Below are 69,423 nucleotides of genomic sequence, written 5' to 3'. Positions count from 1 at the left end.
ACTAAACTAAAAGCTTTCTCAACAACATAACTAGAAGGAAAAACTATACACAACAATCTAAATTTCTCTCAAATGATTGGATACTTTTGCCTTAGTTTTTGTTGAGTCCAAAAGCTTTCATATCGTTCTTTGGAAAAAATTACTTTAAGTTCAAGGCCAGTTTGTAAGTCTGAGAAGGTTTCCTGTGAGTCGTTTTATTCAAAAAGATCTGTCACGAAAAGGATCTATATTATTATCTACATGATAGCTTTTTTGTGTCAAATTGAAATTTTACTACTTAATATGTTGAAATTGTTAAAAGTTCCAGATTTTAGATTTTTTTTTGCGTAAATTGTCAAATTCCAGGTTTTTAGGTAAATTGGCAACCCTGTATAGTTTTATTTCTTAGTCTAACTTAATAACTTTTCAAAAAACAATTGGAAGTATCATGAGGTTTAGTTAATATAGAAAACATAGATTTTTACATAGCATTTATGATCCTAAATAACATGTATTTCAGGTTAAAAAATAGGGAGAGGAATTCCGATCGTCTATGATCTATGTAGTTGTTAAATAAGAAAATATATGTAATTAACATGAAAGTAGGAGCCATAAGTACTTGATTTTTTTCTCTATATTTCACATAAACACAATAAACTTTTTTGTTTAAGTTTTACCTCAGGGTCAAATATTTAATAGCAAGTTAAAATTAGTAAAATAGCAAGATATAAAGTAAAAATTTTATGACAACCCAAAATTTTAAAATCGCCCCCTTTTCGCCCCCTTACTAGTTATCGCCCACCCTTTCGCCCCCTTACTAATTATCGCCCCCCGAATTACTAAAATCGCCCCCAGGGGGGCGATATCGCCCACTTTGGGAAACCCTGGTTTAAAAGCTATTTTTTTTTAGTTTTAGTTTTATTGTTTTAAGTAAAAAAAGTTTATGCTATAAGTAAAAAACCTTTTGAACTTTGTTTAAACATTTAAAAAAAATTATATAAATTCGTAATCAAAATTGATAAAATAATGTAATATTTATATTACTTATATATAAAAAACATAAAAGTTATCTTTGTAAATTTATTTTCTTTAAGTAACGAACTGCAGTTAAAATTAAGTAATTCTCATTGAAAATTTCAAAATAAGACTGCAGTTTTTTGTTTTAAACTATTGCATTATCATAATTCATTTGAGTTTGTTTTTAAGTTTAGTAAGAATTTATGTTTACTTATAGCACGGTTGCCTGAAATACTGGAAAAACCTGGATTTAAAACTTAAGTATAAAAAAACCTTAAATGTGAGAAACTTTGAAAAATAAATTTTTTATATGTAAAGTAAAAAATATATTCTTACAATAAAAACAAATATTTAAAAAAATTTTGTATTCATACTTTTTTTTCATAATGAAGAACTTTTCATATTAGAGAACTAGTAGTTTAAACCTACTAAATGATCATTTGAAAATTTAAAATTATTTATTATATAACATTTATTAGGGTTGCAAAAACCCTGAAAACATTAAAAAACCTGAAATTTGACAAATTAAGCTAAAAAGCCACGAATTTGAGATAATTGGAAAAAAAATTTGATTTTATGACAAGAATCAATAAAAAAACCTAAAAAACCTGGAACTTTAAAACATTTTAACATGTTCAGTAGTAAGTTTTGACTTGACACAAGAAATCTAACATATAAATAATTTTTCATCATCATCAACTCATTTAAAATAGCTTTACATTATCTTTTCAATGTTTTTCTACTATTTAACATAGTTTTTTATCTTAAACTACATTTCAAACTAATAATAGACCAAATATTTTGTAATTTTATAAACCTGAAGGAACTTGAAAATACCTGATGAAAATTTGACAAAAACATTTAGCAAGCCTGATTCAACAAAAGTTGTATAACTTTTTGTAAAGGTCAATATGAAGCAACTATCTTAATTATTTTAAATTTATTCTTAAGATTTAAACATAACTGATAGGGGGTTTAGACATAAAGTTTCAAATAGTCAAACTTGACTTTTTCACAAAAAAAAAACTCAATTTTATAATATATCTTTTATTAACTGTGTAAAAAACAAGTTGATCAACTAAAGCTTTAATTAGAAATTAAAACTATTTTAGTAATATGTAATATATTACTAAATTGTTAAAAAAAACTTTTTTTTTAATGATTTCCTCTAAAATTTAAAATTTTGTGCTGGAAATAAGAAATAGTACTTAAAAGTATAATATAACAGTAATACTACACTTACATTAAACATTTAGTTATTTTTTTAGTAATCAAAATACTATAAAAAACTTATAATATGGTCTATATTAAGGTTTACTAAACTTTTTCCGAAAGCCCTCCTTCATAGAAATTAAAAAAAGCTATGGCCCCCTCAAACGAGGTTACTCCAAAAACTAGAATTAAAAACAATTAAGACCATTGTTTATTTGCTCTTCATTGGCAACCCAAGAATATCTAATGTAAGTTTTAAATAATGACCAAAGGCCCCTGTGGTTCCTTTACTGCTCATTACCCCTCCCCTTAGCCAATCATGACCCAGAAGGAGGCCACTTGACCAGCCTGTGGAAACCCTGGTCTATAAAGACTTTTGTATCATTTTAAAAAATTTTAAAGTTAATTTTGTTTATGTTTTATTATCTATCTGAAATTTTTAAATACTTACATAACTATTTGTAGAAAATTATAAAATTTGTATATTATAAACAAACACTTTTCAGAAGTTTTAAGTTTTATTAAAAAAGCAGGAAAAAATTATAACTTAAAGTTGGTCTAAACAAAAAAAAAAACATTGATTACTTTTTATTAGAAAGTTTAACAGCATGTGTCACCCTTTCATATGTATTTAAAATGTGATAATGTATTATTAAGAAAAAAATTGTGGTAAAAATAAAAGTACTTTTGTTGTTTACTAAATTTAATTTAAAGTTTTTACATTTTTCTCCATATTTAACATTGAAAAAAGTTATTTTTTGTTTAGTATGACTAATGTAGTAATGTTACTATAAATACTTATTATTTGATTATTAATATTTTAAAACAGTATGCAAATTAAAATGACAAGTCTGCTATATGTACAAGCAGGCTACTAGTTTTTTACGAATTTTAAAAATGTTTTGTAAGTACATGTTTTTGTCCACTTTTATTTTAAACTTAAGTAAAAGATTAAAAACTTTGTTAAGTAGTATAACAACATTGAAAGAAGCTGCTATGAATGTGGTTTTCATTCCTTTTTTTTTAAGATGACTAAAAACTTGTATATATGTAATAGATTTTTTGTGTTACGTCAAAATATAACTATTTAACATTTAAATTAAATATTTTTTTTGTCAAGTTTAAGGTTTTAAGCCTAAATTAGCAAATTCCAGGACTACAGGTTGAGTGGGCACTAGGGAGAATCGGTTGAAATTTTGGAATTTCTTTAAGTATTTTTTTTATTTTTGGAAAATGAACAGTGAGCACAAAAAATACCTTGTTGTATTTTTTTATAGTTGTATTAATAAATAAGAATAAAGGCAATTTAACTAAAAATCTGTCAAAACATAATTTAAAAAGATAAAAAAAAATTATGCAGAAATAACGAAAGTTATTATAATTTTTTTCAAGCAATTGTTTATATTTAAATTATCTACTCTTTTAAGAATTTTGGTAAAAAAACTCTTTAGTATATTGATACTAAATAAAAAAATAAAAAACAAAAAATGAAAATAAAATAATATTTTTTTTGTCATTTTTGCACAAATATATTTAATGATTAAAAACTCTTTTGAATGACCGTAAAATGTCTTCAAAAACTTTCTTTTTATTTAAAAACAATATATAATGAAAAAGTTAAAATAAATAAAAAACTTTTTAAAACAGCGGAAACCAAGTTTTTGAAAAAAAAAATTATAAAATATCAAAACTTTATCAACTAAATCTCATTCAACACTTAATAAAACTTTAAGCTTGATATTTAAAAAAACCTTAAAAAATTATCTCAGTTTTTAGTAACATAACCAAGCTGGCCTACATTAACACAAAATTCTAAACCAGCCTGAGTTGTCTTGAGAACTTATAAATTTTTATACTGTCCATAGTTTTCCTGAGTATACTATGTTTATTGAGTGTGTTGCAACCCTGATGTAACTAGAAATTATTTCTTACTTTATAAACATATTTATATTAATACATTTAAAATTAGTTTGAGTAGTTACTTAGTAAGGATATTTAAAATGTGTTTGAAAGTTTAATAAGAATAATCTGTTACGAAAACTGTTTAGTACTTTAGATTTCCTATAGGTTTTATGGTTCTCCTTTAGTTTGTAGTTGATAGTCAAAAGGTCCTCACTTCTCTCCAATCTTTTGAACATTTTTAGGAGAAGTCATTTTATTATTTTAATTACAGCTGCTTTCTTAACTGTAGAGAAGAAAACTATCCACTAAATTGATTTTAGCCTTCCGAACACTAGAGTGGTCAATTAGCAGAATAGCTAGTAAAGTAAGTTTAAAATTAAGCATTAGGGCTGAACTTAACATTACTGTTAAACTTATCGCTTAAAATAAGCTAGTAGAACTAAAATAAACTCTTTTATACACCCTAAAAATTTCGTGCAACCCTAAATTAGTTTCGGGCACACTAAAGATTTCGTGTAACCCCAAAAAAATCGTGTTCACTAGTTTTCACCTTGAGGACCACTGGTACAAAACATTATATCAATATCAAAAATTTATCCAAATGATATAACTCGTTAAAAAAAGATCAAAAAATAAGGAGTCTTATTGAAATTCTTGGTGTTTTCCCAATACTTGCTGAGTCATCATAGAAAATTTTTATTTTTGTTTTTTATAATTTTATTTATTATTTTTTATTTAGTTTAATAATGTTTGATTGAGGTGGATTAGGGTTCAGGGTACAAATAAAAACAAAAAATAAATATTTTATTTCAATGCTGACCTAGCAGATATTTAGGGAAAGACCTTAAATTAGAAATCGGACCCAAAACAGTACAAAAATGGCTTATTTTTAGTAGAAGCATAAGATAATAGAAGTTTAATAAGTCATTTAGTATTTAGAGCTGAATAAGTTACAAGCATAAGTTGTATAGCTTTAAAATTTGCAACAATATTTTTTTTTTAGTTTTCATACCATAATAATGATAATAAAATGTTTACTTAATTGTTATTGCATGAAAAACTATCTAAACTAATAAAAAAGTATAGTAAATTTTGATCTATTTAGTTATTAAAAAAGAATTATTTATGAATAATTTTTTTATCATATTAGACCTAATTTTAAAACCAGGTTATTTTTTTCTTATGTTTTAAATTTGGTCAAAACAGTAAAAAAATAACTCATATAAGCTAAACAAGTATTGCTTTTGAATGTATATAAAAGTTAAAAACACAAACACATGTTAAAAATAAAGATCGTATATAGGTTTCAATTGAAACAAAATTCTGTCACTTTAAAAAAATTAAGAAGAATTTTATTTTTTTTTTAATTCTGTGAGTAACAAAGAAAAAAAGTATAAAGTTTTATTTTTTATATCAGTTTAAAAGCTGAGTTTTGTTAGTAAGATTTTTGAAAATGTTAAACTTGGAAAACTGAGGATAGTCATAAGCCAAAATTGTAAAATAAAGAATAATTTAAGTCATTTTTTCCTGACCAAAAAACTTTGAAGCTTAAATAATTTTTTAGTTAATGAATTTATTTTTCAAAAATTTGTTTTAAAACATATAGAAATATTTTTTTTGTTATTTAGTTTTAAAACTTTTTTACACCATTGTTAGCTAAATGATATGGCTGAAGTTTTTTTGAGTTTGGGTTAATTGGGTTGGTGTTATAGCCAATAGAAAAAGCAGGACTTATGGGATTTTTTTAGTTCTAAGAACATATGGTGCAGAAACTAAAAATCAATGTAGACACTTTTGTAGTATTTTTATTCCAGCAACATAATAAAACAAAAAAACAAAATAAGTTTTTTTTTAGTTTTTAACTTGGAATTTGTTATTATTCAGTTAATTTAGATTTTCTCGAAAATTTCTATTTGATTAAACAAAAAGATCATAATGAAACACCAAAATTAAAAAAAAATAAGGCTTATATCTCAGAAAGTATCAAATTATAATAATATAATATACTGACCAATGAAGTTAGTTTACTGAAGAATATTCTAAAATTATTCATTAAAAAATAAATTTAGTTTTTAAGATATGCCCAAATGACAAAAAAGTCAAAATTTTCCACTTTGTTATGGGCTCTACTTGCAATCAAATAAACCCAATAACTCAAAAAAAAACATATTTTATTTTAACTCTATCAATCAGCTGTAAATTCTGTAAAGAGTGTACTTTAAAACAAAAAACAAAAATTTTGTTGTATTTTAAAATTTATAAGAAAAAAAATTCTCAAATGTCCTCATGTTTTAAAATGATTTTTGAGATAGTGAAAGTATTATCAATTTGTTTAAGACAGTGCTAAAAATGTATTTAATGCTTTTGGTACATTTTTATTATTTTATTTTGTTTTAAATACCTAAAAAAGTATCTTTTTTTAATATTTGTCTTTAGAATTTGTTAAGACTATTTTGGTTATTCAAGCTGCTAATAATTGAATTTGAATTTTTTCGTTTAAATTTAAAGTGTTTATAGTTTTTTAATAAATTTCTTTTCTTAAGGGCTACTAAGTAGATATTTAACCTAATGATAGAAAACTATACGTATAATAGTTAACAGTATATATACAAAAATACTATTGAACAATAATCCAGTAATAATGCCGTCTGTAGAAAGATAATAAAAGTTTTAATTAGATAGGGGTTTTCAAAAGTGATTCATGTTGCCACCTGGGGGGCAATAAGCAACAAATAAGTCAAAAGGGGCCATGAGGTAATTTTTTGAAACTTACACTAGGTACTCTGGAATTAATAAACAAGTTCAAAAAATAAATAAATAAAATTCTTATATCTTTGTAAGGTTAATTTACCACTTATTGTAGATCCATTAATAAAATTACAGTAACCTCTCGCTTATTTACGCACATTGTGTCCACAGAAAAAGTGCGTAAAGATTTGAGAGATCGTAAAGATACGAGAGGTACTAAATATACTTACTATAATGGCTGTTTTTAGATATTGCTTCTAGTTAAAGGCAGACTGGGGACTTTACCACTTTTAACAATTTGTTTACTTTATTTATAAAAATGAAAACAAAAGATAAAACTATACATCTATTAAAAAAAAAAATTTAAACTTATATAAAATAACAATACTTGTAGATAAAATTTAATAATTTTAATAACAAGTAGATTTTTTCTTAATTTTTATTTATATGTGACTTATTTGATATCTAACATTTTTATTCTATTGTACTTAACAAATTTAATGTATAAGTAAGCATTTGTTTACAATTAAGAAATGGTGTGATGTCTGTAAAAAATCTGTTTCTATGGTCTTCTACAAAAATATGCATTTGGTGCTGTGATGGATTTCTTCTTTTGAACAAAAATATATAATATATAAAAAAAAATTTTAATAAAAATTGTTTATGTTACTACAACTTTTTTTAGCTTGACATTTGCCCACATAAGAATTAACTTTAATTTAATCTCTTCTTGTTAACAAAATTTCTGATATACTGAGGTAAAACTAAATTTTTATCAACTAGTCAAGGAGGATAAGTTAACAAAGTCTAAAGATCAAGAGAGGTGAGTTAGCATTTAAAAACATATTCTAAATTAAAAATATACAATAAACCTAATTTGATCAATACTAAAAAAAAATTTTTTTTTTTGAGTTTTTAGAATTCTAAAATGCGTAACTAAACGAGAGTGCGTAACGTCACGAGTGCGTAAAGATGTGAGAGGTTACTGTACATCAGAACTTTAGAAGGCCATACGCTGTAAAATGCTAAGACATGATGTCAAAATATAAAGTTTAATTATATATTCCAAAGTTGATAATAAAGAGCATAAAAATTTTGAAATATGCTTTAATATTAATTAACTCCCAAACTTATATCAATTAACTTCATCTCTGAAAATAAAATCAGCATAACTACAAAGTGAGAAAAAAGTTATTAACAAGAGTTGAATTATCAAGTGACAATCAGCAATTAAACTGAACTTTATATGTTTGTTTTATTAAAGAAAATATTAAACAAAATTATTAATGAATAATTATAAAAATATACCTTACTTTTATGTTTTTCTTATATGTTGTTTTCTATAATTTTTTGCTAGTATTACTTAATTCTGTTGCTTCTTTAGTAGTAAACTATTGATTTAAGGAGTATTTAAATACAATATAAGAAAATTAAGTGTTGAAAGTAAATAAGGATTCAAGATTGGAAAAATAAAATCATATTGTCTCAAAATCTTTTCATCTGGCTGCTGTAGTTTACTTTTACTTATTACATAATTTGTTGTGAAAGTTTTATTTAAATTACAGCTTGAAATTTATTTCGAAACACTTATTTAAAACTATGAATAAACCATTTAATAATTAATTTTTATGCACACGGAAACTTACAGACATAACTAAAATATGGATAAAATTATTTCAAATAACGTCCAAGATTCATTGGATACAAACTGCTCTAATAGAGCTGATGATAGAAAAAAAAATTATGGAGCCATTCATCTTGAACAAAGAAACAGTAAATTACCTGGTAAAGATTCTACAGTCTATGATTTAATTAATCAGTGTAAAGAAAATTCCTTTAATTTACTCAATATGAAACGTAAGCAAAAACGAAACGAGAACAATAAACAAGGTAAGGTTTAATAAAATATTGTGCGTTTTCCTTGTGTTATTTTAAATAATAATTTTACTTTTGTTACCTTGATGTCTTTAACTTTAAGAGTATGAATTAAAATAAAAATTTTTAATGAAAAAAAAGCTGGTTAGTTCTAGCTGTGTTTTCCATCAAGTAAACTCAAGGCGCTTACCAATGTTTACTAACAAAACATTTAAAGTCATTTTTTTTTTTATTGTGGACTTATTTTAGTTTATTGACTGCAAAAGTTGCTTAACAGTGTTTAGTTGCAGTTTGTCATTTTTAAGTAATGTATTTTTTAAATACGGTGCTCTCACAATCTTCTGCATACAAAATTTAGGTTTAAGACAAAATAGATAAGTTGCTTATCCCGATGGTCTTAAGACTTTTAAAGCCTAAATTCTCAATTAGCTACTAAATTGATTATAAATACACGACAACATTTAAGTCTTAAGCTTAATAGATGTTAATATTAATTATGCATCTTAACCAACAATAATTTTAACAAAATTTTTATTTAAATATTTTTTTATTTTCAAAAGAAATCATCAAAGAAAATATCTTGATAAGATTAGGCTTTACTTAAATTTATGCTTAAAAGTTATTATTCGAAAATTACACAAACTAAATAAAGGTCTTATTTTCATCATGATTTAAACCAGTGGTCGTCAAGCTAATTAAATTCTGTGTACACCAAGCTGAAAAAATTTAAATTGATGCACCATAAGATCTGATTTTAATAAGCGCCGCTAGTGGTGGGACTATGTAAACACTTTTATTATAGCACTTCTCCTTAAAAGTCATAACTCGGTTTATATTTACATGCAAACCGTTTAACAACTGAAGCTAATTTTTATTTATTTAATCCTCTTTTTAATTGACCTCTTTATTTGTATTACCTTATTTTCAGAATAATATTTTAGTTATATAGCTTTGTCTTACACACTTATTAATTGAACACTTATCAACAACTACTACAAAACCCCCAGTTCAGTATTTTTTAAATATTTTATGAACAATTAACTACAAACTTAATCTAACTGTATGCTTTGTGTTATCTCAAAATTTTGTGCAACCCTAAATGAGCTTCGTGAACAATAAATATTCTGTGCTCCTCAAAAAAAGTTTTGTGTGCACCAGTGTACACTTTGACGACCATTGATTTAAACTATAGCATAATTATTTGTAACAGTTTTGTCTTTTTACTTATGTAAGTAACTATAAACGAGTTTTTTCCAGCTTTTAATTTACAAAATTTACAAATATTTTGAGTTTGCTTGTATTTTTTTATTTTTTAAAGTATTTTAGATTCTCCTTATAAATTCAGTGTAATTGCAAATTTTTTAGCTGTGGTTTGTTAGGAACAAGTATAAATGAAAAAATAACTTTATTACTAGGTAATTTTGTTACAAAATATACATTACACACAACAACTTTAATTCAAACTAAAAAAATACGTCTTTCAATTTTTTTTTCGTCGGTATTTTGGTATAAATCTACTTGTCTGACATTTTAAAATAGAATTTAAAATTATCATGTTGTTTATAATTGAACATTAAACATTTTATTGTTGCTTTTAAAATAAGAGTTTAGATTTAACATGAATAAATATAGTAAGCTCTTTCTTTTACAGGAAAAACTATACCACAAGTCAGTACTATCATTTTATCTTTAAAAGATAACAAAGTTATGCGTAATGAAGATGTAGATAAAGAAGTCTACAGAAGCATCGAGGATAAAATTAATTTAAACAATGTTCTAGTTCTTTATCAGTTATTTCAGGTTTTCAAGTTCTCAAACATTCGAAAAGCTCCGATTCTATTTATCGAACGTCTCTTTCCTGTTATTAGCGAGTCTCAACAATTTTTATATTTAGATTATAAATATGTTGCAAAAATATTGTCAAGTAGTCACTTAAACATTGATTCTGAACTAGAAGTTTTTAACGCAATAGTTTTCTGGTTAGGTAACAGTAGAGAACGCAACATATATGCAAAGCATCTTATTTTAAAGGTTCGTCTATCGCTGTTATCAGTTCCTGCACTTAAATTTATTTCAGGAAAAATTTCCAGCTTCTTAGATAGTTTTGCTTTCATAAATGAAATAGTTGATGAAAAAATTAAAGGTTTTCACAGAGGAAATTTAAAAACTGAAAGTAGGTTTTGTAACCAAGATAAATTTAATATAGTTGTATGTGGTGGTAAGAAAAAAGAAAAAGCTGTTCGTAATGTGTATAGTACTAAAGCAAACAATCTTAATAAAATTACGAGTTTAACACAACTCGAAGTAGGCAGACAATGGGCAGAAGTAGTTTGCATAAAGGGTGACATTTTTGTATTTGGTGGCTTTGATAGTCATGCAAAAGTTATAATGTCTGTTGAAAAATACTCAAAGGATACAAAAACTTGGAAAATTATAGTAAATATGCCCGACGAACATTATGGCTTTAGTGTGTGTTCATTTATGGGGAACGCTTACGTTTTAGGAGGATTTACTCAAGGAAGAGAGGTCGACTCTTGTTTTAAATTTAAAGCAGCAGATTGTAGCATGAATGAAATAGCTGAAATGGAGAATGCAAGAAACTGTCCAGCTTGTGCAGTATTTGAGGGAAAAATTGTTGTTTCCGGTGGAAATAACAATGGTCGACTAAAAACTGTAGAAGCTTATGATCATGTAGCTAATGAATGGACAAACATGCCTAACATGGTTGAAGTAAGATATTGTCACAAATCAGTTGCTGTAAAAAACAAGTTGTATATGTTTGGAGGTTTTACAAACACAAGTGAAGTTTATGACTCGACTTGTAAAAAGTTTGTTTTACTTAAACCGCTTGATGATTGCTTTTCATGCCACTTAGATTTCCCTATTGCCGTTATTTCGATAGATAAAAAAATTGCTGTTTTTCAAAAAAAAAAGAGTATTTGTTTAATTTACAATGTAGAAAATGACACTTGGTCAGAAGAAAATTGTGAAGTTAGTAGAAATCTAGCAAGCTATGGTTGTGCCAAAGTACCTCAATATTAACCAATAGCAGCAATAAACCAACAATAAAACATGTTATAGTTTAATTTAAAAAAAATTAAGACACGTTTTTAAGCTAATATAATTACATAGTTGCATAAAACTTATTTTTTTGCAAAATATTTTTTTATAGTTTGAGCAATAACAGTTATTAATAATTTGAAATCTTTTATACATTTCTTTACAGTTTACTTGTGCTTTAAGATAATTACAAGTCATTTAGTACCAAAAACATTTAAAAAATTTCTTTATTGTCCATGTTTTAAATATATTTTAAAAAGAAACTGAACTGACATTTTATTTTAATTAATGTTATAATTTAACAAAACATCGAGCTAGGTATGTTAAAAACAAAGTTTACGTAAAAGTCTTCTACAAATAGTAAAAATTTAATTTGTTATACAAACTTGGTTTGCAATGGTTACACAAGTTTTAACTATACTATTTAAAATTTATATGATGATTTATTGTTGATTTAAAAGATGCTCTACATTATAAAACAATTAACTAAATAAGTAATATCTATTTTGTTTATTGTTTTTTATATTTTTTGAAATTGATAAAAGAAGTAAAAACCACTACCAACAAGTGAATAAACATAAATTTAACTTTTTATTCTGAGTTATTTGTTCATAGTGTATATTAAAATATTAAATACACATATTTTAGATGTTTACTTATTTATGAAACCTTTTTTATAAACCACTTCTTTGTAAAACGAATGATAAATTTTCAATCTAGATCTTATGCTCAATTTCCTGCATTTTAAAAATAAGAGAATGATTTAGTCGTCATTGATAAAGTTAAGTTTATTTTTTTTATTTAAAAAATTTGTATCTAAATTACGTTTAATTACTATTAACAATCATACTTAAGTTTATCAAAATATCCTTTCTACGTTTCATGAGCGAGAAAATAGTTGATGGTTATTATGTAGTACTATTCTTAAAAGTAAGCAATGTTGTCTCTTTTAAGCGATTTTCGGTAACAGGGAGCAAAAGTAATAAAGTGGAAACTTACTAGATAACCAACTAATAATGCTACAATTTCTGATAGAAAACGAAATAACTTCTTTTTAAATATTACAAAATGGTACGATATTGAAAATTGTTCTCAAAAGCCTTTATATTAAAACTGTTTGGTTAAATAATCAAATCGTAAACTCTTCAATCAACGCATAAAATTTTTATAACTACAATGCTATTAAAAAAACGATAAACTACCTAAACTACCTGATTTTTACATTTTCAAGCATTTTTTATTACAATTTAATAAAAAATTATAAATTTTTATAAGAATATTTAACTCAGAATAAAATATTTTGGCAAAGTAGTATCAAATGTTTTTGAGTTCAAAATGTTTACACAAAATATAAAATAAAAACTTGTTTAGTCATACAAAAACTTAGCTCACCTTTCGCGTTTCTTCAAGGCCTATGATACTAATAAACTAAACTGACTTTTCTAAAACTTTATTTGTTATTTCCTTAATCTCAAGTTAAATACTCTCAACATGATGTTCAATTTTTGGAAATTCATCTATCAACTCAATTTAAATGTAGTTTTCAAAATTTTTTTAAAGTTCTACCAGTACTATCTTATTGCTAAAAAATTGTCTAAATATGAAGGTTTAGTTGGTGTTTTTTTTTATTCTCTAAAAGTTACTTACATCCTCTTATAAGTATGAGTATTCCTTAACTTATAATAATCATTTACATCATATTTGTTTTATTAAGGCCTCTGCTGCCTCTAATCTGTGGATTACAGCTTGATCACCTGAGTTAGGCATGTTTTTAAGCCTGAACTAGTCTGAAGTTAGGTCATTTTACATCAGCAGCCCGTGGCATATTTTTCACACTCATTACTGCATCAAACTTGACTAACTAACCTTGTGTAAGTGACCTTAAGAATTTATTAGGTTTAATATTAGTTTTCAGTGTGATGAACAGATATATTACTGTAGTTATCATCACTTAGAATAAAACGAAGCCCTTGTGTACAAAACACAACCCACTTGGCCAGTTACTCCAAATGCTAAAGTGTTCCTGTTAACAGAAGCTTTTTTTTGGCCTTTTGTGACTCTTTGATTGTCCTAACTGAAGGATTTTTAGTGATGGCAAATGAACAGTGCTTTACTGTTTTATTATTATCTACATGTACAGAAGTATTTTGCTGTTTACCCTGGCAATTATCTAATTGATGTTAGTTTATTTTAATATTGTTGTTGTACACATTAGTTTAACCAATATGTCCTTTGTTGTTAAAATAAGTAACTAAATCAAGGCATTTTTATCAAATCTGTAAACACTAGAACTCCTATTTATTGCTTTTTGTTTTAGAAGCTAGTGATAAAAATCTTTCACTACCACTTTAAAACTTACTTTTAGTTTCCATTACCTTAAACAATACATAAAAAAGTAGCAATAGTATAGCAATAAAGGGTTGTTTATAAGAAATAGAGAATAGAAAAGATACACTATAGATTAGTGCGAATCAGCCGAAGAATGCAAGACACTGTTCAGCTTGTACAGTACTTGAGGGAAATATTGTTGTCTCCGGTGGAGATAACAATAGTCGACTAAAAACTGTAGAAGTTTATGATCATGTAGCTAATGAATGGACAAACATGCCTAACATGGTTGAAGAAAGATCTGGTCACAAATCAGTGGCTAAAAAAAACAAGTTGTTCATGTTTGGAGGTTTTATAAAAACAAGTGAAGTTTATGACTCGACTTGTAAAAAATTTTGTTAATTAAATCTACTTAGGTTGCCCACTTGTCGTTATTTTGATTGGTATCAAACTTGCTGTATTTCAAAGTAGAAAGAGTACTTCTTTAATTTATGATGTAGAAAATGAGACTTGGTCAGAAGAACCTTGTGTATTTAGTAAAAATCTATCAAGCTTTAGTGGTGTCAAAGTACCCCAGTATTAACCAATTGCAGCACTTAAAAAAACGATAAAAATACCATAGTTTATTTTCAAAACACACAAGATACGTTTTTATAGCTAATTTGATTACATACTTGCATAAGGCATTTTCAATTTTTTTCTAAATTGATAAAAGAAGTAATAACCACTACTAACAAGTTAATGATACTAACGAGTAGACAGCATGTTAGCTTCATCTAGATTACTGATTGTTGTACTTATATTTAACTTTAAATCATTTTATGTCAATTTTAGTTTCTTAAATTGTCTTTCTAGTAAAAATTACTCTTAATCATTAAATTAATATCTGATTTTGAAGTTAAATTCAAAGTACAACATCTTCAACTAAGTTTTTACTAAACTAAAAGTTGTCATCGCTAAACTAAGCGCTAAAAATTTATTTATAATGTATTGTGTTGCCTCAAGTTAATTAATTGTTTATTATTGTTTCGTGAAAATTTAAAAACAAATTTTAGTCAAAAGGTAAACCAAAAGATGACCTGAATATTTAAGGAACGAATAAAAATAACTGAGAGGCAACTTTAACTGTTAATCAGCATTTAGAGTCACAGTTTCCGATATTTGTGTCTAATATAAATAGAGATAAGTAAGATAAACAGTAAAATTGAGTTTATTGCAGCTTTGTTTGGAAACTATGGATTATTATTTTTATAGTGATTAATCAGTTCTATTTTGGCATCGTACTAATTTTTTGTTTTATAAATTCAAAATTTATCAAAACCAGCAACCCTATCGCTAATCACTAATTCAATACATAAAATTTTTAAAGTTATTAAGATTAAACAAATAACGTGGAACCTTAACCGAAAATCAATTCGTGCGGAAAATCCTAGGACTAAATATTTTGAATGCCTTTTTTGTTCAAATAAACTATAATAATTTATATATGTTTATTATAATATAGACAAAATGTATTATAAACCAAATAACAGTAAAATGTGGCTTAAACTATTATTTTAGAATTTGAACTAAAGTTTTGCTTTATTTTTACAAAAGTTTTGTTGAAAATAAGTTTCTACTAAAAACAAATTAAAAAAAAAGCTGAATTAGATTTAAAAAAATATATGTTTAAAATAAAACTTTTAGTAACTTGCACTATATAGAAATACAAGGTATAAAACAATTTTATTTAAACGTATTTGGAACTAAAATTAAGTATCTTATAGATTAAGTTTTACCGATAATAGTCAAGCAAGATAAGGTATAATGCGTTATAGAATATTATGCATTAAAATCTAAGTTACATAACAAAACTGTTTGCAATATTTAAATAAAATACGCTTCAAAATAATATGCAATTTAAATATTTTACTTACGTCACAATTTTCACCAAAAACGCTCAGTTATTTGCAATGAATTCATTATAATAACTTATATTGCTGCATGTTATTGTTACCGTAAATAATTCAATTTTCTGTTAAAATTTTAAAAGTTAATGTTACAGCTAATAAAGACTTAAATTAAATAAATTCTAAATGATAACCGTCTTGTTTATCGCTTTAATAAAGTATTTGATAAAAAGTTTAAGTAAAGTTGATCAGTAAAATACCTTGGTATTTATAAAAATTGTTACTGTTATTTGTTGTTGCTCTAATAACTTACACAAAATAATAGTACAAAATTCAATTATTTTCTTATATATATTTAATATTTTCCTAAGTTTTTTTTTTATTTATGCCACAAAATGCAGTTTCTTTTAGGTCAACTAAGCAGCTCATTTGTACATTATAGTTAAAAACGAGTGACGTTAAAGAAAGCAAATAATTGAATTTATCTAAAACGTTCCTGTATTTGTTAATTAGTATAAAAGTAGCTAAAAATCAATTAAATAGTGTTAGTATTGTTAAAAAAACTATCTTAGTAATTTTGCGACACTAAACTTAAAACAAGAACCTAAACAACCAAACATATATACAAACATTTCACTAAATTTATGAATTTAAAATGCAGTTTGTAACAAAAAATAAAGTGCGATAAAAAACAATTCGTATTGTAATTCAAATTGTAATTAAAACTAATTTACAATATAAACTAAATTTTGCTATTAATATTTAGCATTATAAATAGTCTGATGATATCATAACTATCCTTTGATTATTTGCAATTAAACCAGGGGTCGGCAGGTAGTTGGTGGTCGCGGGCCAAATTTCAAGTTTCCAAAGTCTTCGCGGGCCGCAGTTTTAGTTTTAGTGACACTTGAATAATATTTTGGTTTTACTTTTATTAACTATATTTTTTTTAATGACTTTTAGCTACACATAGAATGCCTATCTTTATTAATATTTATTTGAATAGAATTTACATTGACTAATATGCTTAAGTGTTAATAAACTATGTACTTTCATAAGCACTTAATAAGTTAAACTTAATACTTTTGTAATTTTACTTACAACCTAACTCTCTATAAAAAACTAACTTCAAAGACAATCTATGGGTTATTTTTATACACTTGTTATATTATCAACCCTTTTTTCTTATTTCTAAGAATACTTACTTCAACAAAAAGTTTTTTTGTGTTAAATAATTTACACTCATTAGAAAATTTATCAATTAGTTAACTTAATAAAATTAATACATGTTTGTTATCCAAAAAGCTAAAACAATTTTTTAACATAATTAATTCTCGAAAATTCTAATAAAAAACCTTATTGATAATTAGCATTTTACATGGTTGCCACTTAAAAAGCAAAAATGTCTAAGTTGTATCAAACCAGCCTAAGTTTATTAAAAGTTGAAAAAGCTAATAAATAGTTGTTAATCAAGCTTAAATACCTAGTAAAAATATCATCATTATCAAAAAGGACACAAAATGTAAGAAAACAAGAACAAATTACAATTAGTAAACTACACTACAATCATAAAAACTATTCTGAAAATTGAAAGATTTCTTTAAAGTGATTGAAATAAAAGTTTCACACACACCTGAGTTTTCAAGCTTTTAAAATAGCCTGTTTGTGTAGCAACCCAGTTAAGATAAAGTTAACAACATAAAGAAATAACGAAGGTTATTAACAGTAAATAAATTACATGCAAAAAAAATATAAGTCAGCTGGAATGGACAATTAAGATTCTTAAACAAATTTAACAAAAGTATAAAATTCTATTGAGTCATTAAAGTAATAGAAAAACTTATTTTTTATTAAGCATTTTAGCAATTCTTTATCTGAAATAAGAATATTGTATTTAAAAATAGTAATTGTAAAATTTAAGACGAGCTACAAGAATAAAAAATACGTTAGTCAGGAGTTATTAGAGAAACAATAAAAAAACAAATCACCAAAGTCAGTTTTCCAATAAAGCACATGATTATCTTCAGTAATTACAGAAAGATCAGCAAAAATTGATAAGGCACGTTATAAAGTAGCAAAATTTATTAATTAAAATGAGATACCGTTTATAATTGAAAACTTTTCTAAAGAATTTATTTTGGCGGTAATGAAAATATTTTGTTAATTTCTTTAATGACAACTAGACGTCGTGTTTATGAAATGCATTAAAGTTATAGTCGCATAGATCAAATTAGGACTTTAATCAATTACTTAACATGAGAGCACTGATAAAAAAACTATTGCTCAGCTGAGAATTTTTATTTGAGATATTTTAATTAACTTTGACATTTAAGTAGAATTTCTTGGTTTAGTTTCAAAGCGAAGCACAACAATCGGTGAAATTTTACAAGCAAAGGTGCAATGCACCAATACAAAGTTTTTGAAAGTTCAATTCCTTCTTTTATTTTTAGTAGAAAGTTTATTTAAAGTTGAAAAAAATGTCTTAACAAATATATTAAAATTAAAAAATACTGTTAAGCTACTTTAATATATTTTCTAATAGAAAAATATTTATTTGATAAGTTTTTTGTGACAAATCGAAATTTTTTTACTTTACATGTAAAAATTGTTTGAAATTCTAGGTTTTTTCAAAAATTTTCAAATTCAAGTTATTTCCCAGAATTTTTAAGCATAAGTTTTCAAATTCAAAGCTTTTCCGGGATTAAAGTTTTTTGGCAACACTGATTGTTCACACTTAAATGTACACAATAAAATAAATAGCATTTTAGATTATATTAGCTGCAAGACTTAAAATTTAATATATATTATAGCTCAAACTAACACTGTGGATTGAGCAAAACATACACAATAAGTTTAATTTTCCACTCTTTAAAGCAAAAAAGCCAGCCTGAGTCAACAAAAACATTCCTGATATTTTTGTATACAAAACTCAATTCTAGCCAAAAACTTACTTAGTTGGCCTGAGATTTAAAGTCTTCAAATAGTGATAGTCTGAGTGTGTGGCTATGTTTAGTTGTTTATTTGAATGAATTTGAACTATTTGGATTAACAATGTACAAACTTAATAAACTCACCATCCCTAAATCTAGTTTATATTGAAAAGGTAGCTAAAAAAACAGCAATTGTGTGTATTGATATGCAAGCATAAAAATTAACTAAGTTTGACAAAAAAAATGTTTCAAAAATGAAAATGTATACCTAACAAAAACTGTATTAATTTATGTCATATATATTGTTTTAAATGTGTGTGTACAATTTAGATATTACATGTAGTAACAACAATGTTAGAAAACTACGCATAAACTAAACTTTAACTAACTAAAGTATTAAATAAAAAGTGGTTTAAAGTATGAGCATCGTTTTAAGTTGGTGTGCATAGAAATTAATTCAAAGTGCAAAGAAAACTTTAAAAAAATTAAAATGTGTCAAAACAAAAATCAAATAAACCTTATTTCTTATTACTATGTTATGTTTAATGTTTTTACACTAAAATATAACATTTACAAATAAAAAATCTATAAAGGAAACTTAGGTATGAAAAATATCGAAAAAGAATAACTAAGCTATAATATAAAGAAATGACACTTTAGTTAATTACTGTGCATTACTTTTGTACAAAACGGAAAACATTTGCATTTAGTTTATTTAATAAATATGTACTATATATCTAAGTTATTAAATCCGAGCACTCTTTACACTCTTTTTTCAGTTAATTACTTGCTGTTGTGAAATTAAGTTATTATGAAGCTGAGAAAAATATCCTGTTAGAATGCTAATCTGTATTTTTCACATTTATAAACTAAAGCAGTAATTTCTTCTAATTATTTTTAAATATTATACAGAGACTTAAAACCAAACTAATCAAATTAAATCGAATTACCGAAAAAATTCAACTTGAAATATATTTTTGCTCAGCGGGCCACATTTACATCCTCGCGGGCCACGAAATTTTATTTCGCGGGCCGCATTCAATTCAAAAAAATAACGTGCTCGCGGGCCGCAGATTTACCCTTCGCGGGCCGCAATTGGCCCGCGGGCCGCAGTTTGCCGACCCCTGAATTAAACAATACTCATCAGTATTTTAGCTACAACTATTCATACTTGTAAATTAGCAAAATATCTTAATTTCAAGTCGTAAATAACACAGTTAACATGATTTATTTCTAATATCTTTAATATATAAGTATTAATTCTAGCTGTGCTACAACAACAGTTTGTAAACAATTACCTAACTTAAAATCGTTTTTGTTGATTAAAAAAAGTAAACTAGTTGAATACAAGAGATTAAAATGAAGCCTAATTTTTTTATTAATCATATAGCCATCTATAGGGATATGCCAATCTAATTTAATCGAATGATTAACAAATAATCTGTAGCTTAAAAAGATGTAGCTAACAGAATAAACTTTTGCACTTGAATCTGTTATAAATCATATGGCATTAAAAAGAAGTTTTAGCAATAACTTCAGAGTTTAAATTAAATTTTGATTTTTTTTACAGTAATTTTGTTCAAAACTTTAGCCAAGTTCTTTTTTAAATATTTATGTTAATAGACAATGTAAATTCACTTGTAGTACATGATTTATAAGAGTTATAAATTTGTCTTTTTTAAACTGATTTCAAACTAAAAGATAGAATGTGTTGTAAACTAAGTTTTAACGAGATAAGTTGATCAGTATAAGTTAAAATGCGTTAAAAAATATTTAGCATTACAAACTAAACTACGCTATTTGCAATATAAACTAAAATGCGATATAAAAATAGTTCGCATTATAAATGTATTACTGACGTCATTATTTTCACCACAAACGCTTAATTATTTCAAATATATATTTTTAAAGTGAATTTTAATCTGAAATGTTATTGTTGCTTCATTCTCATATTTCTTTTAAATTTTAAAAGCCGATAATAATCCGGCTAATCAAGATTAAAAGTTTTTGAAAATCCAAAATGATAATCAAAACGTTTTATTGCTCTACTTGAAATATTACTTGAACAGTCGAACTGAATTGGTTATTAGTATATTATAAGCATATTTGAATTTTTTATTATTTAAAACTGTTTTAATAAAACTTAAAAATAAATATAAAGTTAAAAAAAAATGTTACAAATGCAAATAAAAATTTTATAAGTAAAACTTAATAACTTGATGTTTATTTCTTCTAGATAGTGTATAAAAAACTTTAAAAGCAATGTAACTTTTGTCAGAAAGCTTTTTTAATGCAATTCAATAACAAAGCTATGCAACTACTTAGATTTTTAAGAAACACTTTGTATTAAAGTTGAATGCTTTTAATTCTTTCAACAGTTCACTATTTTTAATTCATAAATAGTATAGTATTGAAACCTAAAAATATAAATTTTTAGACCATATTTATTTTTTTAATCGTTTCAAAAAAGCTTTTATTTATTATGCTAAGTTTAAGAAATTAATAGTTCTTGTAGAACAGTTTCACGCTTAAACATTTATCCATACACGTAAAAGATTTTTGTATATATGAAACTATACAGACGCTAAGTTTACAATACAATAACTCAATTTTATCGATTAACCTCTGAATGAAAACTGACTTTCACCGATAATTTTTCGTATCCAGTCCGAATACTCAGAAACCCTGGTGTAAATTCCTGGGTACATGGGCCTGGCGCACCCGTACCCGAAACTTGTGATCCCGTGCAAGTACGGTTTGCCGTTCTCGTAATAGGCAAGTGGTCCTCCGCTGTCACCCTGGCATGAGTCTATTGTACCGTATGCTTTTCTGAAAGGATAAGTTTAAAATATTTTTATTTACTACCGGTGTAAATTTCAGATGTCAAGTTATTTTAAAAAATATTTATAGTTTGAGCTCACTAAACGTTGCTTTGATATTGTCTAAACTAATTTTTAACAGTCTAGTAACTTATAAGAGTACTTTAAATGTAACCTATGTCAGTAAGAATTATTTAAAATCCAAAACAGGTTTTTTATTCAATTAACGAAAAGATTAAAAAGCTTTGAAACCTCTCCATTGGTTTAGTTTCAATAAAGTAAGTATTTATATCAAAAATTATAAAAAATCAATTAGTTTGCAAAAAGCTTTACTATCTCACAAACTCTTTTTTAAACTCCTACATAAACTAACCCAGCACATAACAGTGTGTCTATCATATTAAATCTCCTGTCCAGTTTAGAGTACCAATCTTCACATTGCTGATTACTGAACACTTCTACATTTGCTTTCTGCAACGTTTCTGATGATTGTCCTCCTGTTTGAGTTGTTTGCAAATAAATTATAGAAGTTGTTAAGTATAAAATTATGTCTATTTAAAACTTTTAGACTTAAACTTTAATTTTTAAATAGCTAAACTTTAGTTTGTACTGTGTAAAGAGCTGTATTTAAAACTTGAACGTTTTAAATACTTTTTTATTCTTTCAAAGTCCTTAAACAAAGCAGTTCATAAATCATAATATAACACTATTTGTAAATCATATAGGGGTTGTTATTAACAACAAGTAGTAATCAAAAAAGATTTGAAGTCTAAATAAAGATTAAAAAAATAAGTTAAGTAAGTAAAAATATCATTCATGAAACAACCTTCAGAAAGGGCTCCAAACCCAGTAATGACACAAGTACTGCCCACAGGAATGTCAACACCCTGGGGTGGCAAGTTAATTTTGTCAATATATTTGTTAAACTTTAGTTTTGTCCTCAGTTTCAGTAATGTGATGTCTTTTCCTTTGTTGGGATCAGTATATCCTGTGTAGTTTTTATTATTTGTTTAACTTGAAGTTTTTCCAAAGCATTAACAAGTCTTTTTTGTATGCAATGCAAGTTTAAACAGTTTTTTAATCTTTTTGTATAGACTTAAAATATTGTTCAAAGATTATTTAGTTTTAAAGCTCGAGGAAAAACGCTATAATAATATAAAAGTTTCAGATATTGTTCGACTTCAAGTAAGGCTTGGAATTTTAGTTTTAGCAGTGCACCTATTAAGCTTAACACTTTAATCACGAAACTTATTTTAATCTATATACTTAACAGACAAATAAATAACTAAAACTGTTGTACTTAGATAAATATAAACTAACTTTAAACCTGGATATTCGATTTTTCGTGCAACATTCACAGTTTTTCCGTTTTTACCTCGATTTAGGTCTTCAAAATTCACAAAACCGACCGCCACCAACATAACGTTTGCCGATTTGCTGAAATGTTACAAGAACATGTTTTATTAGGTTTCAGTCGTAAAACTTTAAATTTTTTTTTGTGGTAATAGTAGTAGGTGAAGCAAAAACAGTATATACAAAAATTTTCTGTTAAAGTGGTATAGTATAACTTGAATTTGTTGCAAATTACTAAAAATCATACACTGATGAGCTTTAATCAGTAACTGCATGTTTGAACGCAATAAACAAATAAATTAATTTAAGTTTTAAAACTGTTTATTTATTATGAATAGCAAAACAAACCCAATAGTACAGTGTGTACTGTATAGCAGTAACAACCATTTAATTATTGACAATTGACTTGAATAAAAAAAGCTACAAAATAAACAAAACTATGTTTTAGCAGTAGCTACCCACTTATCAAATAATATTTATTGAAATAAACAAACAATTAAAACTTTTCAAACCAACTCAAATTGTTATTTTTTAAACTGAAATTTTTATGATTCAAACAGCCTACTCATCAATGACAATTAATTTAATTAAAATGTATATATAAAATAATTAATTTATAGAACAAATAACAAACCCGACAGTACAGTGAGTAGCAGTGACCACCCACTCATCACTAACAATTGAGCACCCACAGCTGCTAGCCATTGTCATGGAAACCCTTATTTGCAGGTAGCATTGGTACGGGTATTCCCCCAAGTATGCGTCCGTCCCTCCCACTATCTTGCTCGTCATGTCGTCATCTGGGTTTCTCAACCACGGGTCTTTCCCTGAAAAAATAAAATTTGGGGACTTTCCCTGGAAAATTACCAAGTTATCATTGAAACATCACAAGTCCAAACTTTAATTTTTATAAAGTATGTTTGTGAAAATTTATTGAAGCTCAAATAAGTATAATATTGAATCAAGTTTATATCAAATAATATTGATCATAGTAAGTTGAAAGCTTGTAAATTGTAAGTTGGCAAAACTCCAAGTGTTGAATAGTTTTTAGACTTATATAGCGGTCATGAAAAGCATATATTAAAAAAACTAAATGATGTAAACCTTTAATAACGTTTTACAAATGTATATTTTGTTGTTATTTGACATAACAGCCTTTATTAACAGATTAAAAGTTAGATGCGCTTTTGATAAGCGGTTAAAGTAAGTATTTCTTATTAGTAAAATTCTATTTATTTATCTTATTCTCTTTGAAAAATTAAGTATTGTTCAGTGCAAATTTTTTTTTACAATATTTATGTATAAACGTCTACTATTCGAAATTTTATAATAAAAGCACATTTTTATTGTTTAATTAAAAATTATGTATTTTCTATCCACTTTATTTGCTGGTATCTGCTATTTAAAAAAAATACAAACCGTAGCATAATTAAAACTACGAGGAAGTATTTTAATACAAACATTGTCATATTTCATTTAAAACATTGTTTACAAAAGTAGCTGATATTTTCATAGTAACTTTGATTCTAACAACTTATAACTTTTTAAGCAAAATAACTTAAGTTCAAATCAAAATACCTTTACTAAGCTAGAAATTTACATCTACTTTAGATTAAATATTAAACTGCCAACTAACCTGGTTTAACTACATTGGATGAGTTGTTTTCACTGACAGTAAGCTGGACAATTGCTAAAAATGTCAAAACAAAAAGTTTCATTTCCATTATTTGTAAAAATGTGTTTAGCTTAAAAAGCTGATTTAAAACTGAATAATATTTCGTTGAAATTTAGTTTCGTTTTACAAAAAAGCTCTAAACAAACAAATATAAAAGTTTATAGCTCATCTTACATGTTTCTTTCGATTACATATTTACAAGTTTTTTATGACAGAATAAACTATAAGTATAATAAACATGTACTTTTTGTTTACTTAATGACTATATGGTCAAACTTTTGAGAAACTTAAAATGGATCAATAATCAATTTTTAAAAAGTTTCAAAGAAGATTAAAAACAGTAGTTATATAAAAATCATTTTCATCAAAAACAATAAGTGATTTCAAAGTTAATCAGATTTTAGACTAGTTTTAATTCAAGTAGTAGTATAGACTTAGGTTAAAACTACAGTAAACTGATGAAGTATAAGTAAAAGTAAAAATTAAGATGAAAAAGTTTATATCAGCTAGTTTTTAAAGTTATGTTTTATTTGGTATAGATATAGCTGTTGCTTTTGTGAAGATTTGAAAAAAGTCTTATTTTGTTTCTGTATGTTTAATATTGTTTATATGTCGTAATGTTAATGCTATTTTTTTCTACATTTTCTATTTATTTTTTCTTTTTAAAATAGTAAGTTAGAATGTTCCTAATTATTTTGAATTAAAAACAGTACTGATACATAAATGTTATTTTAAGGAATCAATATTTTAACCAGCTTTATTAGTTGTACAATTGTTATTAAAAAGTAAAATTACTAAGCTATAAATAGAAAAGCAGATATTGAACAAAAAAATTTATGTGAAAAGTAGTTAGTTTTTAAATAGCTGCTTAAGATTAACATGTGCTTTATTACTTCCTTTGCGCAAGTGAATTATATTGACCAATAGCTTTGAACTTGTTTCTAACAACTTTATAAACGCAATTACTCGAAATCGAACGTGTGGGGGTGTAGCTCAGATGGTAGAGCGCGCGCTTAGCATGCGCGAGGTACCGGGATCGATGCCCGGCACCTCCACATTTTATTTTATTAATAAATGAAACTGCACTATATCATTATAACCTTCTTCTCTATAAAATACAGATTATTAAATTTTTCCAATAAAGTACAAACATATGAAAGCACTGACTAATTAAAACTTATGCTTATAAAGCATCTAAAAGCATTTTCTGAGACAAAATAATATTAAAGTTTAAAAAAAGCTTGTAAGTACAAGGTATGGTCTGAAACAACTATATTATAAAGCTGTTAGATGTAAACTTAGGTGTTGTGTTGTAGTGCTCTTAATGTAAAAAACATTTATTTAGTTAAAGTGTTAAGCTAAATTTTTAGTAAACGATATAATGAAAAGATAAATGACTTTATTCTGAAACTGAAAAGTTCAGTACATGTGTTTAGACAACATTGAATAACTTCAGAAAAATAATATTAGTATTAGTTAACTAAACCAAATTCAAGAATGATAAAGCTTCCAAGTAGTTTGTAATTTATCAAACAGTGATGTAACTTTTCCTTAAAAAGTTTTCTAATTATTTAAAGATATTTAAATACTTTACGCATTTTTAATAAAGAATAAATAAAAGCAATAATATAATATCATTTATTCAGTACTTAAAATTTAAAGCAAAATGTTGCTGTAACCAGGATTCGAACCTGGGTTGTCACGACCACAACGTGAAGTACTAACCACTATACGATTACAGCGAAAAATGTAGCAGAGGATGGTTTCGATCCATCGACCTCTGGGTTATGGGCCCAGCACGCTTCCGCTGCGCCACTCTGCTGTTTGTATTTCATTCTAATTGCATTTATATACCTCTGAATTTGCTGCGCGTCTCCTAATTGCTAAACACACACTTAAGCTGCTAATTAAACTTTGGCGCGCTTTACAAGTTAAAAAGCTTTTTATAGTTTTTAAGTCAACTAAAGTTTGAAGCGTTTGTAAGTGGTAAATGAACAAAAAGTTTCAGTAATTGAATAATAAATAACACTTTTCAACTACTATAGTTCAATGGTGAAATTATAAACTGTTAGCTCATTTAATAAGTTTTCTTTAATAACATGCAAGCTTTTAAAATTTTTAAAGCGTTTTATTTTATGTATAAATGACTGAAATTGTACTATATTAAAACTTTTTTTTTACAAATTATGAATTTATCACAATTAGTTTTGTAAATTAAATTTTCGGCTTTAGTTAATATCTGTTATTAAAAGTGTTTAGATTGTAGAAATGAAAATTGCAATAAGTTACAACAAACTATGTACATAAAAACATCTTTATAGAATAATTAAATTTCATAAGTACTAAAGACAAAAAAGTTTCCATTAATGACATAAAAACAATTTAATTTTTAGTAACTATGAACTGAAATTTCAACAAGTTCAACAAGATTACTCGAAAACTACCATTGAAAGCAACTAAGGTTTTTTTTTTACTCTTCATCTGCAACTCTAAAAAATCTAGTGTAAGTTTCAAATTATGACCTCATGCCCCCTTTGCTGCTCGTGGCCCCCAAGGTGGCCACTTGGCTCGCTCTGGAAAACCCTGGTTTAAAACTTCGTAACATTTCAAAATAGTTCAACTTATTCTATAATAAGTAAACTTCTTAATTAATATTCTTATAAAAGATACAGTAATGATTTTAAGCAAAAAGTTTGAAACAAATCACAACTTTTTTATACAAAAAATAAAAAATGTAAAGTACATTTGAACTTTATAGTGACGTATCGATTATTTTGATGAAAAACTTATTTATACTGCATAAAATAAGTTACAATTAATTTAGTGTTTATTGTGTAGATAGTCTAATCTTTCAAAAAACTTTAAACTGGTGTAAACCGGTATACATTTGATCAATGAACAATATAACTAGTGCTTGATATTTGTGTACTTTGTAATAGTTTTTGCAGAAACTATAAAAATCTTAATATCCTTTTATTTTAAATCGTTTTGTATATAGGAAGTAATTATTTAATACTTTTAAGCCAATAATTACTGTTTACTATAACTATCTTCTACATGCCTTCAATGTTAATTTTGTTTACATTGATGAGCACATTGAGCGAAATATTGCTTACGAAACACTTGCTTTGTTAGAATATAGTTTTAACTTAATTAAACTCATTTTTTATTCGCCAGTGTTTCTAGTACAAGTTATTACTAAAATAAAACTCTTAACTTGGTTTCTGTTTTCAAAAATACAGCAATAAACTCATGCAAAATTTTTTTTATCAAAATCACAACTGTTTCAAACAGAAAAATTCGCTTAAAAATGCATTTAAATTTAGTAATGACGTGGCCCTTTTTAAAGAATAAATATGTTATAAAACATATAACAAATTACTAGCAATCTTTTTCGGTTAATGGTTCCTTAATGGCTAGTTTAGCTTTAAATTTTAACTGATATAAACCAGCTTATCAAACATAGGACTTTATTTGTTGCTGAATTTTCTGTGGCTAACATTGGTTTAATTTTAGTAAGTCTTTATTTTAAATCTATGCATTTTACTGATTGAAGATAAAGTTATGATATTGATCTTGTTCAAAAACTTCATTAAAATCACATTCGAACAAAAAAATTTCGCGAATTAAGTACATCTAAACTGTTTAGTGACGTAGTAAATACTTCGTAGAAAAAATAATTTGTAAGTTAAAAAATAGAAACTAGTTTTTGCTTACATAGAATAGATAAACTTTAGTTCTTGTTTCGTTAAATGCAAATTTCCACTGGTGAAAACCGGCATAAAATTTATTAAGCAGCTATAAATCTGTAAAAGCTGTTTGGTATTGCATTTTCAACATAAAACTAGCAGCTGTGTGCACATTTTATATTCAAAATTTTATAATAGTATATGTAAGCGTTAGTTGTAAATTTAATAAATTTAACTTGAAGTATAATATGACTGTTTTAAACATAGTAGGTTTAAAATTCTAAAGTAAAATGGACATGCTAATTGTAACGAATATTTTCACTCTTATTCACACTTAAACAAGTTCCTAAAAAATAAAACTTAGTGTTTTTGTTATATTTACCTTTTATTTTAAAAGAGTAAACATTTAATTTAGTTCTGATTTGGATAAAAGCAAATAAACTCATGCGAAAACTTTCAATTCAACTCAAATGTCTTAACTTTTTTATACAAAAAAATGTTTCGTTCAAAATTTGCGTCTGAACTTTGAAGTGACGTAAACACAGTTTTATATCAAAAATAATCAATAGACATGAATAAAAACATAAGCTAATACTAGTTGAATGTACATCATCATGGCCGCAGCGCTAAATACAATTTTGTACTGGTGGAAACCAGCTTACGTTCTAATATGCACCAATAAATATGTAGCTATAAAAGGAGTCGACGGGAAGCTTAATAGTATTACTCTTACTTTATATAAGTACGCTTGAAAAAAAAAATTAACTTTATCTAAACGCGAATTAAGACTCATATTCCGCTGGCCGCAGTTGTTTTAAAATGATTTTAGTCAGTGACATAAAAACACTGTATTTAAACAAAAATATGTTTAAACAAAATTTAAATGTTTAAACAAAAATATGTTTAAACTATCAATAAAAGAGGACGTGCGAGTTTATTAAGTCCCAATTGCGAGCTTTACAGCAAAAAGTTTTCTTTTTATTATTTATAAACATTTAATCTGAAAAGTACTCATGGACTGCAGGTTTCAAGTTTGCTGACCCCTGCCCTAACTCTTACAGTTCGGTCACAAGAGTTCAATCGGTCAGTTGTATGAATCGTATCTGTCAATTGCCGCTAGTATTGCTACAAACTCTGCTAACACTTTCAAGCCTCCCGAGAGTCTCGGGTCGGCAGATTTTTATAATTACCAAGCAAACTTTTCAGATAAAACATTTTGCTGGTCGCAGTTATATAAAGTGGTTATGGTAAAAAAATATTAAATAAAAATGCGAGAAAGTAAGTAAGAACTGGTAATAACTAACTATTAAATAAACAGCCTAATTGTAAGTTATGATCCACAATTAGTTTTTGTTGTTTTAAAAGCTATGTTTATAACTGAGAAGTATAAAGCAGGCCGTAGTTTGCCGACCCCTGCGCTAGTATAGCATATGTGCCTATATTAAATTTTACGAGTAAATTTTATTTTACAATTAATAACACATCTTTGTGCTATAATTTTTAGTAAATATATATAAACGTTAGTCATCAATTAAATGAAATTAAATTATAACATAAAAATTCAAAAATACAAAAGTTAAATTTTTATGCCGATTGAACGAATTATCATTGTATAAAAAGTTAAGTGTTCATCGAAAAATATTTATAATGTATTCTTTTTTATCTAAGTAAAAAAAAAATTACAAATCTACTTAACAAAGCTTTTAATCATCCTATGAATTTCTGTATTAAACTTTTTTTAGACTGTAAAACAATTCATCTCTTCTATTAAATATAAGTATTTTCACTCTTACTCATTACCAAACATGTGAGTTTAATCAGTGATTTTGTTGTATTGTTACTTTTTATTGTTTTTAATAGAAAGCATTTGAGTTTTAATTCTAATTTTGATCACAGCAAATGAATCATGCAAAAAAATTCAAAGTCTTAACATTGTTACACAAAATGAATTTCGCTCAAAAAATACAAACATCTAAACTTTGTAGTGACGTAACGATTCTTTTGAAGAAAGATAATTTTTATAAAATTTATAACAATAAGTTACAAACCATCGTAAATTGTAAAGTTATACTGACATCTCATTGAATGCAATTTTAAACTGGTATCTACCAGCATAAATATACACATCGCTATAGTTCAACGCAAGACTAACACATGTTTATTTTTTGAGTAAGTATAAGACTTTACTTTTTAATATTATCAAATACATAAGGTAGAACGATTTCAATGCTTGTTTGAAAGAAAAATGCCAATTTAAAACATACAAGATTAAGGACACCATAGTAAAAGTTTATATGCTGTTTTCAATAAACGTTTTTACTTTAACTCATATATAAATAAGTGGTTTACTATTGTATGAACTATAGTTGTTTTTTATATTTACATTTATTAAAAACTTGTTGTGTTAATAAAACTAAAAGGACTTGATTGATTAAAAATGTGTAAATTGTAAATACCCTAGAATATTTTATTTTTTTTGAACAAGTATGTTGTTATAATAAAAGAGAAACTTCATATTGCCTAACAAAAAAAACTTGCATAAATGTAAGTGTATCGTATAAGTTTAAAGCATGCAATAACAAAAAGAAGCTTAGTTGCACGCTTAAACATGAAAAATAAAACTTTGAAAAAAGAGCCTGACAGGGGACTTGAACCCCTGACCGTTGGATTAAAAGTCCAACGCTCTACCGACTGAGCTAGCCAGGCTCACGATGGGAATTAGTTTTTAGCGTTTATAAAGACAAGTGTTACTGATGTGAATTGAAACTTTGTTTGTATAAGACTCATTGAATTATGTTGAAACAAATTTTATCAAAGAGTACTTTGAATTTAAATATTTTTGAACTTAAAATATCCAGATGTATTTAAATAAGCTATTTACTTAAAATAATTTTATTGAAAAGCTAGGATAAAATGTTAAAACATTAACTTTTAATAAATATCTACATATGAGGTAAATTAAAAAAAAAAGTACCATTGTTTTTTAATTACTTAAAACAGCTTTTCAACAACTAATGAACTTCTGCTTTAAAGTTAACTTTTCTATAGATTGTAAAATACTACACTAGTTATGCTACATCTAAAACAAAATATCATGACCAAGAGTCAAAACACAACTAAGTTTAAAATCACTAGACTTATTAATAAGTAATAAGTATGAATTTAAAACTAAAAGTTAGTGCACAATCAAAAGTTCAAGGAAGTTAAAAATCAAATATTTTGATTGTGTTATTATAATTGTTTTGCTTTCATACAAATTAATAAACTGAAATTATTCTTAAAAAATATTTAATTATGTGAAATAATCAAAATACCCAGAGTGCTTACATAAACTGTTTGCAAAAATATAAATCTAATCAAAAGAAATATATTTCATAAACACGTTTTTTAAGTTGGCATTTATAACCGCTTATATAACTATTATCAGTCTTTTTAGAAAAGTTACCATTAAACTATTCAAGTTTAGAAAACTAATACTTTTGTTAAGTCAACAAATTTTTATATTTTTTATTAATAAGCAGATAATTTTAAAACTTTGCAAGTCTAAACAGTTTTTGTGTAATGGCTATTATTGTAAAAACTGGTCTTTTATAAATATTAGTTTATAAAGTTAGTTTTAGTTCAAAGCATGGGTCAAAAGTTAAAAAACTGTACAGTGTATGATGAATAAACTTACTAACTTTTTTATCTAAATGAGCTTAAAATTTTTTTCGTCAGGTAAAGCTTCTAATTAATGTGTACTAACACTATATATACATTAAGAAAATTATTAGTTTGAAATAACAAAGTTACTTTTAAAACTTTAACAAGTAAAAAGAAAATACTTACTCAATTTGTAGCAAGTATTTAATTTTTTTTAAAGACTTGAAAACTGTAAATCTTAAACTGATTTTTTTAAATCGATATAACATAAATTTGAAAATTCATTCAGTAAGTTATTGAGTTTAATTTAATCAATTCAATATAATTTATATGTTACTTTAAGACAGTAAGCTGTATTATAACTTGCATTATTAAATTAAGTTTATTATTAAAAATTAACTTACATAATTTAATTCTTAAATAAAGTGTTTAAACAATTAAGTTTATATACAAACCTTAGTACACAGTTTGAATTTATTAAAACACAGTGTAATATGAACAAGTAACCACAGTTTAACAAAACATGTAAAAAAAGTATTGCCAAAAATATTTTAGAAAGTAAATACACAGTGCTAAATACAATTAAAAAAACACCATATTTTTGTGTGAAAACCATATTTTTAAAGTGTTTTTCTAACTTAAACAAAACTAAGTGTTATTTAAACCGAACAAAATTCCTTAAAATCAGTAAAATAAAAGGCTTTAGCTATAAATGTCAAGTTAAAACAAATTCAAACCAATAAGGAAAAGTAGTTATTTGTAAGCTTAAAACTTGTCACTTTTTTAAACAGCACAAAATTAAGTAGTATAAACTAAATGCTCACTATAAATATGTGAAATATAATTTACCTTATATGGGCATGTGTACCAGTTATTACCATATATGGCAACATGTCCACTTGTAATTCATTATAAACACATGTGATGAACTTATACCTTGAAAAAGACAAAAAAAAAAACTTGTAATTTTCTCAACATCAAATAAAAATGAAATATTAGAAAGAAATTAATAAGAAAAAAAATCCTAAAATCTTAAAAATTATAAGTTATTGCTATTATATGGTTATATGTGCCAATTCGATTATATTTTAACACATTTATGACCGTAAATGAGCTTGTATGGTCTGATAACTAAGATAAAAAAAATTGTAGTTTTTATGTCACTAATCAAAATAACACAAATAAAAGAAAGAAAAATAACCGAACAAAAAGTGCTTAAAATAAAATTCCATATAAGTACATATGTACCAACGTGATATTCCAAATATGGTCATATGTACCACACATACCCTTATATGGTCTGATAGACGTGGGCCTGGGGGCTTGAGGTCCTCATCAGCAATCCGGGTTCGTGCATGAGGTCTATGACGTATTTGGAAGGGGGATACCCCACTGGTCCTGTAAGTAATTTGTATTTTATATTTTCTATTATAAATAAAAGTATATAAAATAAGTTTTTATATTACCTGAAAGTTTAACCTTATTTTTTTATATACATATTTATTATTATAATATATAGATTTACATAACTCAAAACATCACTACGTTAATGTTATATATATATACTTATTTATTATATTATAAAGCTTTATATTACCTGAAAGTAATACTTCATTCCAAGCTAGATTGTAGTTGCCTCTTATTAAAGTGCATGGAATACCTATGCGGTCCGCTAACACCTGAAAATTATTTGGGGTTGTTTTTTCTGTTTAGTAGTTTTGTTTGTTTGTTTTTAAGCGCTATAAAAACAAGCTGTTATATAAGCAAAAAAATATTTATCGAACATTTAAAGAAAAATTAGTGGTTAGTATATTTTTCATTATAAACCAACACCTTATAATGTAAAAAAATAAATTCCGAGCTTTTTATCAAACAAAATACTGCACATTTTTCTAAAATCAAAAATCTCACTTTATAAAGCAGAGCCCTGTGAAAATAGGTTCCCCTCTTAATAGACCCCAGTGGCACCACGTTTGACCCATATTGAACTTTCATTTCGGCCACGTGAATCTGCCAGTTGAACTCTAGTGACCTCTCACGTTCCACCTCACCGCCCATGCATGACGATACGTATCTGTTATTTGATTGGTTAGAATAAATATATCTGTGTATAGAAAGGTTACTATAGTTTAAGTTCTCATGTGTTGTTATAGGATTGAATGTTGAAAAATAAGTAGAGGTCTCGACTTTATAAAAGGAGAAAAATTATTTTCAGTTTACAGTTTCCATTGCTTTAAATATAATTTTTCATATTTTTTAACTTGTTTCAAGCACTGACGAACTCGTTGAGCGAAACTTAGTTTGTAGAATAAACCTTTGAAAAAATAAACAGCATAACTCTCATATGTATTAAAATTATAGCATAGTTTAATTTTTGAAACCATTATAGCTACACATGCTGTGTATAGTGATTTGATTGTTTAATATAAAACTGTTTCAGATAAGTATTTATTAAGGTAATGCATAGATCAAGCAATAACAGTTTAGAAAAATTATTTAAACGTGTTTGTTTAATAACAATATTAAAATTATGCTCAAATCAAATCAGCTGAAACTATAAAAATAGTATAAACTTTAGTTATAATCTAAGGAGTATTAAAAAACTTAAGTATCTAAATCTAAAAATGCTAAAAAACACACCTTCTTTAAAATTTGTGAAAAACTCTGCAGTTTACTTTTTATTAAATCGAAAAAATCAAAAATTAACAAATAAATTTACAACATGAACTTTAAATGATAACTAAACTAATTTAATTTGCACATTTCCAAAAAATATTTTCATGCGAAACATGCTATTTGATTAGTTTTTGAACCAGCTGAATTGAAAAAGCAAAGCTTGTTATTTTTCCAAGCTTTGATATGTGAAAATTAAAGTTGCTTATTTCATAAATATTTTGAAAACATTAAGGTAATTTTATAATAAAAAAATTATAAAAAAAAAATTTAACTAAAAAAAAACCGGTAAGGCAATCTATAAATTTTCACTTTTTATAGTAAGTTAAATCTAGTTTTTATAAATAAACTTAAATGTTTTGATAAGTTTTTAATAAACTAAATAACTTTTTAATAAACTAACTTTTGAGTAATTGAAAAATTTACAATAAAAACTTGTTTAAAATGTTTAATTAAAAACAAATGGATCAAAAGAAATTTTTGATTAATAATTAAAAAATTTATTTATAATATTTTAATTTGTTAGTATAGAAAGTATAATGCAACTTTAAACTAATTTTTAAGCAAATTTATAGATTAATACCCATTTAAAAGCACATAGAATATTTTGTTTAATTACTTGAATTTTTGAGTGTTTAAACATAATGTTAAAACAAACTAGTTTTAAAAATAGAACTTAAGTTTTATAAGCTTATGAAAAATGGACTATTAAAATTTAACATTTTCAAAGCTTTTAGATGTATTTTTCCGGTATGACAATTTTAAAAAAAGGTCCCGCCGAGACTTGAACTCGGATTACTGGATTCAAAGTCCAGTGTGATAACCATTACACCACGGGACCTACGGTAAAGCACGATATTTTGTGTATATATACTTACACTGTTACGTCATAAACGTGTATTTTGTAAAACGTTTGATGGCTTGGCTTTGTTTTAGCTTACTTTGTAAACTAGATATTTGTTGCAATGTAAATTTAATGCAAGTAACTGTTTTAAATAGACACTGAAATTTTAATTTTAACTTTAAGTTTAAGCAACTTAAATTTTTATTAAATAATAATTAGCTGTTGTATCAAACAAAATATTTTGAATAAACTGTTATAAAGCAAGCTTTCTGAAACTATGCTATTTAAAAGTTTATCACAAATAAAATATACAAACAAAATTTTAAGTACACATGTTATGTTCAATATAAATTTTGATAAAAAAGTTCAAATAATAAAATATGCAACTTAAGTTTTATCTGTTTTGTTTTTTTTTTATTCAAGCACTTTGCGCTAAGCTGCGAGTAATAATGTCATTACTTTAATGTAAAAATATATAATTGCCTAAGCATAAGAGCTTTTAATTTTTGAAACTAAAAGAAAAAGGTAAAAAATGGTATAAATATAAAGTTTATTAAATCTATGTTAAATAAGTGCAATAACTAGATCTATGTTAAATAAGTGCAATAACTAGTTGTTTATAAGTCTTAACTATCCATAACAAACTAAACAATATAACTGTGAAATAACTTGGTAACTATTTATAATAAAACACCTTAACTAACTAAGTTAATGAGATAACTTGTTCATTATAAATTGATAATCATTTATATTAAATAAAATGAAACTAGCTGTGCCAAGGCAATAGTTTGTTCTTTATAAATTCGAAATTATTTAGAATAAAATAGTTATACTAACTGAGCCAAGGCAACAACTTGTTCTTTGTAACTTGGAATTGGTTCAATATTTTTGATGACATCATTCACATATTGTGATAAGTTGTGATCTAATGGTGCCACATACGTTTTCTCTGCAAAAATATATTTGTAAAAATAAAACAAAAAGTTATTATCTAAAGTTCTATGATAAAAAACCATCATTCCAAAAAGTACCAAACATTTTGAAAAACAATGGATCTATTAGTTTTGTTTTACTTGTAAAAAAAGTTCTTTGATTTAATCAAGTAAGTTTAAGCATTTGAGTAGAAAATAATAACTTGGTCTACTTGGTATTTAACTTAATTTCAAGCTCAATAAAACCCATTATAAAAGTAAATACTAAGTAAAAAATAAAAACCTCTTTTTTCCGCTTCTTTTTGTTCTTGTTCAAGCCTTTCTTTTTCTTCTGTTAAAAAATATTAATAACAACAAATAAAAGTATGATAAAAGCATTCTTTATTTTATGAATAATGTTTCACTCTGAAACTAAATAATAAGTAATAATAAATAATAAGTTCAAAAACTATTTAGCTTGATTATATAAGTCTAAAATATATAAAAAAAACTATATTATAGCTTCTTAATATTCATGTAAATGTAAATCGATACATTTTTCAACTTTTTATAAAATTGAGGGTTTTGTTTGTATTCAATGTACATAAATTTACTACATTCCTTATTACAAAAGTACAATATCTAATCAGGGTTCAAAAATAATTAGATTTTATTCATTTTCATATCAGTAAAGCAACTTTAAAACTGTTTTATATCAAACTGGCCTAATTAACTTAAGAAAACTTCAAACAGTAAGCAAAAAACTGAGTAGAAGTAAACTAAAAAGTGTTTAAATTTTAATTGAATAATGATATGTTTTTGATAAAATTAAATTTTTTTTACTTGTCAGAAAAAGTAATTTTGTAAAAAGCGAGTTTTCTAACAAATTAAGCACATCAAAGTAAATTAAAAACTTCAATAAGTTATTTCAACTGTCTGAGTGTTAGATTGCTTGATTTATAAAAACTTAAATTGTGGAAATGATAAGATTTAAGGTAATTTACAAATGTCTCAAAATAATTTTTTAAAAAGTGGAGGTGCCGGGCATCGATCCCGGTACCTCGCGCATGCTAAGCGCGCGCTCTACCATCTGAGCTACACCCCCACACGTTGGAAGACGAATAATTGCGTTTATATTATTGTCACCTAACCTGCTTTTAGAGAGATTGTGATGAACAAATAAGAATTGTTACTTAAGGATAGTTTAGTGTTTCGCTCTTAACGACTTCATTAAGATTTTTTAACTTTAATTTATTTTAGATTAATAGATTTACAGTATAAACTATAATCAAAATTTAATGTAAATATACAATTTATAAGCATTCTAAAGATACTTTAACAAAAAATTTGAACTCTAATAAACATTAAAAAGTATTAATTATTGTAAGTTGGGTTTGTATATCGCATAAAAATGTGAATAAAATTTTTGTTTATAACTCCAACACGTATTCATTTATTTGTTTTGAAAACTTAACTTCAATTTGTAAGTTAAGTTTATTACTTAACAATATGCGAATAGTAAATGAAAATATGTTTAGTAATAAGAATCAAGTTTATAATAAACTATCAAAATAATAACATGAAAACCTTTTTCCCTCTGTAATCTTTCTTGAACTTCTTGCATTTGTTTTTCTTTATCAGTTTTTCTTTTTCTAATGATAATAAAAGCTATAAGCATTTTGTTTACCTATTCATTACTACAAAAAAAAAACAAAAAAAAAATTTAAAGATTACTTGTGTAATTTGAGTTGCGCACAAAAAAAGTATATTAGGTAAAAAAGCATCAGTTAAAATTTACTTATTCTTACAAAAAATTCTGAAAAATTAAATTTTCATAACTTTAAAACTATTCATAACAAAATAAGTTCAACTAGTAAAAAAACTAAACTATTTAGAATTTTTAACTATAAATGATCAATTGTTAAACTTGTATTAAATTTTTTTACCCAAGCTGAAAGAAAAACATAAAGGCTGTGTAAATATAAACAAGTATATAAAATATCTTCATAAAAGTTTTTAAATTGGTTAGAATGTATAGATACATGTAAATAATAATCAAGAATTATTATTATATTCAACAAAACTTTTAAGATACTAGTAAATTTTTAAATTAGTTTAAATTATTCTCATCAAATTTAACTTTACAAAACTAACTAAATATACAATTTTAATTAAGTTTACTTTTTAAGAGTACTTTTTGATGTTATAGTCATATTTTGAAGCTAATTTTATTTTATACTAGTAGCTTTAAGCATTATCTTAAAAAAGTTGAATTCTTTTGCATACTAGGTTACTTATAAACATCATAATAATAAATTATTAACTTTTTATTCCTTTTAGGTGTACTTCTACTCATTATATATATAAATATTTAAGTTATATTATACTAAACTACTTATACCTTCTAGATTTAATATTAATATCATATTTACAAAATATTAGTTATTAATTTTCTTCAAGGTGTACTTCTTTATAATGTATTAATATTTTAAAATAACTTCTAAGATTATTTCTATATAGTATACTAACATTTTTTGATACCTTCTAGTTATATATTTTTTAATTATATACCTTCTAGGAGTAATTCTAAATAATACATTAATAATTTCAAATACCTTCTAGGAGTACTTCTGCTAGGAGTCCTACTGTCTGGTTTATTTGTTTCTTCCATAACTTGAGATACTCTTTTCTCCCTAAAATAATATATTTTACATAAAAATATTTTTACTAACTTTAGAGAATATTTTATCTCCTATAGTAAAACATAGAAATAGCTTACGTAAAAACTTAAATAAACTTTAAATGTGTCTCTATTTAAACATATATTTTATTTAATATAGTATAACTGTTATTATTCTCTAGTATAAAAAAAATAAATATATAAGTTTTAAAATTAAATAGATATACTTAGAATAACCAATAAAAGTTAGTAAAAAGTAATAAACAACAAAGGAACAAAGTTTTAAAACAAAATAAAACAAATTAACGGCGGAAATAAACAAACTCGACAACTGAAGTTTTGCTGTTTGATTCATCAGGTTTTTCTTCCGGACTAAATAAAAAATTATATTAATAAAGATATTTGAAGTAAACTAAGTGCTTAGATTTTATTTTCATAGATGAGTCTACATGGTTAAAAAAGTTGGCAATTTTGTATCAAAGTGTAAAAATAAAATTTTAAACTTTATTTAATAAAACTATACTTATTTAATTTGAAAACTCAGTTTTTGGCTTTATTTTTGAAGACAAACTTAAATTAAGGTTAATGTAATTCCATGAATAAAAGTTATCAAAGTATTTTTATAAAAAGAAGAGAAATAAATACTTTTATGCAATTTTTTATTATACTTTTCTAGTAGTAATTGCTTTAAGTTATTTACTTATTAGTTGCCAGTCATTTTATCAAAACTGTATACAATTAAAAACAAAAAAAAAAGTGTTTTAATATCAAAAAATATAAACAAGCCACAAAAACTACTTTTTAAAAACAGCTCAAAATTAATTATCTTTTTTTTTCCTTATTTTACTTTACTGTGCATAGTTTTTAAAGATTTCAAGAGCTAAAGCATTATAAAAAATTCTTTATAACTTTTATGTCAATAATAAAAAGAAAACTAACTCTTCTAGTTTGTAGTTAACCAATACAACGGCTCTTTTTTCGTTTATTTCAAGTTTTCCCAGAACTTCTAACGGTATAAACTCGGCTCCTTTTCTTATCTTATATTTATAAAAAATAAGACTAGTTACTGTTTTATAGTATAAACAAAATTTGTTAAATATTTGTCATTCAAAATATGCTAAAATGAGTGAAAAGTACATAAAGTTGATTATAAGTTTTAAAGCTATTTTTGGCAAAAATATTTGAATTAGTCATATTTAAGTAGAAATTGTTGGAACAGAGAGTCTTATCAAAACAAAATTCAATTATTACGTCACAACAAACGTATTTTGTTTTATAAACGTGAAAAATCTAATACAAACGTGAGCCTGGCTAGCTCAGTCGGTAGAGCGTTGGACTTTTAATCCAACGGTCAGGGGTTCAAGTCCCCTGTCAGGCTCCTTTTTTAAAATAGTATTTTTTTACATGTTTATTAAGGCAAATATCTATATACTTAAGATATTTAACTTAATTTTTAATAACAAGCTAACAAATATTAAAACTTCAAACAATTATATTAACTTGGTAATTAAAATACACCACTTCGATTTAAATATTTAGTGTAATAGTTTTGCAATTTCTTATATGCCGCTGATTTGCGGTGCAAAATGTTAGGATGGTCAAAGATACGTCAAAGTTACTAAATGTTTGGCAAGTGTTTAGAATATATATAAATTTTTTAAAATAAAACTGCACAATTTTTGTTACTACGTCACTAAATTTTTAATTGAGAAAGTTACAGCGATTCTTATAATTTAAGTTGTATTTACAAAAAAAAGACTTCTTAAAGGTTTTGAATTAGTACAAAACATGTTTATAGTTTTAATCCAACGGTTAGGGGTTCAAGTCCTCAATCAGGCTCCTTTTCATCAAAATTTTTTGTTATCAGATTTACTTTAGCAATCTTAGTATTAAACTTAAAAAAACTGTTGGCTATAAGCATTTTTGTTTGAAATGTTATTAAAAAAGTCTTCAGTAAGTTTGTTTTTTTTAGGTAGCCAAACGATTTAGTCTAACTTAATTCATCAAAAAAGCTAATACTACTTTCTAAGAAAAAATTAATGTTTAAAAAACTCTTAGTTAAACTCTGACACATTGAACTTGAATAAATAAATTGCAGTTAAGCATTTGAAGGTTGAAGTGACGTAACAATCATATTGAAGTAAAAAGTGGTACAAAAAATTAAATATATTATATGAGCTTATTATTACAGCAGTTTTGTGTTAACATTTCCACTGAATCTTTAGACTGGTGTTTACCGGTACATATGCGCCTAATGATCAAAAAATAAAAGAGGTCGTCAATTGATTGTATTTAAATAAGACATTTATAGGTTATTCTAAGCGCATCAGCGAAACTAAGCTTTTAAAACAAACTTTTGAAAAATAAAAAGTATATCAATACCTAATTGTAACATGAAGTCGAAGTTGTATACTTTTAATTTTTTTGTCACCTAGAGTTTAAGGCAAACTATATCAATAGTTTTTTATAGTTTAACTCTATTAAGGTTAACTATAAAACTTATGACAAATATTTCATGGATAAATTAGTTTAGTTCATGGAGTTTTTAGTAGAAAGGTCTAGTTTACAAAGACCATGTGATTACTTAAAGTATCTTTTGTTTAGCCAATATGATTTTCAGTCTCCATTTAGATGTTATTATTTATTTATTTAATTGTGTCATAAATGGCTCGTGACATAGAAAATTGTTAGACGTTAATGTTTTATTTTACTTTTTTTCCTGTTCTTACCTAAAAACCTGGAAAAACCTTGAAAAACCTGGATTTTGACAATTTAGGCTAGAATAACCTGGAAAAATCTGGAATTTTGATTAAGAAACCTGGAAAAAGCTTGAATTTTTAATAATTTTATCATTTTCAGTTGTAAAATTTTAATTTGACACAAAAATTCTGTCATATAATTAAGATTTTTTGTCATCATCAAAAATTTATTTTATTAAAAAACACATTTAAAGTAACTTTACAGTATCCTTTCAACATTTTTAAACTATTTAACACAGTTTCTTAAACAGAAATTAACTTAAAACTAAAAATAGACCTAAAAATGTGTACTTTTAAAAACCTGGAAGAAATTTGGAAAACCTGGAAAAAAATTTGAAAAAACGAGTGGCAACCCTGTCTAGTGTCCCAGAAAATTTAAAAAACTAAAAAAAAGATAAGTTTAAATGCGGTTATAAAATTTATCTATTAACTTGCTGCAAGAGCAAAACTGGAGTGCTTATAATCATATGTCTGTGTATATTGTTTTTTTGTGCATTTGTGTGTAAATTAGATTAAGTATATATTTTGTTTTCCCTTTTGATTTTGTTATAAATTTAAGTTTGAATATTTTGTTTTTATTATTTAAAGGAACTTTTCTGTTGAGATGTTGTACTTTTTCTAATATAATTTTGTTATGAGAGAAATTATTTGTCAAGTTTTTAAATATTGATCAAGATTTGTGTTAACTTATTGCTAGTAATAAATTACATTAACTTTTCTTTTAGAAGTTTGTTGTTTTGTAGTTATTTGTTTTTAATTTATACTGCTTAATGGTATTTGCTACTTGAATTTTCAACGGCCAATTGTGGAATCACTTTGGTGGCAGTGATAACATAATTGGATTGTTGTTATTGTTGTTTTGTTCAGAACGTTGGCAGCACTTACTTGGAGATTTGAGCTTCAGGATTTTACCACACTAAGTGGTTTTTAATGTTGAGATTTTAACCTTGTGAGTGTTTGCCAAACGATGTGTCACCAAGGTTTTTTCAATAAAGAGTTAGGATTAGTTTATTTATTTTTATTTTGCTTAGTTAAAAGTTCTACTTTTTTTTTGTGTATAGATAGACTTAGGTTAATTTTCTTATTAAAAAATAAATATTTTCTATTGATAAGTTTAAAGATAGGGCAGGTGGAATAACGCATGGTGAGCTCAAACTAACTCACTTGACCTTCAAAAAACGTTTATTGTTGTAGAGGGAAAAGTGTGTTCTCTGATGTTTTTCTACCTTAAGAAAATATATGAAAAAAATACGGTCGTGAATTCTTTAAAAAATCAATTTGTGTAAGTATAAAAATTTTAATTTTGGGAAACTTTTATAGTGCTATTTACCTGATCTCCAGCTGCATACACTTGTCATTATGAAGTTTCTTTAAAGTTTTCTTATATTTTATTGATTGTGTGGCTTGATAGTGTGGGGGCCCTAATGACAGTTTGAAAACTCTCATAGAGTTATATCTCAAAAGTATTTTTAAGTAAACATGTATAGAGCCAAACAAATAAATATATTTTTCAAAGTAAGGTTTACAAGTATTGTTTTACTGTTTTGTATTTTAAACAAAATGTGTACTACTTTTAAGCTGTTTATTTTAAAACCATGAGTTTATAAAAATTGTTAGGGCAACAAAAATATGTACACACTTCAAAAGTAGTGCAATTGAAAATAAAGGGTTTTACATTCAGTATATGAAGCAGTAATAGGGTTAATTTTAGTGTTTACTATTTACTTTGAGAAAATTTTTACTTTTTTTAGTTCTAATACTTTTCTTATGTTTTTTTTTTGTGTGGATATTTCTCAAATACGTTTGAAATAAACAAATGTTTTGTAGCTTAGTGACTTTTTTTTCCCATTAGATTATTTAATAAAAAAATTGAGTATTAGCAACCTTCTTTATTATTAAAATTTGACTATACTGGCTATTTTCTTGTAGTGAATTTGATTAAATACATCATAGTAACTTTCCCACTTTTTTTTTGTTTTCAAAAATAGTTTTTAAATAAGTTGTACATATATGTCAATAGTTTTTTAATAAATATTGTTAATGTCTATACAAAGTATTTTTTTACTTTGTTCCTTGCCCATCTAAGACTAAACTTGCGTTGTATGGTATTATATTGTGCAAGAAAAGTTTAATCTTAGATGGGCAAGGGACAAATAAGCTAAGAATAAAATATTTATTTTGTTAAAATTAAACTTTATGCCATAAATATTGTGAGAAATTGAACACAAAATAAAAATGCAGAAATCTCATTAAAAAATATATCTAATCTGTTCTATATTTTTAAAATTGAAGTTTGAAAAAAAAAACATGTTTTAACCCAATACTTAAAATAAATTAACAATATAAGGGTTTTTCAATTTTTTCAATCTTGGATATTCTAAAATGCTAACTAAAGAGTGCTAGATGACTCGCAAAGGCGACTGTATTTACAAAATTGAAAGAACATAATTGTAAATTTACTATAACAAATGGTAGATTAAGCTATTTTTTACTAATCATTATCTTTCCATTTTAATTTACAGTATTGTACTTTCTACAAAATTATTGACTACAAGCATTGTTTTTTGAGTGTGTTATAGCCCATTCTTAAAAGTATCAATACTAAGATAAATCTTTTAGAAATATGTTAGTATTAATTTTGGTAGTTAGTTACAGTAAAACATGATTGTTTGAAAGTGTTCTAACTATAAAAGTATATTATTATAAGAATTTATGTATCATAGTATCTAATTTTATATTTTCTGTAGACTTTATTATAACATGTATTTTTTTTTATTAAACGTTTTAGATATAACACATCTTCGTACAAGTCTTTTTTAAGATTATGTTTAAAATCTATAAAACAATAAGTTAGAAAAACTAGAAAAAACAACTACAATGAATTTAACTTAAAGAAACTTAAAATTTAAAGATGAGCAATTTTGAAAACAGTTATAAATAAAACAACTGTATTGGTTAACAAAATAGAAGTAACAATAATTAATCACTAGTATAACAAAAATAAGATGGTTGTAAAAAAGTTGCTAAGGAAGAAATATATGACAATTGTCCTTTTAATAACATTTTGCGTTTTCGTGTTGGTGAATTACAAATGTTATACCTGTAAAAATGTAAATATAAACTTAATTTACCTCACTGTATCTATTTGCTTAATCTTGCTTCTATCTTTGTCGTTTAATGTATAATTAATTAAGTTCCTTTTAAGGTATCTGTTGTAACGATAATAGAGCAAGACCTTCAACGGCTTTACAACCACTGGCACAGTTTAGAGGCAAACAGTCAATGGCACGTGCTTTAAGACTTTGTGCCTCGATTGATCGAGAGTGATAAGACAAACACAACATAAGGAGGGTAAAACATAAAAAGCAAAGAGAAATCGCAAACTACAAGAAAATAGTTCAAGAAAACTCTCAAAACAGGTTTTCATTCACAAACTCATCGGTAATTTTGTCCAAAATTATAAACTTAGAACGAGATTGCGGCAAACTCGGACAGTTCGAAATAGAACTGCAACAGCAGTCTGAATTCATGCAGGGAAGAGTCGAACGAAACCGCGAGGCGATGCGGCAACTAACCGCTAGGAGGCGGTACGAAGCGCGCCAACACAATTTAGCGTCTGTCAACAACAGGAGAGGCCTCAACTCGGTGAGGATGCAAAAGTTCCATCAGTTTAAAGCGGACAAGTCGTTCGCAGGCGAAAGGTACGGAGTTTGTTTGGAGGACGTTGAAGTCGGGATGGCCATGGTTCGACTCGACTGTGAAGGTGAACACGTGTTTTGCAGGGGATGCGTTAAAAATTGGTTTGCTGATCATAAAACATGTCCGAACTGCAGGTGCAAATTTGAAAATTAGAAGTAGGGAGACTTGTTAAAAGGAGAAATAAACTAAAGAAAAATTTATCTCAAAACGTAATATTTTCAAAACCTTTTTTTTAGTTGTGAATAGCATAAAATAAGATTAAAAAAATATTTGTTATTTTATTTAAAACTATAAACACAGTAGAAGTTTTGAAAATAGAAAATAGAGATCTGTGTGAAAAAGAATCATAAAATAAAACATGCACTATTTTGTAGTTTTTTTTCATTTAAGTTATGAATCTAGCTGTAAAACAAAGCATTTTGTCTAGTACTGTTGTTTTTGTAAAAATTTAAAACACATACATGACAAGATTTTGTTATGGTAATGCAAAAAATAAACCAAAGTTATAGCGATTTGATTCCTAAAAGCTTAGTTTAATTTCGTCATATGTTATTTAAGATTAAACATATTAATTTTCTAAAGAATTTTATAATTTGAAATGGTTTATGTATTGACTGACTACTAAAACCGATAGAGTGTTTTTTTGAAAACCTAACATTGAAAAGCTAACATTTTTACGAATCTACAGTTTCAAACCAGTTTCGAACATCTATCCATAAAAATTTCTGTAATTAGTTTAGGTTTTGCTAAAACAATAATTAGATAGCCTAAAACTTGAAGAGCAATTATGAGAGAACAAACTGTTTGAAACACCTCCGAAAAAAAATATTATTAGTCCTATTATATTTTTGAAATGATCTTTAAAAAATGGTTTACTTAGTTTATTAAGGAAAGCAGTAAAAACGAATTTCGGTTAAAACGACTTATTTAACACACAAGAGTTGTCATTTTTAATACAACTAACTTCAAAACTTCTACTAACTTCAAGTACTATGTATGTCAGTTAAATTTTAAACATATTTGGCCCTGTTATTTTTATATTCAGACATAAATGTGACTTAATCAAACTGAATAACACCTATCAACTGCTAAAAGTTAAACAAATATAATAATTTAATTAACAAGCAATTTTTATAAGCTCTGATGTACAATTTTATCTCTACACCAAGTGCGGCCGTCAAAGCTACAATCTACGATTCGCGATATATTTTTCATCTAAAAACACAAGTTGAAAAAAAAGTAAAATTTTACAGCTAGGTTCTTACTTGAATAGTTACTTATTTCAAATACTTTATTGCTGTAAATTGATAAAATTTTATTAAAAAAGACATCTTAGTATTGATTTAATCAATAATTTAAAGTAACTGCGGCCCTCAGAAGACTTTTTCTTACTTACTTATAAAGTTACTTATGAAGTGTGGCTCAGGAGCGACGTTTTGTTGGAAAATTGATCAGCGACTTATAAAAGCAAACCCCTTTAACAATAAAATTGAGGCTTCAAATTACACCTCGATCGTCTTATAGTCTAAATTTAATCCAGGTCTGAAGAAGTATCTTACTCGGGTGATATCTTATTTTTTGATTTTCTTTGAAATTATAGAAGAAAAAACCTTTTTCTTCACGATCGAATGTTTTATCATCGAATAAGAACTATACATTGTTTAATATACATTTTTATTAAACGACAAAAAAGAGTTTAAAATAAATAGTTCTAGGACCTAGTACGCGAAAAACCCTTCTATTTATCGAGTGGCAAACCACTTGAAGACTTATTGACGTCATGTCAAGGAAAAGTTTGCAGCATTTTCTGGTTTATGTAAACTGTACAAAGACAAAACACTTAGATTAGCTTTCTTTCTTTTTTGTAATAAGATAATTTAAATGTAAATTAATTTTTGAACAATATTTCAAGCTTATTTAGTTTTTCAATTTCGCAAAAAAAAAACGTAATTTTCTGCGAAAAGAGTTTAATCTTCATCAAATGTAAAATAATCTAATTGATCAGTTTCAACAAATATAAAAATTAAACAAAATAATAGATGCAAAAAAATCAATTTTCCAACTAACGTAGATTTAGTTTTATATCTGATCATTGGTTATGTATGTCCAAAAATAGCTCAACGTCATCATCAGAAACTTAAAGCAGAAACTAAACTTAATAGTATTAATATTACTTCACTAAAATCTACAAAATTTTAAGCTTATTTATTTACCAAAGAGAGTATTAAATAGTTATTGTAAAGCAATCATTAAGTTTAATAAAATACATCTTATTAAAGAAAAACAGATTGGTTAATTTAACTAAATAGAAAGACTTTATAATCAAGTTCTTTATGTTTGCACAATTCTGTATTTTTTACCAAAGCTATTTATAGCTAAACAGATCAAAAACATTACTCAATGATAAATTATTTTAAGTCTAGATATTTAGTGTTTTTGTACAGTCTTTTTTATTTAAAAAATGTTTTGCTATTAAGGATCGTATGTCTTCATTTGTGGTTGCTATAGTCTTAGATTAAGATCTAGTGCCAGTTAGTTGTTTACTTCACGTTTTTAGAGAGTGTTATATTGCATTGTATAAAACTTATTTTTGAAATAAGGCTTTGTTTACGTTTTTTGTTTTAAATAAAACTAAACCGTCATCAACGTATCTTATAAAGGGGAACGGGTCAAATATGCACGAAGTGACATAAAATTAATAAAAATTTCAAGAAAGCAATTCATTAATAATCATTTTATCATTAGTCACCAATTTCTGTTTATAAATTTATAAATTATAATATATATTTCACTGTTTAGATATATTCGAAACTATAAATTTTAGCAATGATACAACTAATCACATCACAGTAGATATCAACAATACAATTATCACATCACAGTAAATCTCAACAGTACAACTACCTCATCACAGTAGATCGCAACGTTAAAACTATCACATCACAGTAGACAGTAATGTTACAACTATCGCATCACAGTAGTCTGTAGCGTTACAACTATCCCATCACAGTAGTTAACAACAATACAACTATCACATCACAGTATACCGCAACGATACAACTATCACATCACAATAGATCGCAACGATACAAAGATGTAAATAAAAACTATTGAAAAATACTACTTAAAGGAATGCCTTTCAAACACCTAAGACAAATTGGTCAAGACATTTAGGAAAAACATTTAAACGAAAGACATCTCTAAAAAGTATGAATCTTTTAATGAGTTGAGTCAAAGGTTGATTTCTTAATAAATAAAACAAAATAGATGTTATAGATGTAGACTTTAAAGTGTTGCGGACAACAGTTATAGATATTTGTAGACTAATAGTTGTTCTTGGCGTAATTTTGAAACTTATTTAAGTTTTAGATTATGATTATACCGTTTGTTGTAATATGTTCAATACCACATAGAGAAAAAAACTTGTTTTTTTGAATAGTTTCAAAATTAGAATTAATTAATAATAATTAAAACTAAAGATTTTATGTTTTATTAAAAAGCCATAATTTTTGAAAAATTAGTTTAGCTAATAGACTTTTTTTTGCACTGAGTTCAACTGACTTTAAACTTTATTTTGGAGATCGTAAGAATATTTTTTAAGTTATAAATCAATAAAGTCTTTTAAAGAACTCCTTTTAGAAATTATAAAACACTTGTGATGTGAAAATTGTTGTGTTGCGGTCTACATTGATGTGATATTTATGTAGTTTTGGTCTACTGTGATATGATAGTTGTGTTATTTTGATCTACTACAATAGATAGTTGTATTGTTTCGGTCTACTGTGATGTGATAGTTGTAATGTTTCAGTCTATTGTGATGTGAAAGTTGTAATGTTAATATCTACTGTGATGTGATAGTTGTATTGTTTCAATCTACTGTGATGTGATAGTTGTATTGTTGTAATCTATTGTGATGTTATAGTTGTATCGTTTAGATCTACTGTGATGTTATAGTTGTATTATTGCGGTCTACTGTGATATGCTAGTTGTACCGTTACGACATACTGTAATGTGATAGTGGTATTATTGCGAACACTGTGAAGTAATGGTTATATTATGAGGTCATAATTTAAAACTTTTGAAATTTACAGTATATATTCTGGAGTTCATGGTGAAAAGCAAAAAAAGGTCTTAGGCTTATGTAATGGCAGTTTTGAAACACTTATACTTATATTGTAGAAAAATTAAGAATTTAGAGGACTATAGCTAGCTTTTTTAACTACTTTAAAGCGGCCCTTTAGAAAAAAGTTTGGGATACTTTGGTTTAATTTAAACAAGCAGGAAAAAATAAAACATTCCATTACTTTGAAATCAGTCTCAATTTTTAGAACATTGATTTGGCTTGCCAAAGTATTTATTTTGCCCAAACTTTCCAAACTTGCGCTCAGCTACATACACCGTTGCTTTACAAAGGTGGTTAAAACCAAAAGCTTTAAACGACTTGGTTATGAACTAGTAGCAAAAATACTAGCAAGTTTCCAGCTTCTTGTGTCAGATAAAGTTGAAGTTTTTACGCTGCTGGTCAACGGATGAGACACAATTTCAAGATATAGGTCACAAGAGACTCTAACCAAGTTGAAGCACATCTGTTGTCTAAAATTCGTCCAAGTTTGCTATTAGATGCCGCATCTTTTGAATTGGTCGCTGTTGTTTACTTCTTATTTCTTTTCGTTAAGTTTCAAATCAAGCCTGCAGCTCACACAACCATATATTGCGGACAGAAAATGTTCAACATGTTGTCATGTGATGGCATCAATAAACTTAATTTTATTTAAATTTAAGTTTAAAATTCAGATCAATTTAGAATTAAAATTAAATGTACTCTACACAAAACATATTTGTTCAAATAATACAGAATTTTTTAATGTTAGGCTTTAAAAAAATAATACAGCTTTAAAAAACTTTATGAATAATTTCTACTGCAAACAATTGTAGTAGTGATATTTTTACTGCGAAAAGCTAATGATTTTTCTTATTCTTTGTATCAATATGTTTAACTTATAAATATTAAAAAATTGTTTTAAGTATCTAGTAACAAAGTAATGTGTTAAATAAAGAACAAGCTTATAACTAACTTTAATCCGTGCATTATAAATCAGATTAATCTTATTATAAACAAGTGGTTTGATTTATTTATAATTTTAACTTTACTTCTGCACAAAAAGAAAAACGTCTGAATAAGCATTTTCGGAACAGACTGTAGCTTTGTTTAATGCGAACATAACATTAGCAGCATTTATTTAAATAAATTATATAAATAGTATTAGTTTTTTTTTTCTTTATCTAAACGTTTTAAAAAAACTTAAACAGTTTTGTATTGTAATTAAACTTTATAGAATAAAGTATTTCGTTTTAATCTGAAGTAAATATTTTTTTAAAGAAACATGAAAATGTATACACTTTTTTACTTGTATTTTTAGTAACAGGTTATGCGAATTCTCATTTTATATTTATTTGTTTGACAGTAACATGACAGCTTGATGTGGTCTGCAAGCATATGATTAACTAAACAAATGCAATAAAACTTAAAAATAATGTTTGTTTGAGTTGACCGTGAACTTTTCAACCGCAATTCAAACAAAATATGTTTATAGATTACAATAATTTTCGCAAAAACAATAGCTCGTTGCAATCATAAGTGAAAAAATTAGATTGCTTTTTGCAATCATAAGTGAAAATAAAATTGCTGAACTAAATGAAATTAAAAAATTCAGTTCTTATCCTAAAATCTTACAACCCTTGTAACGAAACTAAAATGTTTACTTATGACATATAGTTTTTTTTTTAACTATTTGAAGTAATACTCTTTAGTGAGCTTTTGAAATCAAAGATTAATTAATTATACATCTCCTATTTTTACGGTTGAGCTCACAGACTTAGTTCTAAATACATTTAAAGACTTAAACTGAACTGTTTATCTTAAATATGTTTTTAATTTGAAAAATTTGATTGCTTTAATATTATTTGACACGTTTATCTAAAAATATATAAACCATTTCTAAATGTAGTGAGATATGTTTGTAACATCGTTATTATTTTCGTTTTGATAAAGCGTAGTCAACTTTTATTTGTTTTATGCTTACTTTATTGTAGTTTAAAAAACCAAAATTAGGTTCTTTCTTTTTGCAGTAAGTTATGGTTTTAAGTATAATTACTCAAAAACTTTGTTAGGCATTTAAAAGTTTTTATTTGAACAAAACAAAAATAAAAAATAAAAAACGAAACAATAATGATTGAACTATGAAAATCTAGAAACTTTTTATTAATCTAGTAGTTAACATTTTAATTGTTGAATAATAAAAATCATAGAAAATAATTATTTTATAAAAAAAAATATTTACTAAAAAATATTTTTCGGTATTTTTTATAATCAAACTAATTTTTAAAAGTTTTCAAACGAAAACAAACAAATAAAACCAAGATTTTTAAAAGACATAACATAAAAAAAAAATAAGCAGTGTTTATTTAAAAGTATATATTTTTTACAGCAAAACTTTTTGGCTTGGTCATTTTCTAGGTAAGTAAAAGTTTAAAGGTTTGAATTCTAAGTAGGTAGGTTTGCAAAAAATCGAGCTATTTTGAAAACTACCATGATGAACATTATGGTAATACAATTCAATAAAAAAATTTAAATTTATATATTGTTTTTAGTATAATAACTTTGAAATATACTTTTTAATTTTTTTTTAACTTGAAAATTTTACTTCTTAAATTTTTAAACCATAACATTGTTTATCCATTTTTAAACTCTCAATAAAATAACTAGTATTAAAATTTTAATCATAAAAGTTCATTTTTAATTTTTATTCAATTATTATTATTCTCGATGTCGAATATTTTGTCGATGGCGTGTCCCACGTGGTCCACAACCATGTCAGGTGTGGTCAGCTTCTCGCAGTAGGGTAAGTCCCTATGGCCATGGTCCATGTCCGTGTCGGTGCTAGGTTTGGGGGAATTTTTCTGATAGATTCCCGTGCACACTAGTATCGACTTGCAACTGAGAATAAAAATATTTACAATAATACAAAAGTTATATTTTATCTATAACTTTATCACAAAATACTGTTAGCTTTTTTCAGTGAAAGAGTAACTTATAAGTAACTTATAAAAACAGAAAAAATGCTTACATTTATCAACTATTAAAACTTTTTTTGGCGAGATAAGTAATAAACAAGAAGTCACTTTTTTTAAAGGAAAAGTTACATATATAATCTAAATTTTAAGCATTATTAAACAAACCTGTTCACACTCATTTCATCCAAATTTGAAGTTTTTGTTATTTTCAGTTGACTTTGTTCTAAATTTTCATTGAACAAATTACCTCCGTATATGTCAGTGAGAGGGTTGTCACTGAATTAGTTAATTATTTTTAGTATACAATAAACTCTTTACAAATTTATTTTGAAATTTTTGTTTATAGTATTACAACAATAGTTGGTTTAAAAGCTTAAGTTAAAACAACACCCTTTTTTTTGAAAGTTTTTTTTTTGGAGAGAATTTTGGTATTTTGCAATTGTAGTTTACTTAATATATATTTTTATGATAAAAATATTTAAGCTTTGACTTAGTTATTTTCATAAACATCTTTTAAATAGAACTTATAAAAATAATATAATAAATTACTAGCAACAAAATTTTATTTAAACAGTTTTATCACCAACCCGATAGCGTATATTGTGTTAAGCCCCTGGTGACCCATCTCCTTGGCAGCGTTGCTAAGCAACTTCTTGCTGTACTCATACGTCACAATGCTCGGTTTGCCCACCAACGCGTCGTATTTCAGGGCTTTTCCCGTGAATTTCAGGTAAATTCCCTCCAAACAGCTGAGAAACGCCCCGTGACCAAATCTGTAAAAAGTTTTTATAGTTATTTTTAACTATTTTTGTTTAATTATATTCGCTATTAATTTTTTTAAGCTCATACTTTGAATTTTCTATACTTGATGTTTTTCAACGTGTTTATTGACTAAATTATAAATTTATGTAGCTTTAAACTTATTTGATTTTTTATTTGTTTAAGTTTTGTATATTTAGAATCAAAACTTGTTTAAAAATTGTTTTAAGTTGAAGTTATAAAAGATCAATTCTTGTTTTGTTCCAAATTAATTACTTTGACTTTTGGCATTTATAGTTTATTATTCTTATCTAAAACCATTTACAGTTTTTCAGTAAATCATGTGACAGAAATGCTTTAATATTAATAATTGTATACTAAAGTATACTAAAGTAATGTTAACTAATCAAAGTTTTTAGGTTTAGATTTTCCAAGACATATATAAAAAGTTCTGATTGTAAAACGACCACAAATTAGTATCGTAACATTAATTTAATTAACTTTTAACTTAGAGAATTAATAATATACATTTAACCAACCTCGGAGTGGGAGCTTTGGCCATCCACATGAGGTCGAGGTTGACGGCCACAATGGGAATACCTTGCTCGTGATTGGTCATGTTGTCGGGAGAAAGTTGGTCCAGATCGCCGTTGCACGATATGACGTCATAAAGTATTTGCAGGTTCGTCTCCCATCTTTATTAAAAATAATTTATTTTATATTACTTCATGTAAAACTGTATATGTTGTATATTTGGTTTTGTTTGAGTTTTGTTTATATATTCAAGTTAATGCAGTCTTGTATTTTTTTGAATAACATATTTTAATTATATAATGTTTACATAGTCAATTTCTAATAAAAGCAAGTGTAGTGAGAAAAAGATAATGAAATATAAGCTTTCTATTATTTGAAATGCAATTTTTCAAAAAAATTTTAAAGTTTAATATATTTAAAACTTACGGACAATAATTCAAAATTACTCCTAAAATTGTTTTGATCTAAAAGTTCACTCATTGTAATAAAATTGAAAAAATTAATAAAAGTAATGTTTTCAGTTTGTTATAAACACTCACCTCACCGGCTCACCGAGTAGTATAATAGCTTCTATTTTGGGGATTTTTTTCTCCACCACTTTGCTGCCATCCAGCGGCCACCTCTTTCTGTCTACCCAGTCCAAGTAAGGTTTGGCCTCCCGGATGTCGTCTATCGTCACTATATTTTTGAATCCCATGCTGTTTGAAAAACGTGCACAGGTCAATAAAAATAATCTTTTAGTTCGATTGGCTTATCTTCAAAACATTTTAAACAGTATAAAATGCTACACAGCTAAATTACAGTTCAAGATATATTTCTATCAGTGAATAATTTTTCATATAATACTAATTGGCCGTTACATATTGAGTTATACTTCTTAAGCTACATTTCACAAAATATTTTTGTTAACAAACTTTTACTCTTTACAGCTCATACCTTTAACTAATTTACTCATAAGTATTCTATAGTTTACCAATCAAACAAACTAACTCTCTTGCTACTTTCACCGACCCGCCGCCGTGCTCGGGACCTGATATGAGGCAAGTTTTGTTGTGGAGGTGGGTCATTCCCCTTAATGGAGACTGCGACATCACCATCAGGTGCTCCGGTATCTGTATATAGTTAAAATTTAGTTTTCCATACAAAACATTAATTAACAAACCTACTGAAAATAATTTGGCGCTTCAATTTTATGTGTTGTTTTTTACCGGTACATGTGTATAGTTTTAATTTAGGTTTACGCATATTCAACATCTTTCTTACAAATTTGTACTAACTTTTTCTGTAGTTAAATTTTACTATAACATCTGTTTCACAAATTTTTGCAATGCAATTTACAGTTTTTTGAACATTCTAAAATAGTTTTTAAGTTTGTACACCACCAGATTTTTGTGCAAAAAGTTTATAACATTAACTACTATACAGCGTCTTTTAAACTTGTTTTGTTTACTTTTTAAGAAAGACAAGTCAAATGTATTTTCGCCGTTAACTTGTTTTTACTTTAAGTATAGCTTAATACACATTAACGTAATAAATACAAATAAATCAAAACTTATAATGTTTCAAGTGTTTGTAAAATATAATTTCGAAGTTTATAAGAATAAAAAAATACAGCTTTTGATAAGTTGTGACCTATCAACTTAGTTCCAAGACTAAAGTTTAATTCATACAATTAGTGTAAAAGCAGTACTTTCAAAAGGAAAATTCTTTAAAATTTAGAGTTTGCTTTACAAAAAAGTATCAATTTTAATAACTTACCAGTAAAACATGATAATAAAAATAGTCAACTTTATAACTAACCTTTACGCCGAGAGCTTTGGACAGAATATCTGCTTTCACCTTTTTCAAACCGAACGCATTGGTGCAGAACAGAGTCGGAACCACGAATTCGTCGCATTCGGCATTCATGAGTTTCTTGATTGCTGCTGATGCCTGGGGTATCGGAGTGTGCCCTCTGAGTAGGACGCCGTCAATGTCAAACAAAACGCCGAAACCTCCCTGTGAATTTTGTTTTGTTTTAAAAACTTTATAACTTTGTTGAAACTAAGTTTTTTATCACGGTTTTTACATAGCTATTTATGGTAAAAAGGTACAAAACTATAAACTTTGTTTTGACTAGTAACATATTGACATTTTTTGGATCGTCTATTAAAAACAGCTTATATGAAGTGGTTTGTAGTAAATTCATGTTTTAACTTTATAAGATTACATTTCCAATTATACAAAATATACAAAAAACTGCCTTAATTGTTTTGACTTTACTTTTGAGCTCATTTTTCAATACAAGCAGTGAACTTTAAAACTAAAATTAGATTGTGCTTATAAAACAGCTTAAACTTTTGTAAACCTAAACTTATTTAATTAAAAAAAAAATTAGTAAAGATAAAAACTTCTGTAACTTACTTTTTCTCTTTTATGTGAGCAATAACTTGATTTTAAACATGTTATGCTTTTATAACTGTTCTTTAAAGACGATGTAAAAAATAACTTTTTTAAACAACTCATACTGTATAAAGTAACTTTAATAAATAAACTTTCAAATTTTTCTTTTTGTAAGTTTTAAGCAATTTATTTATCAAAAATAGAAAAAAACGGGCTAAATAATGCAAGAACGCTTTAACTTAGTTTTAAAATCAAAATAGCAGCTAATGAGAACAAATGTTATAACTTTATGCATTGCAAGCCACAAGGCAGTTGAATTGAACGATTTTATCGCGCTTTGATTATGACATAATAATTACTCAAGCGTTAAAGAGAACGTGTGCGTTAGTACCAGGTAGCTAAGTTATATACAAGCATGCTAAGTTTAACGTTGTTACTTTGTATAAACTATAACCAGAAACATTATAATGAATTAATTTTTGAGATGTTTGTTGTTATTATATGTATTTAATTTTAGTAATTTTGTAGAAAATAATATACAATTATAAAGTACTAAAAGCAGTTTGATATGAATTTACTCAATAGTTTAAAATGAATTTACTCAAAGGTAAAGTTTAAATATTAGTTCATTACTGTTTCAATATTTATTACAGAAAGTTCAAAAAACCTATGTTCAGTTACTATAAAGCAGAAATATATTAAACAAACCTGATTTGTGGAACTTCTGGAAGTAGTTTCTAATCTTAATTTCTTGTTAGAATTTAAACTTTCTTCAGTTTTTACATTGTTAGATGAAACAGCGGTTTTTGGTGAGTTTTCTGGAGTCAAGTCTTTCATTTTTTATTAGTGTTTGAAAAAATTACCTAAACAAATGTTCAGCACAATTAATTAATCGTAAATAATGAAAAAATATTTTTCTAAACTGTATAAAGCTGATAAGTCTCTTTAACCACACACAATTGACAAATACACCAAAACTTTATACAAAACTTGACAAGAAAATTCACATTATAACTTGATACAAGTAAAAATACTCACTAATGAATCAAAGTTTTACTAATGTAAAAATTTGTTGTCACAGTAACAAATTTGTATGCATTAAATTACAAACCTTTCAAAATTATATGTAGTAAAAAAACTACTTGACAAAAATATAGTGGCCAATAAAAAATCAGTGTATATTACGCTAATACTACAGATAAATACTTGAAATTCTCAATAATATTTGTTAACTCGGATATACTTGATAACAACTTGAAATGACAGCTCATGTTAATGTACGCAATTAACTTTTGCATGTGATAATAAGGTTTTATTTTTAGTTAGTTGAAAATTTTAGTTAAGTTTTCAATCACAACAAAATACTTGTACAAACACAAAGCTAAAGCTGGTTATAAGTTTTTACAAAATTCAAATGCAAAAGTCAAAAGCTTAATATAATATTTACCAACAATGCATTTCAATCTTTAAACAATAGTTTTACAGCAAAAAACATCATTCTTTTAAAATATAATTCAAGCAATAAATGCTTTTAAAACAATGGTTTACAGATGATTAGACAATCACAAGACTATTGTACATTTGGTAAGCTGTTATATAAGCCAAAAGTAAAAATAAGCCAAAACCTTATCACTTTAAAAGATTTATTTTATTACAATCTAAGTTTATAAACGAAGCTAAATTTATGTTCCACTTTGCTAGAAAAATTTATATATTTTTATTAATAAAATTCAAAAAGCTCATTGAATTAATAATTTTAATATAAGCTTTTAGATAGAATGGTGGTATAAATAAAACTTCAAGCTTTTTACAGTTGCAGTTTACAGTTCACGTAATGTTTTAAGAAAGTTTTCAGTAACAATTTTTTTTTCGAAAATTGTTTTAATTGCAAATCGACCGTACTCACAAAATTAGTCAATCACTTAAAACAATTACAGATCGGAGCTTTTATGCGCTTATAATGTTTACTTAATAATATTTATCAAACTTTTATTTACCTAACAGCAAGTTCATGGCCATGACATGTGCAGCATTGTTTTTAAACTTTAATAAACTCCGAATTTATTTGTATTTCTAAAACCAAAACCAACTTTTTTCAAGATATCCAGTTGACCTTTGGTAAATTTGTAGTAAAAATATTTGCACACACTACCACAAAAGATGATAATTTCACAACTTTGCGCTATTTTTATACCTGGCACGTTTTCAATAAACTGAAATAGTTGATAAGCGTTTTTATTTATAGTTTTCTAAAAATCGTAAAAGTTATGGGTTATAATACAAGAACAAAAATAACTCAGTTAATTAGATAGTTTATAATTACAACTTATTCCAATAAGTTTGATTTTTTTTATATACTTATTTTCAATAAACTGTAAAAACAGATGTTTTGTTTTAAAAAAATATTTTTTTAGAAAAATTATATAGAATCTTTTTAAAAAGTGCCTTTATCTGTTTTTTAATCTAGAGTATTCAAATTTTTCAAATCACTTTGTCAATCAACTTAGAAAAACTTTAAACATACAAGTAATCAAAAAAATAGAAAGAAAATGGAAAGTTGTAAATATTTAGTACAGCATATGTTTATCATTAAACTAGAGGTGGGCAACATACGACCTGCCAAGCAGCCATTTGTGGCCCACGACGTATTTTAAGCTTGAAAACAACCTGTGAAACTAAAATATTACAAAAACTTTTTCTGATACAATTTTCAGTATATAGTAGTCCATATTAAATAACTATTACAGTTTTACCTTTTTATAGTTTTTAGTTTTTCCTGTGTGTAAAATATTTTTCTTAAAAATCAAAAATCTTACAAAAAGAAAAGCTGCCCACATAAAACTCTAATAGTTTAGATACCGGACTGCTAATAAAGTTTTAATTTTGTGTATTTTTGAGTTTTTCATTGTATAACTATTTTAATAAGTCATACGTGATTATTTTATACTGTTTGGTACAGTACTAAAGAATATTTATTTTGATGTTGAAATAGTTTTATAATACTCGATTACAGTAATAGTTCATATTAATTGTTTACTAAATCGTGTTCTAAAGCTTATAATTAAATTAGTTTTTAGCTCATAAACAATTAAAGAGTTATGTAAAACACTTTAAGTAAATGCTTTTAAAATACAATAAAAAATATCTAAAGCTATAAATGTCTACGACTATCTTTTTTTCATAAAAAGTAGTAACAATCAGGGTACAAAAACTGTTACAAAACAGCTTCGTACTACACTTTCAGTTAATTTATTACACAACTGTTTTTATTGTTAACGTGATTGCACTAATACTACATGATGCTATTTTGTATAACTGTAACCAGTATGAAAATTATCTAGTAAACACAATTTCGTAACACCTCAGTAGTACAAAGCAAACAAACAAAGTTTCAAATGTTTGCAGCACTGATGCCGTGCCGCGCGAATTTCACAAATATTTGTTCAGACATAAGCTCGTGTCAGAAGCGTGCTGCACAAGCGTGGAACAATCCTGCTTGAAGTGAAGAGACAGTTGTGTTGTATAAACTTGTGGTACTATGTTGGCTCTAAAGTTTACTGCAGTTTCTATAAAGAATCTGTTGATTTGTGTGATAAAAATTTGTGGTACTTTTTTACTATTTGTTCTTAGTTACATAATTTTTCATTTAAAAAAAATCAGCTTATTTTGAAAAAAAACAACAGAAGGGTATCTTTTCTGTTAACTGCTTGAGTACATAAAACATGCTATTTTTTCTGTGTGTAGAAAGCGTGATGCTGATTTAAAAGACTCCTGTTTAAAATAAACGAGCTATAGTGTAATAAAAACTCGTGGGACTTTATTGACTCATAAAGTTTTTGTGGTTTCCAATGTTGAAAAAAGAACCGGTTGACTTTTACAAAACTGGTACAAAAACACGTGTTTAAATAGTTTTAAAATCTAGAATTTAAGTGTTCTCAAACATTTAATTTTGACAACCTTTTTGTTGGTTATAACATCAAACATAGATTTGTTTGAAGTTTTAGTCATTTTAAGTACTTTAAGGAAAACTTTGCAGGTAAGATATTTGTTTTTAATACTCTAGCATATTAAAAAATTATGGGTTAATGCACAGCACAGCTCTAGTAAAAGGAATAATAAGCTTAACAAATTTTCGAAAGTCTCTATCTGTTACTTGTGTAGATAGTTAAGGAACGAGTGGTTGTCACTTTTGCACGGCGACTCTTTTGCACGAGCGTCACTTTTGCGCGAGCGGACACTTTTGCACGGCGTCACTTTTGCACGGTCGTCACTTTAGCACGAGGGGACACTTTTGCACGGCGACACTTTTGCACGGAGGGTCACTTTAGCACGAGGGGACACTTTTGCACGGCGTCACTTTTGCACGCAGGGTCACTTTTGCACGAGGAGACACTTTTGCACGGCGACATTTTTCCCGATAACAATATTTTACGGCAGCATTGTTGCACAACGATACTTTTGCACGGCGTCATTATTGCACGAGGAGACATTTTTTCATGGCGACATTTTTTACGGCAGCATTCTTGCTTAACGATACTTTTGCACAACATCACATTTTTACGATGAAATTTTTGTACAGCGACATTTTGACACTACGACTTATTCGCAAGGAACATTAATTTTGCATGCAGGCCGATTAAAAGCTTTTTTAGCTAGTACCAAATCTGTAACATAAAAATAAAATGAAAACTAAAGTTTTATAACATACCTATATTAAATGCAGAAATGAAAAGTTTAAAATTTTAAACGATAAATATTAATGTTAGAAACAAACTAACGAAAAGATAAAATAAAATCATTTATAAAAAATTCATACAACGGACATAAATTTAATTTATTTCGAAATTAGGATAAACAATTACTTTAAGTGTAAATGAATTGTTTATAGTTTATTTTGAATTTTAGTATATTATTCAACAACTATGCCTTTTTATTTATTTTACAATACGGTTACAAGTTTATTGTCCCAATGATGCACCTAGGTATTAAGACCTAGACCACTTAATCTAAAAGGCAGGTAAAAAAAATAACAAAAGTTGTTAACTTATTAAAACAAAGATAAAATATATATAGATATAAAATTTATAGGTTTACTTAAAAAGCAAAATTTTAACCACAAACTTATACTTATTTACGCTTTAATGTAGAACGATCAACTTCAAATATTTAAATGCAGTGACTAGCAACAAAAATAAAAACCTAACGATCCAGATATTAGCAATAGACTGGCCAGATAAATAATCGTTAAATACATTGACAAATGACTCATCATAAATAGAGCAAAGGTGCTGCTAATAAGATAAAACAATAAAACAAGCTAAATCTTAAAGATAAATCAACGGTTGATAAAAATTACTCATTAATTTTACTAACCAAAATATAATTCAGATAAAACATTTTTAATTTTAATCGAAATTCCTTAAAATTATTCAAGAAACTAATTTATTAGGAAGTTTGTTCCATATTTCAACTGACTAACAAAATAAAAAAATTCTACCAAGCCTCATTCTTAAAATATTGCAGCAGTTGAAGACTAATATGGTATATTTTCTTTGAATAGATTCTATATGTCTAATATCTTTTTTCTTATTATGTAGAACAGATTAGTGTTTTATATTTTAACTTAAGAAGAGTTTAAATGAGATAAAACTTATTAATGCTGTTTATATCTGAAAACTAAATGAATAAAATGAGATAGTCTTTTAATAAAATTTTAATCTAAAGTTTTTATTTGAAGTTTTACGTAGAACAATATAATAACGTACTACAATTTATTAATTCATAATTATTATCTAAGTTTAAATAAACTAGATAAATACAAATTTTTCTTATTTTAAATGAAAACAATTTTGAATACTTTAAACAAATATAAGTTTTTCTAATTTAAACTCGTGCTAAGTTAAAATATAAAACACTAATCTGTTCTACATAATTAAAACTTCAAATTTAATTTTATATCTAATTATGTTTTATCTTTGTTTTAATAAATAAACAGTTTGTGTTAATTTATTTATTTTCTTTATGTGCCTTTTAGTTTAAGTGGTCTAGGTTTTGATGCCTAATACATCATTGGTACAATAAACTTGTAACCGTATTTTAAATTTATAAAAAGGCATAGTTGTTGAATAATATATTAAAATTCAAAATAAACTATAAACAATTTACTTAAACTTAAAGTACTTTTTTATCCTAATTTGGAAATAAACTATTTTTTTCTCCCTGGTATGAATCTTTTATAAATAATTTTATTTTATCTTTTCGTTAGTTTGTTTCTAACATTAATATTTACCGCTTAAGATTTTAAACTTTTCTTTTATGCATTTAATATAGGTATGTTATAAAACTTTAGTTTTCATTTTATTTTTATGTTACAGATTTGGTACTAGCTAAAACAACTTTTAATCGGCCTGCATACAAAATTAATGTTCCTTGCGAATAAGTTGTAGTGTCAAAATGTCGCTGTACAAAATTTTCATCGTAAAAATATGATGCTGTGCAAAAGTATCGTTAAGCAAGAATGCTGCCGTAAAAAATTGTCATCGTGAAAAATGTCGCCATGAAAAAATGTCTCCTCGTGCAATAATGACGCCGTGCAAAAGTGTCTCCTCGTGCAAAAGTATCGTTGTGCAACAATGCTGCCGTAAAATATTGTCATCAGGAAAAATGTCGCCGTGCAAAAGTGTCTCCTCGTTCAAAAGTGACCCTGCGTGCAAAAGTGACGCCGTGCAAAAGTGTCCCCTCGTGCTAAAGTGACCCTCCGTGCAAAAGTGTCGCCGTGCAAAAGTGTCCCCTCGTGCAAAAGAGACCCTCCGTGCAAAAGTGTCCCCTCGTGCTAAAGTGACGACCGTGCAAAAGTGACGCCGTGCAAAAGTGTCCCCTCGAGCAAAAGTGACCCTCCGTGCAAAAGTGACGCCGTGCAAAAGTGTCCCCTCGTGCTTAAGTGACGCTCGTGCAAAAGAGTCGCCGTGCAAAAGTGTCCCCTCGTGCAAAAGTGACCCTGCGTGCAAAAGTGACGCTCGTGCAAAATTGACCCGTTCCCTTAAGGAATGATTATAAAGATGTATAAAATATATCATACAGTATTTATAATTTTATATTAGAAAAAATATTTGATCATATTTTAAGTTTTATTTAGTAACCAGAAAGTAACAAAAATTTAAAAATCCTTTTTTTCAAAAATTTATAGCTAGAATTTTCTATCAAATTCAAAAAGTGCTTAAATTTTTTGGATATGGTAAACTGAAAGATTTAGTTTTTTAATTGTATACGTGAAAAGTATAAGCTATACAAACAAAGTTTTGCAGCAAAAAGCTAACAGAGAAACTAAACGCCTATCTCTGTTTTATAACGCAAACACAATTAATAATCTATAAAGTTTAATATTTTTTTAGTATATATTAAGTTGCTTAATAATGTGAAAAGCAACAACTTATCATGCAACTTTTATAAATTAAAGCATTTAAAGAGGATATCCGAACCTTTTGTACATTTGATGTCACAAACTTTAATAAAAAAACAAAAAAGTAATAAAATTAATACTTAAATTTAGATTCATTCTTTTGATAGTAACTTTTTGTAAAATGTTGTATTCGATCTATAGTCTCTTTGTAGTACATAGATGTTTTCAATTATTCTTCATTATTTCATTTATTTAAAGGAGAAATTTTGCTGTATTTATTTGTATTTTAATACTATCTATAAACAGCATGCGATTTTATTTTTTTTTTAACAACTATGTTTATTCAATTTCTTTAACATTTTAAACAAATCTGTAATCAAAATGAACTATAAAAATAATTTAAATTATAAAGACTTTAATTATATATTAGAGTTTTTAGAAAACTGGTCTGTTTAAAAAAGTGTACAAATCGTTGTACAAAATTGTACAAATGAAAATTATTTAGTGAACTAGTAGAATAATTTGCGTAGAGACAAATACTTATTTTTATTGTTAGTGAATACTATCAAAACAAATTTAATTAACTTAAGGCTTAATAAGTTAAATTTTTAGTTATACGTCCTAGACAAGACATTAAAGTAGTATACCACTCGATAACTGAAAGGTTTTTTTGTACGCCAGGTCCTTGGACCAAATTTATTAAGCGCTTTTTTATCGGTAAATAAAGTTGTTTTTTTTTATTATATTTTATTTTTGTTTAAGTAACTTCTGTTTTTGATTTAAGATAAGTTTTCTTTTATCAAATAGTTTTAGTTCATTTGATAATGTAAAACTATTTTTTTAAATACTTGATGCAAATTATTGATTGCAAAAAAAGATTAGGCAGCAGTTTCTTTTTTTTTTTTTTTGCAGAAAAAAAATTAAAATAGGAAGTTCAAAATACAATAATATATTTAAGTAAAAGAAAAGATATATAAATAATAATAAAACTATTTAATTGTTTAGTAACACATAAAAACTAAGGTTTAAAAAAAGTTTGCTCCTGAATTTGACTAATTTTAAAAATATAGCTTTGTGGTAGAAACTAGGAATGTTAAAAGAAATCTTTTTAATTTTTGCTGCTAAATTTTCTGTTTGAATTATGAACATTTTATAAGCAAGAAGTAATATATTTGAATGAACAACATAAAAGTTTAGAAACCACTTTGATTCCGTATCACTTCTAAATAGCTCGATGGGAGTTGTAAGCCTCCAAGTTTCGTTAATGATGAAACTCAGGTAATGTAGTTGGCTGGGGATGGATTTCTGTGAACTCACTTGTTTCTGGCAACCAAACTGTTTTTTTTTTTGTTGTTCTCAAATTTCAGTTCTTAGTATTATTTCAAGTAAAGTTTTATTTTAAGGTAAATTTTTTGTTAAGTCTTTACAGGTAGTTGTTCGTATTTGTGCTTTCAATTTTTAGTAATAATATTATAGTGTTTTAGTTTTTCAACCCGTGATTCTTGTCTCAAAATTTGCCAATTTGACAACTTTTACAAATTTTCAAGTAATTGTCCGAAATTTTGTTTTGCCTCTAACATTTGTTTATATATAAAAATATACTTCATAAAAAAACAATAAAATGTTTATTTTAAACTCGTTATTACTCATTAAAGTACTTTTAAACGCGTCATCATTAAGTAAGTAAAGTATTGTTTAGATGTGCTTAACACTTTGTTAGATTGTTATAAAACAAGCAGTAAAGATTATTTTATCCATTTTTTAGGAATACTTGATACTACCTAGTGTTTCAAATTAGTAAAATAACTTAAGCAAATAAAAGCTTTCTTTTTTTACACAATTAAGACCAAGCCAAACACTCCTGTTAAACTTAAACTAAGGTTTGTTTTACTACAAAAGTGAACTAAAAGTAATGTACAAATAAATCGTTTATTGAAAAAGTCTATAATTGTAGTATTATTTTTTCAATCTTTCTTTAAATTGCAATGAAAATTGAGTTTTTGCTGTTTTACAACTAATTGATTTTTTTTAATATGCTAGTGCCAATATGTAATACCTTTTAAACTACATGTTGCTTTCAATTGATGTAAGTTTTAAAAGCAAACACAAGTTAAACTTCATTTTTTAAGTTTTACAATACAAACTTATTTTAAAGTTAAAGATTTATCCTTGGTATCATGATTATTGATCTTATTATACTTCTTTTATACTTGTGTTAACTTTACAAGTACTTTTATACTTTACTTTAACTTAGTTTCTACCTTTTAAATGTTTAAATAAACAAATTGCTATTTTTAATTTTTCAAATAAACTTAAAAAACGCTAGCTTTTCTAACAAAATTTATATATTAAAGCAACTATAAACTTAAGCATAAAAGTTCTTTACTCTACTTCAATGTCTCATATACCATCAGGTTTATCTTGAAATAAAAATAGATACCACTATGTTGCGATTTCAAAATCGAATATAAATTTATTTTTTAGGCAGGGCTTAGAAAAAATCTTTATACCTAGTATTAAAAGAACAATAACCAATAGCTTTAGAACTCTAATTTTACATAATCTGTAAAGTTTTTGACTTAAGCATTTAACTTATTTGTTTAAAAAAACTTATTTTCAAAACAAATTTGAGTAAAACTTAATGTTTTTGTTAAGGTTACTTAAAGTAAAAACAATTTCCTAAAACAGCTCATTCTTAGTTTTTTATTAAATATACTTCTAATTACTATTTTAAACTATTTACGTTATTAAAGCTCTTTTATTTTTAGTTTTACCTAATACAAGTTTAAAAACTTTAAGGCTGAAAATTTCAGGATAAAAATATAAAAAAGAAACATGTGTAACAATTTATGTACTTTTATTAGTTCTAAACACACTTTTTAACCATCTGTATATTGGTATACTATTAAGTCCACCCAATTTTTTTTTCCATTTCTTTATTTAGTAATTTACTTTATGCATTTATTGGTATTTATTTATTTTTTATTAATTTTTCACTACCACTGTTACCCCTAATCCTTATCCTCGTTCGGTAAGCGGTTCTCGAAATTGACTGTGTGGATTTTTATCGGGTTGATTTTGATAGCGGGTGGATCTTGAACGTTTCCGTATATACCAATTTGTTACCACTTAAACCTATACTTTCTAATCAGGCATATATGAAATAAGTAAATTAGATAAGTTCACAATGTTAGCTGTTGGTTTTATTTGTAATGAATTTGTTTTATAGGCTTGTTTAAGAACGCCTATCTTAACATAATTGCCATGAAGATAAAACTCGGCTATATTGAGTTTTTCTAAAAGGCAATGTGATCTATGTTAAAATAGTATCATCTAAAATCTAGCAATACTAAAAATAAAGATATTAACAGTCTAAGTTTAGAATTTCAAGATAAATGCAAAACTACTTTTTCTTTGATACTTATACATCGTCTTAAAAACAGTTTCCATTGTATTTTATTAAACAAAACTAGACACAAAACGAATTTAGGGTGTAAAAGCTATTAAGATTAACGAAAACTCATATAATTAAAAATACTTTAAATACATTATTAAGTAACCAGAGATGGCAAAACAAACAAAAAACAGTATGTAAAAATAGTTAATGAATTATTGTTGATATTTTAAATAGATATAGCGACTTTGAAAACTAATTATTTTTTGAAGCAGTTTATAAATGCTTCATATAAAAAAAAAAATTCATAAGACGATCTGTAAGATTACACATTTACTTTTTAATTAAAAATTTTTTTTTGGCTTATTTAAAATAAAATGCTAAAGAAAGGTATGTAAACGACTTAGTTTTAGAAATGTTTAGGTTTTATGTTTAAAATTTATAATAAATTGAACATAAAAAACTTAGTAAAACAATATAAATTTAATTATAATGACAGCTAAACTGGAAACGGGTCAAATATCCACGAAAAAACTTTTACACGAAGGGTCAAATACGCACAAAGGAATACTTTTTAACGAAGACTTTATACACGAACGGTCAATTTTGCATGAGAGTAAAAAATAAAAAGTTATAGAATTTTAAAATAAAATAAGAAAGTTAACAAGAAAGTAATTTATAAAGAGATAAATTAATTTAAAAAAGCAAAAAAATACCGATCGGTGGTAAGGGTGAGGGGGTTTGCAGTGATAATAAAAATAAACAACAAAAAATTAATAATATTAATAAAAAGTATTAAAACAAAATTAGAATGAAAAAAAACAAATAAATTCATGAAAAAAAACAGTTACTAACCAAGGGTAAGGGTTAGGCTTAGGGGTAACAGTTATAGAAAAAAAAATATATAAAAAATATCTAATAAAAATTATTAATCAAAATAAAACAAGAAAGTAATAAAAAACAATGAAGTTACAAAAAACAAAAAGAAAAAAAAACCGACCGTGAGTAAGGGTTACGGGGTGTTAGTTATATTAAAAAAGTAATAATATTAAATGAACTAAGAAAATTAAAAATTTTCAACCCATATAAAAGTGACCATTTTTCAAAAAGTGAATCCTTGTGCGAAATTGACGCCGTGCAAAAGCGTCTTCGTGCACATATGACCCTTCGTGCAAAAGTTACCATTTGTGCATATTAAACTCCTACCCAACTAAAGTTATTTTAAATATTATCTTCTGGTCTCTTGTTTTTGTATAAAATCACTTTAATACTTTGTAGGGGATGTACCAGAGTAACAAAATCTTTATGAAATTTTAAAAGTGTATACAATGATGCCAACTGATCCAAATTGTTTATTTTCAATGAATGATGGTGGAATTAGATAACTTATGTTTATATAAAAATTTCAATTTGGTAGTTAAAATTGTATACTTGTCAAATTAAATATAGGTAATCATTAATTTATCACTTTTCTCTCTTGTCAGTTGACAGTTAGAGTTAAGTCTGAAAAATACTGCAAGTTATGAAGATTTGTTTTTAGAATACAAAAAACTGTTACTTTACCTTTTTGTTGAAGTTTAATCAATTCAATAGTTATGATGACAAACAAAAAAAAAATTCCATAGATATTTGTAGTTAGCTAGGATGATGCTGCACTAAAATCAAACTGAAATTATATTCATATTCATTTATTAAGGCTCTTTAAACCATAATTCTTTAATTAACAAAATAAATACATTGACAAAGTACGCACCCCTGTAAGGTAAGCAACAAATTTTTATTCTTACAAGCAGGGTTGCCACTTTACCTGGAAACCTTGAAAAACCTGAAATTTGACAATTTAGCCAAAAAAAAAACCTTGAAAAATTGGTTTTTGAGAAATTTTGAAAAAAACCTGGAAAAGCCTGGAATTTTAACAATTTTCACTATTATAAAAGTAGGTGCTTTTTAATACTTTTTTAATCTAAAACTATAATTTAAACATCTAAATCTAGCTAATCAAAAATGTGCAGTATCAATAAGTAACAAAAAATTTTACAACAAAATCATTAAGTTTTGTTTACATATAAAGTACATGGTATAATCAGGGTTGCCACTTTACCTGGAAACCTGGAAAAACCTGGAATTTGAGAAATTTTGAAAAAAAATTGGAAAAACCTGGAATTTTTAATAATTTTATCATTTTCAGTTGTAAAAT

General features: G+C 25.9%; 1 protein-coding gene and 7 non-coding genes across 8 annotated transcripts; 2 read left to right on the top strand and 6 right to left on the bottom strand.

The window, feature by feature from the left end:
* Positions 1 to 25,769: 25,769 nt before the first annotated feature.
* Trnaa-agc (transfer RNA alanine (anticodon AGC)) lies at positions 25,770 to 25,842 on the top strand. The gene has a single exon. It is a non-coding gene; the product is annotated as a tRNA-Ala (tRNA).
* A 615-nt stretch (positions 25,843 to 26,457) lies between these two features.
* Trnah-gug (transfer RNA histidin (anticodon GUG)) lies at positions 26,458 to 26,529 on the bottom strand. The gene has a single exon. It is a non-coding gene; the product is annotated as a tRNA-His (tRNA).
* An 8-nt stretch (positions 26,530 to 26,537) lies between these two features.
* Positions 26,538 to 26,609, bottom strand: Trnam-cau (transfer RNA methionine (anticodon CAU)). Its single transcript has one exon. It is a non-coding gene; the product is annotated as a tRNA-Met (tRNA).
* A 4,500-nt stretch (positions 26,610 to 31,109) lies between these two features.
* Positions 31,110 to 31,182, bottom strand: Trnak-uuu (transfer RNA lysine (anticodon UUU)). Its single transcript has one exon. It is a non-coding gene; the product is annotated as a tRNA-Lys (tRNA).
* Positions 31,183 to 35,560: 4,378 nt separating this feature from the next.
* Positions 35,561 to 35,632, bottom strand: Trnaq-uug (transfer RNA glutamine (anticodon UUG)). Its single transcript has one exon. It is a non-coding gene; the product is annotated as a tRNA-Gln (tRNA).
* Positions 35,633 to 37,578: 1,946 nt separating this feature from the next.
* Trnaa-agc (transfer RNA alanine (anticodon AGC)) lies at positions 37,579 to 37,651 on the bottom strand. The gene has a single exon. It is a non-coding gene; the product is annotated as a tRNA-Ala (tRNA).
* Positions 37,652 to 40,531: 2,880 nt separating this feature from the next.
* Positions 40,532 to 40,604, top strand: Trnak-uuu (transfer RNA lysine (anticodon UUU)). Its single transcript has one exon. It is a non-coding gene; the product is annotated as a tRNA-Lys (tRNA).
* Positions 40,605 to 52,423: 11,819 nt separating this feature from the next.
* Positions 52,424 to 57,270, bottom strand: LOC145829068 (haloacid dehalogenase-like hydrolase domain-containing 5). Its single transcript, XM_082936806.1, has 8 exons — positions 57,142 to 57,270; positions 55,852 to 56,049; positions 55,042 to 55,163; positions 54,591 to 54,749; positions 54,057 to 54,212; positions 53,346 to 53,531; positions 52,924 to 53,034; positions 52,424 to 52,681 (listed from the first exon to the last, which is right to left on the bottom strand). Exons 1-8 carry the CDS (start codon positions 57,268 to 57,270, stop codon positions 52,492 to 52,494), a joined length of 1,251 nt encoding a protein of 416 aa, XP_082792932.1. The 3' UTR covers positions 52,424 to 52,491.
* Between the last annotated feature and the right edge of the window lie 12,153 nt (positions 57,271 to 69,423).

Source organism: Thalia democratica, chromosome 2 (assembly GCF_965202585.1).
Source record: "Thalia democratica chromosome 2, ktThaDemo2.hap1.1, whole genome shotgun sequence".
Lineage (NCBI taxonomy): Eukaryota > Metazoa > Chordata > Thaliacea > Salpida > Salpidae > Thalia > Thalia democratica.
This window is presented reverse-complemented; position numbering and strand designations above follow the sequence as displayed.

Excerpts from the sequence above, each read along its gene's own strand:
- LOC145829068 (XM_082936806.1), bottom strand. The coding sequence starts at position 57,270 with ATGAAAGACTTGACTCCAGAAAACTCACCAAAAACCGCTGTTTCATCT. Across the intron at positions 56,050-57,141 it reads CCAGAAGTTCCACAAATCAG|GGAGGTTTCGGCGTTTTGTT; the intron begins GTTTGTTTAATA and ends CAAAATTCACAG. Across the intron at positions 54,750-55,041 it reads TCGGTGAAAGTAGCAAGAGA|CATGGGATTCAAAAATATAG; the intron begins GTTAGTTTGTTT and ends TTTTTCAAACAG.